Raw genomic sequence first — 72,089 nt, 5'->3', positions numbered from 1 at the left:
CCAAAAACCAAAATCGCTTGCCAGCTTGCATTCTATGCATTTGTCACATTAGTTTTGACATTTGGGACTTTTAGTTTGCAGTATCCATAGAAACCTCTTCATCAGCACCCATCCTCTCCGAACCCAACATAAACCTAATAAAATTAAAATCTATTTTGCTACTTTTTCATATCATTCGACATGTAGACTAGTTATAAGACTAGCTACCTTAGAGAAGATAATCCACAAAATCCAATTTGAAGCCCTACCCAAAAATTCCCGATTAGTTCCTGAATGGTGTTAGTCCCTACAGAACCTATCATCGGCATTCATCTCACACATATTGACACCTGTTCCATTCTTTGATAGAGGGTAGATTCACTCTTGTTTAGTCACTTGGTAGTTTGGGTCCTTGATTCATGACAATTGCACCTTTGCACACACATGTCACATTGTAAAGTCACTAGTTGACTATTTTGGCATTCGGTTTTTGCACCACTTCTACAAAGCTTGTAAAGCCTCTGGCTACCGGCACTTGGATTCTATTTGTATACAAGATTTGATTTTTGGTGCACCATGGCAAAAACACATGATGATGTCATATTTCTTGATAAGAGTAGCAAACTTGATGATAACAACTATGGAAATTGGAAGTTCAAAATTCTGAACATTTTTCAGCTGATGAACTTGTGGGACATAGTCATAGAAGATGAAAAGAGACTCGAGCCGACTTCGGCAACTCCTCTTACAACAGATCAGCAACTAGAGCTCACAAAGAAATAGAAAGATTGGGATACCAAGGCTCGACTTACCTTTTTTTAACAGAGAAAAGGAACTTCTATTATTGCTTAAAATCCAACCATATAAATTGGCAAAATTGAAAAGGTGCCAATCATGGCCAAAAACAAAACAGGCTGAAAGAAAACTCACCTGTTGCCAGAGATCCCAACTCACTACCTAGGGATTCTCTGTAACAGGTGCTAACAACCATGGTGGTGGACTATACAGCCAGCGAATCCCTCATGGCGTGAGATCATAAAATACACTTGCAGGCTAAGCCTTGCAGAAACGTGCCCGCCTATCATTGGTAGCTCGAGAACCTGGAATGCCACGCTCCCAAATGGATCGCAACGTATAAATGATATTCTACCAAATGGCAACCAGGATAGCTGTCGGAGGAACATGATGCTGGCCCATGACCTGGCTACAACGGGCCACCCAAATGTTCCAGGTTGTGATGCTGGCCAATGTCTCCCAGACACTATCCCCTCTTGACTGAGGGGGATGGTGAAAAGGGGGGGGAGTAGCTAAGTGAAGCTCAATGCTGTAAATTCTCTGACCCTGTATCCGGTAAGCTGGTGAGACCGTGTCTATGGAGAAGGCATGGCCCCCCTCTGTAAGGCGAGCTGCCATACCCCACGTGAAATTTCTCTACATGCTTTGAAGCTGTGCCACAATCCGAAGCGCTCCAAGCTAGATCCTCTGACGTGATGGGCAGCTCCATAAACAGTGAGGAATAGTCTCCATAGCTTCAACTGTACATCTATGGCAGCTGCCATCCACTCGCATCTGCTCAAGCCATGGGCCCACTGGGAGACCACCGTGTGTGACCATCCAGAAGAAATATGATATCTTTTGTGGACGTAGGCTAGACCACAGGTGGGCCCAAAATCTGGATCTAACCTCCTTGGGGACTAGCTACGCACTCCAGTGTCTCTCCCGTAAAGGGGTCTAGGCCATTGTGTCCATCTGGATGTGACATCCTATTTGCATGGTGTACAAGAAGAAAGGCACCTCCTCCACTCTCTCTGAGAGACCTGCTCTGACTGGCCATAACCACTCTCTAAGGTCCCACTGTATCTCGATGAGAGGGATCCCTCCCATAACCATAGTCTCCAGCAGGGGGCATCTAGGTCTGTGATGCAAGAAGGGTCGATCGACCACTCCTTGCCCAAACGTCCCACTACTCTGACCCTCTGCCAACCCACCTGGCCTAACACCCCATCCATCTCCTGATCCCCTGTGGTCCAGGGGTGTAGTAGTTTGATTGGTCCCACATCATAGAACCGCATGCTCATGGGGACTGGCAATTGTGGGCACAGCTGAATCCTCAAAGGTACACCCGTCCTAGAGAACTGTCCTAGTCAATGTGCCAGAGTGAAAACCTGCAGTCCCTCCCTCCAAGAGTCTGGAATAGTTGCCTCTATCTTCACCATCCTCTAGCCAAGACCCCGCTCAGATGAGAAAGGACCTCCAATCATACCTCTGCCTTGGTTGGGAGTCTAGACCATGTCTGTAGGGAGTGAGCTGGGCCACTGTCCCACTGTGCCCAGCCAATGTGTAGTCACTGCCCTAGCATCAAACCATCCTGGTCTTTGACCTCGGGTGCCAAATAAGCGGCTGGCATGCAAACTCCTTTGCGTACTAGGGGCTGACCTCCTAATATCTATTGCTAGACCCTCAAGAGACTCCTCATCAGGGGTGAGCCCTTCCCCATGAGAGGAGCCTCCGAAAAGATCCACCTGTGGAACAACTGCCACCAGTGACCACCTATGTAGGGGGTGTTCCTCAAGAGACTACACTGTAGGACTTTGAAGTTTCTAGGGCTCCATGCCTGGAGTGAGATCCCTGACTATCAACTTGCCCAACAAGGCTCTGCTCTGCATCTCTGAATCTATAATACCCAGGCCTCCCTGTGCCTGTGGTAGTATCAGGGGTTGCGAGTGCCATCTCATCTTGCCCAAAGGAGTTACACACCAAGCATCTCAACTGTTTCTTAGGCTTGTCTCTTGGAAAGTAGCTGTAGAGAAAACCTTTTTAGGTGGCAATACTCCATAGTGTGAATGAGTACTCCACAGAAGGCACATATTTTTTCTTGGTGTTCATCTTGATGAAATATTCACCATTATAGGGCTTTAACTCATTCTAGGCTTCTTTTGGAATGCTTTCCTCTAAGATACATAATCAATGTTAGAGGAACAATATGATGAAGGCATATTGGGAAGGTCTTACCAATAATGTGACATTGTCTTCTCCTCCACAAGTATAATTGCTTGGAGAGATAGTTAGATACCCCAAACTCTTAGCATAAAGGAAATACAATGTCTATTGCTTTAAAAAATAGCATTCAAGCATATTCAAATCATAAATGCATTATGAGCATTTACCAAAACTGTCAAACTGCAGAATAGTGCTCCAAAGATGAGACTAAAAAATGTCTCAGATCACTTCCAATGGTCAAACATCCAAAAGACCAAATATAACTGAGATAATAACGAAACTTTAGCACTTAACCATATTCAATGGTTCATCTTAGAAGCAGATATCATTGTTACCCCCAAATTTAGTAGTCTGAAATTGGAGGGTGCAATTGAAGCTAAAGAGAAAAGCTTTGAGAGGGCTTTCAAAGGCAAATGTAAGCTCTTACCGAGGACTACTTAGCCATTTATGATGTTAGAGTGTCAAAATTGTACATATTTTAAAAGTTTTGGTTCTATCTTTGTTTTATAAGAGCTTCATCTTATCATGGGCATCATGTATATGCCAACTATCATTGTATATTATAATCTCAACATCTATACTTAATAGTTATTAATAATCAATCATTTTAACAAAATCATCAATGTATATGCCAACTATCATTGTATATAATAATCTCAACATCTATACTTAATAGTTATTAATAATCAATCATTTCAACAAGATCATCATCAATGATACTAAAAGGACATCCTTATTAGCTTCACTTGAAGGGGATGATTATCCTAAACAAAGGCAAAAAAATGAGCCCCATAGCTTGGCTAAGGGCTATGCCAATGCAATGCCTAGACAAGCTCTGGGGGCTCCATCACACAAGTTTATTCTTGCTCATGGTGACATGAAGGTGATCCATAATTGGTTTGCATAACATTTGTAAGGTGATCAATGATTTATTAGTTGTATTGTTAAACATTTTACTCATGTGCATTAATTGTCATCATTATTATAGTAATTAGTTATTTCTTGATCACTTTGTATACAAAATGGTTCAAATCATATGGATAGCAAAAAAGTAGTGAGTTGCAGAAAGTTGTTTGGGAGGGAATTTGCTAGAAGGAGCCGTTCATTACTCAAAATTCTTACCGTGAGGTTCAAACAAAGTTATCAAGAAAACCCTTAAGCTCGCAAAGGCATGTGTTTTTAGTGTTCCTTTTCATGTCTTTCCATTCACAACTCAAAAAAATCTCGCAAAAAAATGAAAAAACTCTCATGCAAAGCTCAAAAAATATATAAGGCTCCTAAGTAGTAGATAATCTCAATGTAAGTGATCAAATATTAGGTGCAGGAGCTGAATCGGATGCCCCAAAAATGATCTAGAATGTGTTGTTTTTTATTGTCAAATCGTCTCCCTTTGCTCATAGTTCTCACAAGGGTACTTTATTGAAAACTAGGATTGTAAACACCCCAAAATGGTGCACATTTAGGACTAGTGTAAGTATCTAGGAACATCCACTTTGCTTATGCAAAAAATAGTTTGGAAAAATCAAAAGATAGACGCATGATATAACCTTTTAATGGTCTTATAAATTCAGGTTTCTCAGAAATTGTTTGACAATTAGTTGGAAGATAAAAAAGAAAGAGCAATCCTAATGGGTTGATTCTTACTGTTGATAAGTTTCTTATTGCTATGACAATTTGTTGTAGCCTCCTGGCTTGACAAAATGCACAAGAGTATTTCTTGTAACTACTGCAAACCACATATTAAGCTGTTACAATTTTGTTGCATATGAACATAAATCGATTTATTGTAGATGCTCAAGTCAAATCTCTATGTTGTTGTCCTTCTCTCTATGATAGGCGGCCTAGAGGAAAGTTTTGATTTTTTGAGCCTTTATGACCTTCGATTAATTTGAGGGGCCAAAGTTGAATCAAAAGCATATGAATACTTTTTATGAATATGAATGCTTTTTGGGCTTTTTTATTGCACCAAAATTCTATGTAAGTTGTGCTTTCTGTATAAATGTTCTAATTCATAACTTTGCACAAAAAATGCCTCATAAGATTGAAAGACTATTGTTCCAAATGGCATTATTATCCTTGTCAACAAACACAAGGATATCCCAAGGTCTAGATCTTTGGTGAATCCCATCAATCCACCTATGAATCTCCACCTTTTACCTATGAATCCCATTGATCCACCTACTAATTCATGTTTACAATATCAGTAAAGCTAGATTTTGCAAATCCCTAGACTAAAACACTAAGGTCTATGTCTCTAGAAAATCCCATGAATCCACCTACAAATTCTTTGAATCCCATTGATTTGTTTTGTTTTGAGAGAAGGATTTGCTGTGTGAGGCACTTTAAGATGTGTTTGCAATGGGGATGGTAGTGTTTCTTCTCTCTTCTAAACCATGAACTCATCAATACTAGAAGCATGCAAGACATGTGACCTATCCCCACATCCTAAACACATGGACCATTTAGTCTAGGATGTGTTTTAGAATGAATTGATGTCATGTGTCCTCTCCCACATATGGACCATTTAGTGTTTCTTCCTCTCACACGTGGCCTCAAGACTCTAGGAACTAGAAAGAGATCGTCTTTTTTAGGGGTTGAAAAGCATGGAATGATGACATTGTCTTATCACCACCTCCTAAAAACACATGAAAGAATGCCAATGTCCTCTCTCATGAACCCCATCCTAGTTCTTTTGTTTATATTAGGACATGATGGGATTGGAATGGGATATATAAATCCATTTGAATATGCATATTAGTTCCACCTTTTTTTATTCCCATTTCTATTTCCTTCCATTTGTTAAAGCCCTTAGAGCCTACCATGCATGAATTGGCTAAAATAGATCCCAACCAATATCATACTTGAGCCTTTGAAGATGACTTTCAAGGAACTCAAAAATTTTCCACTAACAATGGCTTAACGGTAAGGTTAATGGCAATGGAAAATTCATCCTCCAATAGAGAGACTAAAAACATGAATCTAACGTTCATCTAAAAAACATAAGATCTACCACCGCTTCCTAAATTTCATAATGAGCCTTCTTTTTCCAATGAAAAGCATTTTCACATTATAAATTTTTCATTTACTTAAAGTAGTCTCATACATGTATATATATATGCACACACACACACACACACGCACACACACACACACACACACGCGTGTGTGTGTGTATGTATATGTATATGTATATGCATATGTATATGTATATGTATATATATATGCATATGCATATGTATATGTATATGTGTATGTATATATATAGTATGAAAATTTACAATTTTCATTGTTCATTGATAACCAAAAAAAATTAGGCACTAGTAATTCTCTTGTAATTATGGAAAAATCACCCCAATAACAATGAAATATTCCCATTTGTGGTTCAACCCTCAGTGTGCTAGATACACCTCACTCCTACTTGTTGTGTGTGCTCTTCCCTAATTACTCATGTAAAACCCCCATATAGCACATGCATTCAAGGGGTATTTAAGAAAATACTGACCTTAAAAGAACATAAGAAATGCTCAATAGAATGGACAAAGGTACTCTTAAAGAAAGGCATTCAATAGTGGAATGACCATTTCCAACAAATTTCCCTTACATGACATAAGCTCATAAGAAGGTGGTTATAACCACAAGGTCTGCTTGGGGGTCATGAAGGGTGTGTCCAAAACTTCACATATATAAGGTGGATTTCAAAAGTTCATCACTCCTGGTATAACAAATCCCAAATAAATTACTAACCATACCACTTCTTTGAAGTCCTTTTCCCTTGGGGTCTCAATGCTCCTATCGTGTTCCACTCCAAGCATGCACTTTGACTTGGTACTACTTTGCTTTCCTCTCTCTATGCACTTTGATTTGGTACTACTTTTTTCATTTTGCAATTATCACGTCATCTTCTCAAATGTTCTACATGTTGCAAATCTATTTGCAATTGGCCTCATTTCCACTCTCTTTGACTCGACGTGACTTGAGCTTAGCCTTTACACTCTCTGCATCTATTTGAGTTCTCTTCAACTATTGATTCAAGTCATGATCAAGTTCTCTGCTTCTTATCTTCTTTTCCTCTCCTCCTCAACTTACTTTTTAGCTTCTATTGCTTAGACTTTGGCTACCTCATCTTTCTCTTATGCCTACTACACATGAGTGTGTGCTTGCTCTGCCAAGGCATGTGCCTTGTCTTCCTTGGCTTCAACACCTCCCTAATTCGCTCTCATAATCCATAGTCAAATCAGCCTTATTGGCTTTATGTTTTAGCCTTATTGTTTTTTCATGATCGTGGCCAATAGGTGTAACCCAATGCTCATGAACTGAGCCAATAATTTTGACCTACCGATACATGCATCTTAAAGTTGTTTATCATGATCTTGGCAATTGCCTATGAATATGAGACCCCATGCCCACACAATTGCTCTACTGTTATCTAAAATTTCTTGAACTTCACAATCCCTCGAGAACCCAAGAATAAATGCCTTCTTTTACTTAGAAGAGCCTAAATTCTTCTATCAAGCTCAAAGCTTTGGCTCCACCATCATTGTTGAGCAACGCATTGGCGAATTCCAAAAAGAGATCCTGTTTTTTTCATGTGTGCTCCAAGAAGCCAGCCTATGAACTACCTCAAGGGATAGTGAGCACCTTCTTAGTCATGCTTTCTTTAATTTAGGATTTCTTATCTATGATAGACAATGTAGACTTTCTTATCCTAATAGACAATGTATCCCTCCATTATGATCACTTTTCTAAGAGACATGAGGTGGGTAAAGGAGAGAGTCGTGAAGGAGTTGGAAAGCAAATATATCCATCATGCAAGGAAGCAAGGAGTAATCCCAAGAGGGAGGTGCAAGGCTTCACAAGGAAGACACAAATGCATTGCTTGTGGGGATGATGGAGGTGCAAGGCTTGTCAGGAACAAGATAGAGGTGCATGGCTTGCAATGAAGACAAAGTTGCATGGATGCAAAGAGTGGGATCAAGAGCAACAAGTTTGGAATAAAAAAGTTAAAAATTCTTGCATGCAAGAAATTAGATGTGGACCAAGATTGACCATCCAATACTATGGTGGTTGAGGTGGGCCATTAGAATGGAGGATCTGCTAGAGGACCAACTACCATGGTGGAGAATATAGTGAATGATCAACCACCATGATGGAGGATCTCATGGAGGTCAAGCCACCAGGTAGGAGCATGTGGGCACCATGCTAGTTTGAAAGTTATAATAATCAAACTCTAATTATTTATCTTGGCATGGAAGATCAATTTGCAATCAAATTCTAGCGACACGGTGCCTCACTTGGTCCACTATGCTGGTTTTAATTTTGTGCTTACATGAAAATGATGATGAATTGAGCTCCAATCAATTAGCAAGATGGGCTTGGAGTGAAATTATAGCCACCATGGTGCCTAACTTGGGCTATTGTGCAAGTTTTAATTACACGCTCACAAGAATTGATGATGAATCTAACTACAACAAGGTACATTTAATTAGCTTGGAATATGGGAAATCTATGAGATGGCCATTGGGCTTGCATGTGATGTGGTCATAATGTGGTGGAGGAACTAGCCTACCTATGCTGGAGAATGTAGGCCATTGTGTTGGTATTAATTACACGCTGTGAGATAATGAATCAAACCAATCATGGCATTCCAAGAGATGACATTGTGTTGAGTCTTGATGATGGCTTCTTGAGAGATTTGTCAATTGAAGTCACAAACCTTGTTGTAAGCTTCATTGTAGGTGAGGATGATACGTCACTCTTTGGTTGGTGGACAACTTCTCGATTGTCCATCTCTATACAAAGAAGGTGGCTTCGGAGCATACACATGCTTGTAGATGCTAGTTATCTTTATGACGGTGTTGAGACAATAAGCAATGTAGATGATAATCCTCTTATGATATGGTATGCATACATGTTCTAATAATTTCCTTTGAAATGTTCTAATGGTGCACTTTGCAAAAGTAAGGATCTTACTAGTGGATGTCTTTTGATGAAAGTCTGTGGGTGAGACACCTAAGATGGATAGAGAGTAGTATAGAAGCAATTATTTGATGCCAATAGGAGCTATTTGTTTGAGGTAGTTCAGCTGTTGCACTTTAACTATACCAAGTTGTGTGATGTGTATATTCATGGGGGTGAAAAATGATAAAATCACCTTTACAAGTAAGTGAAATACTTGCTATTACTAGTATGATGCATTTCTATCATTTTCTCAAGTTAAACACTTGCTATTATTGGTGCAATGAATTGGTATCATCACTTCCTCAAGTGAGTTTCAATGCTATTCTTGTGGGAAAATGGTTACTCTATATGTACATTCATGGACCTTGGCTATGCCATCATTGATATGTTTTCTTCTACTAGCAAAGTTGACTTGTAGTCCATAGACATGCCATGTTATTATCTTGACATAGATCTTAGGGGATTTACAAAATGAGGAGTGAGATATGTGACATGTAGCTACGTTTTGACTATGGATTTGGATGTTGCCTAGGTCCTACACCTTATGAATGGCTATGTTTTGTGGATTTTATGTGGTTTTAAATATTTGACTTTGGTATAAGATTAGAACCACCAAGGATTTAAATGTTATACTGGGTCATTTGTTCATATCGAATGGTTACCATATTCAAATTTCCTTCCTATTTTTTGTTGTATGAAAGAATGCCCTGCTCTAGCAAATTGGACCATTATGTGTGCCTATCTACCATGTGTATGTGCCTTCTAACCTACCTAGGTTTGGAATAGATGAGATGGATGAAACCTAAGTCAAATGCCCAAGGTCTATGATAGTTTCTTGAAGGTTTTATATCATATACAGGTAAATTGGACTTTGACTTCGAAAGTATAGATTGAATACATTGTGAATCTTTGTATTTTCCTATTGCCAACGTGCTCTATTGTAGAGCCCTAATATCTCACAAAAGGTTTAATACATTGTGAATCTTTGGATTTTTTCTATTGGCAACGTGTCTATTGTAGCCCTAATATCTCACAGAAGGTAAGCTTATGTGAAGGCAGAGCCTTGCACATAGCAAGTATATATGTTGGACTATGAGAACAAAGTATTGGCAGTGCAAATTGGCATCATGGAGACTTGGAAAAGTTGGCAAAAGAAAAGATGGAATCATGCTCTAGTTCAATCTTCTTTAGAGACAAGGGTGGCTTCCATCAATTTGGAGACTTCTAGTTTTAGGGTTTTTGGAATCAGAGTGTCTAGACTCTTCCCCCAAAGATTTCAGACAATTCTTATTCTAGACTTAGGCCAAGAGGAAAAGCATAACAAGACTTAGTAACCCTTATTGGGGTGAAATCAATAATTGTCTCTTCAATAAGTAGGTCCACAGAGCCAACTAGTGACATTATAATAAGATGAAGGTGGACTTTAGTCACCCATAATTTATCTTAGTTGATCATTGTCACACCTGAGAAGTAGCAACTAAGCTAGAGTATTTGGCAACAGTGTGGGCAATTTCAAAGCTACATGCATATGTCCCTAGAGTTTGAAGTGTATATTGATCTTGTAGCTCCAGCAAGCATGTTTAAACACCACTTGTGTCAAGAAATATTAGCATATTCTCTATTGTTTCGACACGATGTATTATAATTTGAAAGTCACTTGTCATCTAAGTAAGTGCCTAGTCTACAAGGTGCTAGTGTAGCATAAAGAAGATTACATTGTTCTGCTCAATAGCATTAAGTGTAGCTTCTAAAGACTTAAAACCCTACCCTATAATTGTGAGTAAATTTGTTTTATTGTCCAAATGAAATGAAGACTGAGATTTTGTTGTAAGATGTTCACCATTCAATTTTCCTACATAAGGGCACACATCGGCACAAATGCGGTACATAGTATAGAAGTACTATTCCCAAATAAGGACCAACAGGCAAATCAACAATCTTGTTTTGCATCATCCACGCTAGGATGAAACGAAATGCATTGTTAATAGTTATAAATTAAGAATTATGAGCACAGAAATCTCATGTCACAACGTGCCAAATTTTGTAAAATTTGCTTCCAAACATATCGACTAAGACTAAGATTTTTATTGCATGATTTGAGTTTCTACAAAGTGAAACTTTGGAAATATAAGTTGAATCCCCACCTACTAGCCCCCAAATGAGTGCAATGGGTATTGATACCTGTGGCATGATAGGTGGAATAAAGGAGGTGCATTGGTTACCATGTGGACAACATTAAAAGTGTGACACATGGGCAACACTCATGCCTTGGAATGTGACCTACTATATGGCTATATACAACAAGGATGGGGAAGGACAATAAGAAAAGCAACAAGGCCTGTAACAAGCCGACAAATTTAGTAGTAGTCTCCAATGGTTGGAAGTACTATTAGGCAAGTATTGCAGGTTTGGTCGAGTGCTACAGTAGTACACAGACATGTCTATAGGTCAGTGTCGGGTCGGCTAGTCTGAAGGGTCACCTATTGTATAAATAAACCCATTTGCGTGCACAACACTTGGTCCATTTTAATGCATGCCTCAAGCTATCTTGGTGTAGATTTGGGTACATGCATTGAGCCACATGGGAAGCACAAGAATGCTAGAAGAAAGCAACAAGTAGAGCCCAACCAAAAGCAACTACTGAAGCCTATCAAAGAGGCACACAGTAGTTTAGAAGGGATCTGAGATATACATATGAAGCCTTAGGTGGCATCCTACCTCACCAAAACCTGTTGCATGTGTGGTACATTTTGCAAGCTTGTTTTGTAAGGATTTTTAAATGTACATGAGATCTATTATTAGCTGTACATCTGTGTATTCTCTCTCTACAATTTTGAATCTCTCTCTCTCTCTCTCTCTCTCTCTCTCTCTTCTCATAATTGCACACTCTGAAGTGAAAAAAATGAGTGTTGTACTTTATATACATCTTTGGCATTTAGATATCCTATTTTCTCAATTGAAGACTGCAAGGACATTCATTCATCTACACATTGCATTAGCTTTGCTATATTCCAAACTAGTGTAGGTGTGTTTTCCAACAAGCTATCATAGCCAAGGTGGTGAACATCCTTGGTGGAAAATCCAAGACACATACTCAAAAATATGCTTCAAGAAGATGAGTGAAGGTAGAGGCCTTTGCTCTAAGACAGAAAGGAGACTTCAATTCAAAAGGTGTGCAATGACAAAGAGAAGAGGCTTGCCGTGAGCACACGAAATAACCACTGTTTCTCCCTTCTTGGACCATGGCCTCAAGACCCTGGGAACCAAATGGGATCCCCTACTTTAGGGATTGGCAAACATGGAATGATGGCATGTCCTTGTTTCCACATCTTAAACACATGAAATGATGCCATGAAATGAGCCAATTCAAAAGTAAATCACAGGGTGGGAAAAAAACAAAGAAACCCACAAAGAATGCTGGAATGGACTCTAAAAGTTACTAGAATTTGTACTACACCCAGTGCTTACTGAGGTAACAGAACCAAATGATCCAAAATAACAAGGCAGAGATGAAGCAAAAGTTCAATGCAAAAACTCAATTTTGTTTTGATTGGACATATAGCCTGCTTTTTTGCATGAGGTAACAGTGTCTCTTAGGCACCTTGATCCAGAACAGACATTATGAGACGTGCCCAGATAAAAATATTTAAATGCAGATATTGTTGCGTCGCACCATCCCTCCTAGATCATGCTTGGTAGAAACCTAATTCTATAGTAGCTTTCAAATACTCTCAAGCATCGTACAATTTAAGAGTTTGTATGTCCTGATAAGAGAAGAAATGAAGACCATAGGGAAACTAAAAGCCCAACCCCCCCCAAAAAAAAACGTAAGTCAAGGATGGTTAACCATCCTCCTGAAAATCATAAAAATGGGCAGTTATTTCACAGGCCCGAGTAACCACTTCATTTTCTATAAAAGCTCGAGCAACATTTTTGAGGCTAGGTGGACACTAATGTTCTGTAGTAAATCTTTCAGGACAGCATCCTATATGGATGACAGTGTTGAAGCTAAGTTGGTGGGGATCTGTTAGTGATCAAGCTGGAACTTTGCTAACAATGTTCAGCACCGCCTGCCTGTCTGGCAAAGCCGGGATAGCACCTCTCTCAGTCGTTGCAATTGCACCACAAGCATTGGCGAATTTCAGTGCCTCTCCCAATCTTTTCTGATCCTGCAGAATGAAATGTATGTTAATATAATTGAAAATATTACTCATGTAAATACATTAGCTCTAGCTTATGTTGAAGCCTACAATGGTCCAGCTGATGCTTTCCTTCTTCCTGGTGAAGTCCTAGGCTTCATGAGAAAAGAATTATTTTCACAGAACTTTGGTGTTAGAGCAAAGGAGCTCTGCTTATACTTCACCTACAAAATAGCACGAGACTGACAATACACAAGTCTCAAGACTACAAGGATCCTGCTCATATATCAATCTTCCTGGTAAGTGCCTTAATGACTATGTAGCCTTCATCAGACCTAAACATTGATCTTTCAGCCCAAAATTGGGTGCTTGACATGTCCCGGCTGATGAATACCTGTGTCAAAGACATATCTTGTGAAAGCTGGCTAAGGATTCCAGCAACAAAAGCATCCCCAGCTCCTGTTGTATCAATAGTCTCCACTGTCATTCCTTCCACTTTCCCACTAAATTCCTGTGGATCAAAGACGAGACACTTCATAACTATTCACATCATAGATCGTTCCCAGAGTTCTGAAATGGCTTTTCTGTCCTTCTATGCACCACTGAGATTGTTTTGTCAACAGTAAGCCATGAAACAGCTGTACTAAACAAAGACTTAATATAAAACCAACGTCAGCAGCACAGCTAATGAACATAACAGAAACTGGATGCACAGAGCTTTTAATCCACCTTTGTATAGTACCTACAGCCATCCTGCCCCTCAGTCACTAAAAGGAGCTTCAGGTTTGGATGCATCAACTTTCTAGCCGCTTCGTCACTATAAGGATCCCCACCCTCTGTGAGGAAAGTGATTTCTTCTTCACTCATCTGCACACAGTTCTCTCACTGAGTCAATGAAAGGATAGATGCTCAGAAAGCAGTGTAAATCATGGGGATTCCATGATGTCCACACCTACTGTACCATATCTTGAAGACCTAGAAAACCCAAATGACTTGCAGAGCACCTAAACTGCTGTGCTGATATATAAATTGCAAATATATTCATATTCACAGCATAAGACCAACTAAATACACAAATTTCAAAGGAAAATAATAAACAGCTTGCTGATCGTGTCTATTCAGCCAAAACTCTACTTACTTTAATGATGTCAGCTTCATTCCATATGCTTAAAATGCCTTCGCGAGCTGCTTTTGCTGATGGCCATAGAGGAAGCCGTAAATTTGGATCATACGATAGAAGAGCACCAGCCTCTCTTGCAATCTTCATTGCAGCCAAATGTGCACTTTTACATGGTTCTGTTATGAGACTGATGGACCCATAGTGGAATATAGCTGCCTGGATGCAGCAGTCAGAATACATGAATGTAATCCCAAAAATAAAACCAGAATTGCTTATTATACAACCATGCTAAGCCCTTCAAATCAAATACCAGACTTTGGAGATCAGATGAATGTTTGCAGAAAAAACTGTTAACAGATTAAACAGGCAAGTCTGGTGTATCTTTGTCTTCAGTTGAGTCCTTGGATAGACGATATTCCAGGGAAATTTGTGCACAACTACAAAGCAAGGCAAGTGATGTTTTTATTAATTCATGCTCTGCAAGAGGAGGGCAGCCATGCAAGAATGTCATTGAATCATTTCTGCGTGAAGCAAAACCCTTTATCCTTTCCTATTTGACTCAGGATGACAAAACAAAGACAAAGCCCTCAAGCCATGTGTAGGCACTGCAAATGAGACAGTGCGGAGGCACGTGTCACATTCCAAAGCTTCAACTCTATGTCTATGAGATCACGAATCATTATGCCTTTGATATCATGTGTGAAATATAAGAAGAGAGAGGATCATGGATGTATACTACAAAATGTATGGTGATCTATATTGTTCAAAGAGGAAATAAACATATAGCCGAAACGCTTATGGTTGGCTCAAGGGCTATTCAAGCACATTAATACATTGCCATTTTCCACTCCGTGTTATGCACATATGTATAGTGCAGCTAGATTTCTCAACGCTCTGTGCTAGCTCTGCTCTTCCAGGGCCAACTGATAAATACATATTCTTCCCTATAATGGTTGATACTTTCTTACAGGTCTACTGTCCTATAGCGCATTACCTAGCCTTTGGACTGATTCAACATGCTGAACTCTTAAAAAAGCCTAAAATGTCACATCCTGCACTTGACATAGAGAAGAGGCTATCTACCACTTAGCAACAGTGGATGGAAAGTGAAGAGAGGGCCTCAGTTTACTGCTTGACTGAAGTAGAATATCTCAATCATGGTAAGATAGCCGTCTGTAGCCAAATCCAGACTTCAAAATGAATCGACTGGCCAAAACTTTGTATAATTCTTGCATATAAAAAGGTCGTCTATGGGTACCTAGACAGAAAAACTTCAAAACAGCACCAAAGCATCTTATCCTAACAAGTGTGCCTGAATAAACCACATTCTGTGATTATAAAATATTTGAAACCGCCCACAATCTTTTTCAATTGTAAACTAAAGGTACAAAAGATAGAAGACAGAAAAGCAAGCATATAGCCTAAGAATATCCATCAACGCATTGATTCAAAAACAATGCACTCGATTAGACAAACCTTTTGAATAAGGCCGACATTCAGCTCACTCTCCTGCAGTAGCATATCAGCACTTGGATTTCGAAAGAACATGAATTCACGTTCACCATCTGCGCGTAGTGTAACAAAAGCTAGAGCAGTTCGAGCACCTTTATCAAATAATATTCCTTCATCTTCTACATTGTTTTTCTTCAGTATATCAGCCAGCATGTAGCCAAACTCATCATCTCCAACCTGCAGCAGCAAACAGCAGTTAATGCAGGCCCACCCAGCAAGCATGACCAATCTACTGTATCATAAAAAACAACAAGACAAGACAATAGTCATCCATTGAGGTTACCAAAGCTGGTAAAACAACCAATGAACTGATAATATACATGTTACTAAAGAGATACATCCCCTAGCAAATGAAACATCAGATGCAAATTTCTTGTTATAATGACCTTGCTTGTGATTTTGCAAAAAAAAAAGAACTTTCTTGTGCATATATATACCTAGGATGATCTGCATACAATTGTATACTTTGAAGATATTCATAAGACGCATACTTAAAAATGACCTGTATATATGCCATACAAGAAAGGAGATATTTAAACTTGTAAAATATAGAACAAAACCATATGAAAAAAAGAAACGTAAACCAAACTAGCTACAAATATCCACCAGGCTGTTGAGCAATACTAGAAAGTTACCCATGCTTTTAATTGGCAAATGTACATATTCCTAAGCCCCATGCACTAGGGCGTCAAGCGCAGAGGGAAATGTGACCCACCAGTCACATGAGGATCACCAGCCAAGCTCACACTTACTTTCCTAACTCTTAGAAATGATATGCTAACAGTGCCTGATAAACATCAGGCTTTGGTCACTACCCGTGTCACTATAAAGCCAAATTCGAGTATTCGATTAAAAAATTGCATTATCAATTTGCTTAACTAATGTCCATCAAGTGTCATGCAAAATATTTCACATCCTCTATTCAAAGCTATCTAAGATAATCTTGTGACATTATAAAGAATTATCTCCCCTTCCTCATAGGAAACGACTATAGCATCATGCTCATGCGGTTTTCACCTCATGATATTCACACAAGACCATCATGAATAACAAGGACTAGCTACTATGACATCTTCACCAGGATTATCAGCACATGACAGTAGATGTAGAACACGGTATAAACATATATTAGTAAGGGTAGTGCCTCACAGTGGCCAAGCCAAGCAGGCAAAGCCAACAGAGGCACCTTCTAAACATAGGAGTGAAGAGAAAAGCTGCTCTAATGGCAGCCCGGGCTTGGTCAAAGTCGTCTTTGACCCCATAACAACAAGAGAAAGCGAGGAGACAAGGCTTATATTTTGGATGCCTTTGGAAAGATTTTCCACGTAACAAAGAACATCGGATGGCTCAGATGGTGGTCTTAGAATGCGACATAGAAATGGAGGAAAGTCCAAAGAGCCACCAACTAGATGCAAATTCAGCCAGCGGGATCTTCTTAGAGGGCCCGCAGCAATGGGGTACACAGCTTTTAGTGATATAGAGTTAGTTAATTAAAATGAAAGGGCAAGTGGCCAATCATGATGTCATTGTGTTTTTTGACTCAGCGGCAAGACACGATGTAATTAACTCCAAGCTCGTAAAGAGGCTGAAACTAAAGACTACTCCATCTAACTGTGCATATACGGTCGGAATGGTGAATTAACAAAGTAATAGCCATGGCCCTGAACTATGAACAAGCAAAGTGGATTTGTGCAAGCACGGATTCGGTATGAGTTCCCGAAAAAGAGTGGGCTTAAGAAGACAAGTGGATTTAGGAAGGGTAGTGTCTCACAACCTAGTAGCCAAGCCAAGTAGGCAAAGCCAACAAAGGCTCCTTCTAAACAAAGTACCACCATAGAAGTAAAGAGAAAAGTAACTCCAATGGCAGCTTGGGCCTGGTCAAAATATTCTTTGACCCCTGAGCAAAAAGAGAAAGCAAGGATAGAAGGCTTATCTTTTGGATGTCTTCAACCTCATAGTGGGAAGATTGTCTGCATAACAAGGAACGTCGGATAACTGAGATGGTGACCTCGAATGCAACATAGAAATGAAGGGAAGTCACGGAACTGACCAGATGCAGATTCAGCTAGCGGCTTCTTAGAGATTAGTACCTATGTTATTGTGTTTATCTGTTGCTAAGTTAGTGGGTAGCGCACCTGATAATATCCTATCCACAACAACATGGTATACAGCTTTTAGCAATACAAAGTTAATCAAAATGAAAGGGCAATTGGCCAATGATGATGTCATTGTGTTGTTTGACTCAACATCAACACACAAGCTCGTAAAGAGGCTGATACTAAAGACTAGTCCATCTGACTATGCATGTTCGGTCAGAATCGCAGATGGAAGCTCAACTGAAGTATGGGACCAAAGGATTACCTAACTAGAACTTCGGATTCACGACTATGCAGAGAAGCTGGACTTTGAATTATCAAACTTACATGGCATTCTAAGAAGAATCCAGCCGTTGATTAGAAAAAGCACACTTATTAGTTCAAGATGAATGATGTGCTATGTGTCTTGCGAGGTGAAGAGGATTTGCCTCAACGACCATTAGTTTATGTGATGGAAGTCCATAAAACTCCAATAGAGTTTTTGTTTCTTTGAACATCATTGGTAGAGTCAATTGGTGGTCCGTCGACTAGCACTGATGTTAGCCAAGATGGGGAGATGGCCAAGGTAGCTGATCAAATCATAGAGGATTTCTTTGATTGTTTTAGGGATGAGTTGCCTTATGGGTTACCTCCAAAACGGAATGTTTGACATAAAATTGAACTTATTTTGGGAGTAGGAGCTACAAATAGGCATCCCTATAAGTTAAGTTTTACTAAAGAAGCTAAGGTGCGAAGGCAACTAGAAGAATATCTCAAGTTGGGATAGATTCAGCCCACTTTTTCACCTTTCACTTCGCTAGTGATATTGAAGAAGAAAAAGGATGATACTTTTGTCTTTGTATAGATTACAGAGTGACTGAACAATATCACTGCTAAGCACAAGTATCCGATGGCTCAGATTGATGATTTGCTAGATGCATTACATGGAGCCATAATTTTCAGCAAGATAGATCTAACCATCAGATCCAGATTAGAGCCAAGGATGTGCATAAAACCACTTTTAGAAGCAGGTTCGGCATTACAAGTAATGCCATTTGGACTTACCAATGTTCTGGCTACATTCGTCATGCTTATGAACGACTTAATACTCCCTATATCGGAAAGTTCAAAGTACATTTTGTTAACGATATCCTTGTTTACAGAAAAAGTATTGTTGAGCATCATGTATACTTAAGAAAAGTGTTTGATACTTTGAGGAAAGCTAGTTTGTATGTGAATAAAAAGAAAATTGTGCTGCGCATGGTGAAACTTGAGTTTTTGGGATTCATTATTACTCCTGATGGGGTGGAAATGGATCCGAAGAAAGAGTCTACGATACTGACCTGGCCTATTTCTCAAAGTCTCACCACTTTGTCATCATTCTTAGGATTTGTCTAGTTTTATCAAATAATATTCTTAGATAGTATTGCCTTTAACTAAGCTAACCTCTTATAAAATACCTTTTCGGTGGGGACAGAAACAACAAGAGAGTTTTAATGCCATAAAGAAGGCTGTCGCCTCTGGTTTGGTGTTTAAAAATTGTTGATCCCCAAAAACCGTTTTTCCTAGAAACCGATGCAAGTGGCATTGCGGTAGGGACAGTTCTTCTCTAAGAGGGAAGGCAAGTAGCCTTTGAAAGTAAGAAGCTTTCTCCCTCTCATCGTAATTGGCCAACTCATGAAAAAGAGTTATACGTGGTTATTCATGCTTTGAAAGCATGGAGACATTATTTGTATGGTTCAGAGTTGTACGTGGATATGGACCAGTACTTTTGTAAACAACTTGACTTTAGTGGCTGCCAAGGTAGGTGGACAGAGCTCATGCAGGAGTTTAATATGAAGATTCGGTACTCAAGAGGGAAGGAAAATAAAGTTGCCGATGTATTGTCAGGCATTATGCATAATATGAGTTTCACGTAGTAGAGAGTGCTCTGATAACCGAGATTAGGGAAACTCAGAAAGTGGATGAGTTTGTCCAGAGTCTTTGGCCTAAGACTCATGTAAAACTGGGGAAATAGATGACCTGGCATCTAGGAAAAGCCAAACTTATGCAAGATATACCATCGCGGATGGTATTCTAAAACGTAATGGCAAGGTAGTTGTATCCAACCAAAATGGTCAGGTAGAGGGTCATTCAACAGTGCCATGATAGCCCATGTGTGGGACATCCAAGTGTTGAGAAGACATGCGATCAAGTGAAACAAGATTCTTTTGACCAAAGATTAAAAGCATATTCATGAATATGTGACACGGTGTTTTTCGTGTCAAGTGAGTGAGGCAGAGCGGGTGAAGCGACCTGGCTTTTTGCAACTTGGCGTCTTAATCATCCTACGAAATGGTGGCAGAAATGTTTGAGATAGATTTGGCATTCTAAGATTCCTCTCCATCAGCAGGTTTTCTTGTGGAGAGCTTTGTTGGGTGTTCTTCCTCATGGACAACTCTTGGCACGACGACACATTGCTTTCTCTATTTGTCGCAGATGTCTAGCTTCAAGAGAGACTGTGCCTCATCTCTTTTGGCATTGTCCTTCCTCTCATGCTTTCTTAGACTTCTTTGGGCAAATTTTGAGAGCTCAGTTTCCTCAGATTGCTTTTGGCAAGTTCTTCTGGCTTCTTCCCCTCTCCTCCCTTCCCCCTTCCCCTCTCCTCCCTGCCTTCCCTTCCACTTTCCCTCCTCTCCCTAACCATTGGCCCTTCACTTTCCAGGATGTGAATCCACCTACATATGTTGATAGACAGCAAGCTGTCCATGCACCAAATGTGTAAGAAATGGTACCACCAAGTACTCCCACAGGTATACAATCAAGGGTAGATGATGGATCATCTATTGGTGGAAATGATGAGTCAAATGTGGCTGATATGCAGGATGAGCTTCGTGAATAATAGTTCACCAATAACCTGATTCTGACGTATGCAAATTGCTGCGGCTCCAAGGACTGGTTCTGAAATTACTTAAGCCTTCACTCGTTATTTCAACCCATGGCGAAATCATCTCCATTCAGAAAGGCAGATTTTACATCCATCTGAAACATCGGCCAACTTCCCTGGACTGCTAAAGCCAAAACACTACAAATTATGGTTAGTCGAGCTGTGGGAGCAAAAGTATCCTGATAATCAAAACCATGTACCTGTGCGGTAGTTGGGTAGATAATCTGTGACGAGACTATTCAATCTTCAAGATTGGGGGAAAGCTGCACACAAGAATAAAAACAGACCCGGGACCTTTCTAGACTTGCCTAAATTTAGTTCTGTTTGAAGCTTCATTTATCTTGTTCAGAAATCAAGTATTTCAGGTTTAAAGATCTTTCCACAATTCAAGTTGAGAGTTTGCTGAAACGAACCTATTCTATTCCTCTCTCCTTGTGTTCAGCCATCACGGGCGATGGCATCAGGTATATCCACCCAGCCTTATTTTCGTGAATCGCATGCTTCATCAGATACCTAAATTTTGTCTCTCATGCCTATCCACAAAACCCACAACTCCCTAGATGGTTCCCTCTGCCACATGTCATCATTTTAGTCCTTTTTACTTGGTACACCATTTACCCCTCTCTTGGGGCACAATTAAACCATTTGCCCCTTGGCATTATTACACATTTAGGTGCACCTAGGCCTTAGCACTCAGAACCACCTAGTCAATGCCATTACACCCTCACCTAGGACCTTGACAGTTACTTCTCTTGACCATTTTATTTACGCACATTAAATATTACAGAAGTCGGTCATCTAAGAGAAAATGCCCACCGATCTTTCCGAGGTCATGCTATCTCGGCTACAGCATAACATTCCTTCCCTCTTCAAGCATCAACATCCTCGATGATGAAATCTGTAAACACTCTCTGCAACTGGTATACGGATTCCCAGGTAGCTTCTGATAGAGGTAGACCATGCCATGCAACCAACACCGTGGGGATCTTCCGATTGCGCACTTGCATTGTTCCTCGGTCCAGAATTCTTGTTGGTTTGCGCCTCGCATTATCCTCTATCTCCTGAAACAAAACCACACCTTCGATTAGTGAGTCACCAGTATGCAAAAATTTCTTTAAACGAGAAACATGAAACACTGGGTGCACCTTACATCCCGGTGGTAATTCTAATTTATAGGCTACCTTGCCTATTCTTTTTAAAATTAACCACGGCCCACAATATCGAGGTGATAACTTAGCACACTCTCCTGAAGTTAACGACTTCGAGTGCGAAGGAACTCTGAGAAAAACTTTTTCTCCTTCCTTAAATACTCTTAGACCGGTTTTCATCCGCATACACCTTGGCTCTATCCATAGCCTGGCATCCGATATTAGCTCTCGCAAGTGCTAGCATCTCCCGCATCTGAACCACAAAGTTCGCAGCACTAGGCACTTTCTGAGGTATTCTAACTATACTTGGATTCGCTGGTCTATAACCATAGTTCAGCTCAAACGGACTGAACCCTGTAGAGGAATGTTTTCTATCATTGTAGGCAAACTCCAACAATGGCAACCACTTGTCCCATGTATGTTGCCTCAATGACACATATGCCCTCAGCATATCCTCTGAAGTCTGGTTGACTCTCTCCGTCTGACCATCCGTTTCAAGATGATCCCCACTACTCATTCCCAACTCAGTCCTTAGTGTCTCAAAAACCGCGGTCCAAAAATGACCGGTAAATCTGACATCTCTGTCTGACACTATGGATCTAGGCAATCCATGCAGACGAAATATATGTCTAATAAACAAATCCGCCACTTGCGGGGCACTAACAGACTCTCTAGTCGGAATGAAGTGAGCCATCTTGGTTAGACGATCAACCACCACAAGGATAGAATCATACCCTCCTTGTGTCGTAGGCAGCCCTACAATAAAGTCCATGGAAATGCTCTCCCACTTACTTAGTGGTATTTCCAAGGGCTGTAAAAGTCCGGGTGGCTTCACCTGCTCGGCCTTACTTACCTGACATGAGAAACACCGTGTCACATATTCATGAATATGCTTTTTCATCTTTGGCCAAAAGAAATCTCGCTTCACGAGATCATATGTCTTCTCGACTCCTGGGTGTCCCGCACACAGGCTATCATGGCACTGTCGAATGACTCTCTGCCTGAGATCATTCTGACTAGGTACTACAACCTTGCCATTTCTTTTCAGCATACCATCCCTTATGGTATATCTTGCATAAGTTTGGCCTTTTCTGGATGCCAGGTCATCCTTTTCGTTTTCCCCGGGTTTTAACACATGAGCCTTAGGCCATAAGCTCTGGACAAACTTATCCACTTTTTGAGTTTCTCTAATCTCGGTCATTAGAGCACTCTCTAATACCGTGAAACTCAGGTTGTGCATAATGCGAGACAACGCATCGGCAACCTTATTATCTTTTCCTCTTCGGTACCGAATCGTTAAATTAAACTCCTGCATGAGCTCTGCCCACCTAGCTTGGTGGCCCCTTAAAACCGACTCGCTCATAAAAGACAGCAATTACACTTAATTAAAGCGCACCACCATGGCACCCATTAATTGTTAGCGCTTTGCATGCAAATAACACACTGTGGACTAATTCTAGTCACGGTGGGCGTCCCCACTGAACACATGTGCACACCTAATAAATATAAAAATATATATTTATTCTCTGGTTGACCGAAGTCAACACTCTTGATTATAATTAAGGAGCTTTGACCAAGGGTCGAGGCGCCTTAATTATAGCCAAGTCTCTCCAACCGAAGTTGGCACATCTTGGTTAACCGGTGTTAACCCTCTTGGCGCATGCCAAGTCTTGTTGACCGAAGTCAACACTCTCTGACCGTAGTCAGCTCTGTAGTTCTCTGGTTAACCGCAATTAACCCTGAAAGGGCCATAGTATCTGGGAGATAACTTTGCATACACTTTCTGTTTGCCTTTAAACCTGCGGAGCCTAGCTTTTTCAAACCTCAAAAGTACCCAATCCCCTTCCTTGAGATCTAACTGTCTCCTATGCTTATCTGCAGCTCTTTTATGTTTCTCTTGAGACCTTTCAATTGCTGTCCAGACTTGGCTCTAAGCTGTTTGGAGGTCTCTCACAAACTGATCAGCTGCAAATATTTCATCTTTGGTCCTCAATATAGGTGGCAAAATCACCTTCTCATATATGACCTCAAAAGGGGCTTTCCCTGTAGAGCTATGTACTGTATTATTGTAAGCAAACTCTACTAATGGTAGGTACTTTTCCCAGTCTGAACTTTGGTCACCCACGTAGCATTTCAGCATATCCAAAACTGTAGAATTTGCTACTTCACTTTGACCATCTATCTGGGGATGGAAAGAAGAAGAAAAATTCAGATTCGTCCCCATGTTATCAAATAAAGCTCTCCAGAATAGACTGGTCATTCTGGGATCTCGATCACTAACAATGGACTTAGGCATACCATGATGTTTAAAAATTTGTGCCATGAAAAGCTTAGCCATATGATCTGCCTTTATGGTTTTGCGAACTGGAATGAAATGAGCTTGCTTGCTGAATCTATCAATGATAGTCCAAATCCCATCATTCCCTGACTTTGATCTTGGCAAATCAAAAATAAAGTCCATTGTAATACTTTCCCATGGTGCCTGAGGCACGGGAAGAGGCATAAGTAGGCCAGGTGCCTTCTGTCTATCATACTTCACTTTCTGACACGTAAGGCATTCAGTAACAAACTGATGTATATCTTTCCGCATCCCTGGCCAAAAGAAATACCTCTCTAGTGCTAGAGTTGTTGCTGTAATTCCTCTGTGTCCAGCATAGGGAGGTGCATGGCATTCCTCCAAAATCTTTTTCCTCATCTCCTGGGTGATGCATAGGCAATCATCTTTCATTAGATGCCCATCTTTCAGGGAATAGTGACTGGTGGATTGCCCGTCTTGCATTTGCTGTAAAATTTCACCAAAATCTGGATCACGAGCATATTGCTCCCTCATGCCTTCCAGATCCTGGTGATAAGCAATAGTCACGTTATTGACCTAAGGTCTTCGGGATAAGGCATCTGCCACTCTGTTCCGAATTCCTGGGGTATGGACAATCTGAAAATGATACATTGACAGCATGTTTGCCCATTTCATATGCTTCTCGGAAAGCTTGGTCTGAGTCAAAAAGTATCTCAGACTTTGGTGATCTGTCTTAACAGTAAAATCTGCACCCAAAAGATAGTGCTTCCATGTATGGATGGCATGAATTACAGCCAATAACTCTTTCTCATAGATTCCTAGATATCTTTCTGCATCCCGAAGTCTCCTGCTTTCATAGGCTACTACATGGCCATTCTGATGCAATGCAGCCCCAACACATTCTCCACAAGCGTCGCAATCAACATCGAAAGATTGATAAAGATCCGGGACTACAAGAATAGGCTCTGTAGTCAACTTCTCCTTGAGTGTATTGAATGCTTTCTTCTGTGATATTCCCCATGTGAAGGCTGCATTTTTCTTAGTAAGGTCATGTAATGGAGCTGCGATATCAGCAAAATGTCTGATAAACCTTCTGTAGTAAGAACACAGGCCTAGGAAACTTCGAACTTCATGCACAGTTTTCAGCTCTGACCATTCCTGAATAGCACGGATCTTCGCTGGATCCATTTGTATCCCATTCTTGGATATTATATGCCCCAGATAGTGGATTTCTCCCAAGAAAAATTCACTTTTCTTGCTGTTTGCGTAGAGCTGATGATTTCTCAGCTCTTGAAACACTATAGCAAGATGTTCTCTGTGCTCTTCTTCTGTCTTAGAAAAGACTAAGATATCATCAAAGAAAGTACCCGTAAAATGCCTGTACTTTCGGAAGATGCGATCCATCATTCTATTGAATGTGGCTGGAGCATTTGTCAACCCAAAAGGGATTACTAAGTATTCATACAACCCAAATGTAGTGCGGAATGCTGTGTTGTGCACATCCTGAGGTTGTATCCTCACTTGGTGATAGCCACTCTTTAAGTCTATCCTGCTGAAAACTGTAGCTCCATTTAACTGATTCAGGACATCATCAATGCGCGGAATAGGGAATCTATTCTTGATGGTCATTTTGTTCAGTGCGCGATAATCGACGCACATACGGAATGAAACATCTTTCTTCTATACTAACAGTACAGGGGAACAAAAAGGAGACGAGCTGGGCTGAATCAACCCTTTGGACAGCAAATCCTGTACCTGAGCCATAATCTCCTCTCTTTGAGTCGCACTGACTCTATAAGGTGGTCTGTTTGGTGGCTCACTACCAAGCATTAACTCTATCTGATGATCTTCTGGTCTCTCTGGGGGTAACTCCCCTGGCAAAGTATCAGAAAAGCAATCTTTAAAGTTTATAAGAAACTGAAACTTATCTTTGTCTGCATCATTCATTTCAGCATGCATATCATTCTCTTTTTCTTTTACAAACACCATGTACGCAGAATTTGCAGACTTTATTGCTTTACCACATGTAACATCAAATACAATGGGGATAGTGTCCCCTTTATTCCTGGCAATTAAACGCTGATTTTTCCCCCTATGCACAAACTCCAGTACTATTTCAGGAAGAGTCAACACTGCCTTGCGATGAAACCAAGGCATTCCCAAGACTACATCATGATGTTTCAGTGGAGAAATGAAGAAGTCTTCCTAATCCACATAACTCTGAACATGAAGACGGAGCTTCCCTATCAAGGGAGTAACTGGCACAGGATTCCCACAGAACATCTGATCGGCATCCAAAGCCCTGCCTAACTCCTCCGTCTTTATTCCCAGCCTCAGGGCTAGATCCTCTGATATGAAATTATCAGTAGCCCCTGGATCAAATAAAATTAGCGCTTGCTGGTCTCTAACTTTGCCCCATGATAGCAGCAATTCTCGTTCTTCTGGGTTCGAAGCATGACCCAGTATGTCAGGAATTCCCCCCGCCATTGGCTTTTGCGGTCCTCGTGGCTTCTCTGCCTCTTTTCCCTTCGAAGTTGAAGGCTTTTCTGGGCACTGGGCAGCCACATGCCCCTCTTTGCCGCACCTGAAGCAATTCCCATCTCTACGGAATTCTGCTATCTGTTCAGGGGTGAATAGAGATTTGCCCTTATAAGTCTTTGAAAACTGAGTTTCCCTCAGCTTTTGAGGCTGAAACCCTTTCTTTTCAGCCTTGGGGTACTCTTTCTTTTCTGATTTTGAAAAATCAGTTTTCTTTTTATCAGCACGTCCTGCATGCAAGGACAGCACTGTAGATGGATCTTGTAACGGCACAAGGCTAGCTACTGAAGCTGAATGCATAAGGTCTTGAATGTTCTTTGCCCCCAAAGCATTCACTACTGCCTGAATTCTTGGAGTGAGACCTGCTCTGTACTTTCTCATTTGGGTGCCTTTGGAGATCTTTTTGAAAGGTGCAACCTGCAAATAAGCATCCCAAAACTTTTGGTTGTACACATCCACTGTATCTCCTGCATCCATATGCAAGCTGTCCCAATCTTGAAGAACATGGTCTCTAAACTGTTTAGGCATAAACTGCTGGTAGAAGGCTTTCTTGAAGTCCTTCCACTTCCTTGGGGCTGACCCATCTGTGGTCTGTGCACTCCACCATGCACTAGCTGTTGCTGTCAAGTGCAAACTGACCATTCTTAACTTGGAGGATTCTGAAAATTTTTATGTACCGAATGCAGCATCAAACTGCCTGATGAACTGCAATGCTTTGTCTGTATGACCATACTGTCCATTGTAGGTCATAAACTTGATAGATTTTCCTCCCTCTTTAAATTCCTTGGTCTCTTTGGAAGACTTTCTCTTCCTAGACTTCTTGTGTTTTCTTCTTTTCCTGGATGGTTTATCTGATAAGGAAGAAGAAGATACAGAAGTCGAACTCGAGGTAGACGGTGATGGACTAGGAGATCGATGATGATGCCTCGATCTCTTTTTGCTATGGGACCGTCCCCTATGAGATCTCTCTTTCTCAGGCTGTACACGAGAGTGTGCCTCTGGCATTGGCACGTCATATACTGCATTAGGCATAGCTTCTGCTTGAAACAAATGCTGAGCCCTTGGATCCCTTTTGAGATTTTCCATCTCTTGTATACGAGTGCGTACCATCTGTTCGAATTCTTGTTGAGTTTGCGGCACACTTCTCTGTCTTGGATGTACATCCCTATCTTGTGAATCCCACTGGATAGGTGATTGATCCATATTCTGAGATCTGCAAATTTCACACACCGTGTAGGTAACTGATGCACAACTACCTTTGCTTTTCCAACAGAAAAATACCTCAACAAGAGGTGTTTTGCATTCACAACTTGTGCCAATAACTGAGCTATCAATTCAAAGCATAAAGCCACAAAATTTCTAGAGCATCAACAATTGTATTGCCCTTTTTCTGGCTACTGCAAAAAGCACTCAGAAGCATCTGATTCATCTTCCCAGTGTACAAAGGCATGCATTTTCTTTTTCTGCAAATCTCTGATTTCTCTGCTTTTCTGCTGCTTTTCTGACAGTAGAAATCTGCTTTCTCTGTTTTCTCTGTTTTCTGCTGCTTTTCTGACAGTAAAAGTCTGACAGGCAGGTGAAAATTGCTAGCAGAAACAGTCTCTGCAACTGTCTTTTTTTTTTTTTTAAAGAAACAGTAACCAGATGGAGTAACTGGCTAGTTACTCTAACCAGACTGACTGGTTCTGGTCTGGTTAGTCTGCAACTAGACTAACTGGACTAGTCAGTCTGGTTACAGTGACCAAACTAGTCTGGTTGGGTGAAGCTAACTAGACCTCTGACCAGGGTTAACTAACCAGAGTTAAACTTAACCACTGGTTAGCCACATCAGCCTGCCACGTGTCTTGCCAAGTCATCTGCTGAGCTGGCTGCCACATGTACTGCCACGTCAGCACCTGCACGTGCATGCCACCTGGCTGCCACGTCATCCCGCACGTGTGATCGCCACGTCACTTGTGTGCCACGAGTCTGTTGACCTGTCAATACTACCCCTGCCACGTGTGCGTCACATCAGCAAAGATGACATCAGTGCTCCACGTCAGCATCAACGCAGAGCCCCTGCAAACTTTCAGCACCATGGCACCGCGCGTGAAGAACAAGCGTCGTCGTGAAGAATCCTGTCAGCGCTCAACGTAACCGGCCCATCTATTCTCCGTCAGTTCACGCCTAGACGAGTTCCAGCTGTAGGAGCTTTCGCATCATGACGCGCTGTGTAGCAGAAGCTTTAAGGAGCCCATGCAAGAATCAAGAGCACTTCCACAACTGCCTTCGTCAACGTCCCGTCAGGACTCAGGGCCCCCGTTAGCTTTTGTTCATAGGCAGAATAACGCCCTGTCCGTTGCGCACAGCAAACTCTCCCCTTGCACATCCTTGCCTAAGCTACTGCTTGGATCGTCAAAGGCTTGAGAAAGCCTTTAATCCTGCTCTGATACCAATAAAACCGACTCGCTCATAAAAGACAGCAATTACACTTTCATAAGCTCTCCCTCCCTCCCTCTCTCTGTGGATGCACTAGGGCCCAGGACAAAACGTCGGGCTGGACCCCCCCGAAGGTTTTTATTCATGAGAGAGAATCTGTTACAAAAGTTCAGCGTAGAGCTGTCTGGTAACCTCTACTTTTCAAAACGTAAAAAAAAATCCCCTTTATTACAAGAGCTTCAAGCTCATTTCAAATTGGCAACATGCCACTTGTCTAAAATCTAGACTAAGTCCTATTACATGCCACTAAGGGCCACTCTGGAGTCTTCAAAGCACTTGGTCACACGAACCGCCTCCTAGATGCTTGTCAGGCTCCCGTAGCGCTTAGGAAAAATAACTCTTCCTAGTACCTGCAACAATTAATTAAAGCGCACCACCATGGCACCCATTAATTGTTAGCGCTTTGCATGCAAATAACACACTGTGGACTAATTCTAGTCACGGTGGGCCTCCCCACTGAACACATGTGCACACCTAATAAATATAAAAATATATATTTATTCTCTGGTTGACCGAAGTCAACACTCTTGATTATAATTAAGGAGCTTTGACCAAGGGTCGAGGCGCCTTAATCATAGCCAAGTCTCTCCAACCGAAGTTGGCACATCTTGGTTAACCGGTGTTAACCCTCTTGGCGCATGCCAAGTCTTGTTGACCGAAGTCAACACTCTCTGACCGTAGTCAGCTCTGTAGTTCTCTAGTTAACCGCAGTTAACCCTCTTGGTAATAAACCAAGTCTCCTTGACCGAAGTCAGGTTTACTTGACTAGATTCAAGTATCTTTGACCGTAGTCAATCCTTTGACCATTAAAATAACTCTTTGACCATAATTAACACATATAAAACTCTTTAATTATGATCAAATAAATGATCAACTGTACTTTGACTTAGGATATTTACATTGTGGTGACACCCCTCAAGTCAGGCTGTTTACAAAAATGTTTCAGAGTATCATGATCCACATCCACATAAAACTCTGAACCATACAAATAATGCCTCCATGTTTTCAAAGCATGGATAACAGCATACAACTCCAATTCATGAGTTGGCCAATTCCTTTGAGAGGGAGAAAGCTTCTTGCTTTCAAAGGCTACTGGCCTTTCCTCTTGAAGGAGAACTGCTCCTACCACAATGCCACTTGCATCGGTTTCCAGGAACAACGGTTTCTGGGGATCAACTATTTTTAACACCGGTCCTGTGACCACAGCTTGTTTTATGGTGTTAAAACTTTCTTGTTGATTCTGTCCCCATATAAAAGGTACTTTATCTGAGGTCAGATCAGTCAATGGCAATACTATTTCGGAATACCCTTTGATATGCCTTCTATAAAACTGGACAAACCCCAAGAATGATCGCGACGCGGTCAAACTCCGAGGGATTGGCCAAGTTAGTATCGCAGCCACTTTCTTCGGATCCATTTCTACCCCCTGTGGAGTAATTATGAACCCTAAATATTCAAGCCTAACCATACACAGTATAGTTTTCTTTTTATTTACATAAAGGCTGGCTTTCCTCAAAGTACTGAACACTATTTTCAAGTGTTCACGATGCTCAGTAATACTTTTACTGAACACTAGAATATCGTCAATAAAATGTACTACAAACTTTCTGATATACGGACGTAGTAAATCGTTCATAAGCATGACGAATGTCGCTGGAGCATTGGTTAAGTCCGAAGGGCATTACCAAAAACTCATAATGACCAAACCTGCTTCTGAAAGCGGTTTTATGCACATCCTCGGCTCTAATCCGGATCTAATGGTAGCCACACTTAAGATCTATCTTGCTGAAAATCACGGCTCCATGTAATGCATCTAGCAAATCATCAATCTGAGCCATCGGATACCTGTGCTTAACAGTGATATTATTCAATGCTCTGTAATCTATATAGAGGCGAAACGTATCATCCTTTTTCTTCTTTAATATCACTAGCGAAGCAAAAGGTGAGAAACTTGGTTGAATCTGCCCCAACTTGAGGTATTCTTCCAGTTGTCTACGCACCTCCGCCTCTTCAATGAAGCTCATTCTATAGGGAGGTCTATTTACAGGTTCTGCCCCCGGGATCAGTTCAATCTTATGCTGAACTTTCCGCTCTGGAGGTAACCCATAAGGTAGTTCATCCCTAAAACATTCAGAGAACTTCTCTGATATCTCTTTAGCCAACTCGGCCATCTTCCCATCTTGGGTAGCCTCAGTGCTAGTCGATGCATCATTAATCGACTCTACCGATGCTATACACAGACACAGAAACTCTTTCGGAGTCCTCCGAATTTCCATGGTTGAAATCAGTGGTCCTCGAGGTAAATCCTTTTCACCTCGCAAAACATATTCTACCTCGTTCATCTTGAACTGATAAATATGCTTTTTCCAATCAATGGCTGGATTTTTCCAAAAATGCCAAGCCATGCCTAGGGCTATATCTGCGTGAGCAAGTCTGGTCAGTTCAAAGTCCAGCTTCTCAACATAGTCCTGAATTCGAACTTCCAACTGGGTAACCCTTTGGTCCCATACTTCAGTTGAACTTTCGTCCGCCATCCTGACCGTATAAGCATAGTCAGACGGACTAGTTTCAACTTGAGCTTCTTAATAAGCTTCGAGTTGATTACATTGTGTGTTGACGCTGAGTCAAACAACACAATCACATCATGACTGGCTACTTGTCCTTTCATTTTAATCAACTCGGGCTCATCGAAAACCGTATACCCCGTTGCTGCGGGCTTTGAAAGGATGTTATCAGGTGCACCGCTTACTAACTTAGTAACAGACACACTTAACAACACAGGTACTAACCTTTGAGAAGGTCCCGCCAATTGCATCTGCATATGTTCCGCATTGGGACTCTCCTGCATTTCCACGTCGCATTCAGATATTATCATATTGGCCATGCGACGGTCTTTATTCAGTGGGGACAATCTTTCCACTGATGTCGCTGAAGGCAGCCGAAGCACAATCCTTCTTTTCTAGCTTTCTCTTTTTGTTCAGGGGTCAACGAGGACTTTGACCAAGCCCGGGTTGCCATTGGAGTTAATTTCCTTTTCACCCCAACGGTGGTACTTGTTTATGCTGGTCCCTCAACTGGCTTCACCTACTTGGTTTGGCCACTTGGCTGGGAGACACTTGTCTTTGAAGTCCATTTCCTCTGAAATCCCCCTTTTCTCGGGTACTCATACTGAGTCCCTGCCTGCACAAATCCACTAGATCTGCCTCTGGCATCCTCATAGTTCAGGGCTACTGCAATAGATTCATCTAATGTAGTCACATATTTAGCCCGAACTTCCATTTTAATTTTGTCGTTCAGTCCATAGATATAGTCTTTCAACTGAACCGACATAGGGAGAGGGTGTGTTATCTTCATAACACATTCCCTGAACTTGTCAGTGTACTCTGCCACCGACAGATTTCTCTGACGAAGGTTTCTATAAGCATCCCAAGCTCGGGACTCTTCGTCAGGTGGAAGAAAGTGTTTCTTAAATTCAGCTTTAAACCCTTCCCAGGTGGTAGGGGCAACTTGATCTTTCTGTTGCTTTATCCACCATCTATCCGCTGCCTCAATAAACAGGTGAGTGGCCTCACGGATTTTCTTTAGATCAGATCTGATTTCACAAATGGCGAAGGCTTCTTCCCACTTGTGTAACCAAACCTCGATCACATCAGAACTGCGCTCGGTCATCCGACCAGCGTACTTCTCTGGTCTATAGTTGGCAATATTGGGCACCTTGACCCTCGCACGCTCTGATGAATGTATACTGGGCTCTGGCTCTGCTGGAGCTTTGCCCTTATCAATTCTAGATGGCCTAGCCGACAAGGCTTGCACCATCTCCCTAATCTCATTCTGACCAGCGTTCACTTGAAGCTGCTGGTTCATGATTTGCTGTAAAGCATCTTCTAATACCGAAATTCTACCCACCAGAGTAGGTGTTGTGTGATAAGACATTTGTTGTGTAGACCGTGCTCTAGATTCACTAGGATTCACCCTGGAATCTTGTCCTGCCTCCATAGTTTCAAAAGGAAAAATAGTTTTTTTTTTTTTCAGATTCCCCTTTTGTTATACAAGAATAATAAACGGTAGCCTCTGCTGTACATAATTGAATCGACTGCAAACTCAAAATTTGTATAAAAAAGAAAAGAACTGCTCCCTGGAAGCTCCCCGCAATCCGAGTTCATACGCTCCTCTTTCTCAGACGTACAGTCTCCCCTCTTCAAGAATCCCGTGCCTGGTGTAGACCCACCTGAAGTAAACTATTGACTGACGTGACGCCTTTGCACTACGCAGGCTTTGAAAGGAATCTGGAACAAGGTTCTGCTCGCCATTGTTCGGGGTCACCAGCGCCACGTTGACACAAGTACGCTTGTGCCACAACAACAAAATCCACGCAAAGCCTGTCCGTCAACAGTGCGCCATGCCATCGCAGCACAACGCCAGCCTGCTCCGCTACTTTCCCCCTTGTCAAACCTGCACTCAGCCACCACGAAGGTCTCCCGCACAACGAACTCAACCACCACGAAGGTCGTCGTCACAGGCAGCCGATTATCACGCCTTCCTTGCACTGCTCCACCTTCGCTTGACTCCACGCGGGCGCACGTCGGTGCTTAGCAAAGCCGTGCGTCGTCAGCCCACCAGGGAGGTCCAGGCCTGCAACTCGTTTCCTTGGAGAATACCATCAGCCAATCACTGGTTCCTCCGTAGACCACGTCGATCCCGTCCGTCCATCGCAGGTCACAAACGATCGAGCCGCCACACCTACGCTCCACTTCTCCTCCCGTTCGTCCAGCCTTTGATCTCTACCATAGGCTCTGATACCAAAATGAAACGAACTTATTCTATTTCTCTCTCCTTGTGTTCATCCATCACGGGCAATGGCATCAGGGATATCCACCCAGCCTTATTTTTGTGAATCGCATGCTTCATCAGATACGTAATTTTTGTCTCTCATGCCTATCCACAAAACCCACAACTCCCTAGATGGTTCCCTCTGCCACATGTCATCATTTTAGCCCTTTTTACTTGGTACACCATTTACCCCTCTCTTGGGGCACAATTAAACCATTTGCCCCTTGGCATTATTACACATTTAGGTGCACCTAGGCCTTAGCACTCAGAACCACCTAGTCAATGCCATTACACCCTCACCTAGGACCTTGGCAGTTACTTCTCTTGACCATTTTATTTACGCACATTAAATATTATAGAAGTCGGTCATCTAAGAGAAAATGCCCACCGATCTTTCCGAGGTCATGCTATCTCGACTAGAGCGTAACATTTGCGGTTTTATAGTCCATACCAGTGCAGCAGTAAGTTGACGTGGATTTACATTGGTGATATTTCCAGTTGTAAATACAATTTCAGGTAGTGTTATAAAAAAAAACTCAACCAATCCAAACACGTTAATTAGATCTAGGACTTTATGATAAAGGCAAAGCAATAGCAATGGAGGTTGAAGAAGAGATCTCTACCATAGAATCAGTAGTCCAGCCGCGGCCCCACAAGTGTCGTGTCCAGCAGCCCACACACTATCAGGTAGGATTGCTTTATTAGGGGATGCCTTACAATAGATTCTGGCTCAGCAACTGCAATCAAACTTAGGGCAATCCGAGCTTAGAAAATGGTTCATAGTATGTGTACTAGACCATCCTGGGAGGAAAAGGAAAGCTCCAACGGAACCTGAAACCAGTGTTCATACGGACGAAACTAGGAGGGCTAAGATACCTGATATTGGCAATTATAGGCCACAAAAGTATTCTAGTTGGATGACTGACCGTAGCTCTGATGCCATAGAAACCTTACACAAATGGGAAGATGCTTTTGCCATTTGTGAAATCAGGAATGACATGAAGAAAATCACGAGACCACCCATGTGTTCAGTTAGGCAGCGGACAGATGGTGGATAAAACAACAAAGGGATGGAGTGGCATCCACTACTTTGGAGGGGTTCAAGCAAGAATTTAGGAAATACTTCTTACCTCTTGACAGAGCATCCCAAGCTTGGGACTACTATAGAAACCTTCGTCAGAGAAATTTGTCAGTGGCTGGATACACTGATAAATTTAGAGAATGTGTAATGAAATTTTATGAATCTCTTCCTCAGTCGGTACAAGTAAAGGATTTTATTTTCAGATTGAATGATAGAATTAAGATGGAAGTTCAGGCTAAGTATGTGAATGAAGCAATTGCCATAGCCTTGTACTATGAGGATGCCAAAGGGAACAGACCAAGCGGTTTTGTGAAGGTTGGGACTCGGTATGTGTACCCAAAGAAAGTGGGTTTAAGAAGAAATGGGTTAGTAAAGGTTGTGTCTCGCATCCTAGTGGCCAAGCCAAGCAGGTGAAGCCAGGTGAGACCAATCACGACGTCATTGTGTTGTTTGACTCAACGTTAACGCACAATGCAATTAACTCCAAGCTCGTAAAGAGCCGAAATTAAAGACTAGTCCATCTGACTATACATATATAGCCACGATGGAAGATGGAAGTTCAACTGAAGTATGGAACCAAAGGCTTCAATTGGAACTTCAGATTCAAGACCATGCGGAGAAGCTAGACTTTGAAATGACCAGGCTTGCTCACATAGATATAGCAGTAGGTAAGGCTTGCCATTCTAAGAAGAATCCAGCCATTGATTGGAAGAAGAAAATTTATCAGTTCAAGATGAACGATGTGCTGTATGTCTTGCGGGGTGAAAAGGATTTGCCTTAGGGACCATTAGTATAACAGAGGGTGACTTTTACTTAGGCTAGAAGTTAGTGGAAAGGCCTTTATTGGCTTTTAAGTGTTTTTCCTTTCTTTAGGGGATACCATAAGTTGCCACGTGGCATCCTAGGAGGTAATCCCATATGCAATATTGTTTTGTACTCACCTGGGCTATACCTATATAAGGGCCCTAGTTGTACTTGGCATTCATTCATGATTTGTACTTCATTATTGAAATAGAATACACAGTAAGAGTTCCATTACTCAGCTGAATTCTAATAAGGATTGATTCCTCCTGTCCTTGTGTAGCCCCTCACAAGTCTCTGTTGTAGGTCCAGCCCATGACCTTCCACTCCTACTCTTTTCCTAATAAATAAGGTACTTCACTGCACTAACTTTCCTGCCCTAATCCCATTATGTTCTACCAAATTAGTGGTATTTACCTTCAGTTAGAAGTAGTCCTCTTGCATTGGTATCAGAGCACTTTTCGTGGGAATTTATGGGAAAATTTTGCCCAATCACTTTGAAAATTGGAGCATCTACTCTTGAGCCTAGGGCCTACCTCTGTGCAAAAATTCAGCGCCAGAAGTGCTCTCTGTTGGCAGCTGCCACATGGCAGGCTCTGGGAAATCCTAATTTTCGAAGTGTTCAGAATTTGGGGCTTCTTGCATCAGTGGAAAGCCCTTGCTTCCCTGATCATTTTTATGTATGAGAATCCTAAAATGGTGGAGGATTGAGTCAACATTGAAGGGGTTTTCTCTCTGGCACAAGAAAGTGACGATCTGATGTTTTTCCCCCACCAAATTAAGTCATTCCTGGCTTGAATTGTTCACCCTAATCTCCTGAGGCTGCTCCCGAAGTCTGGCAGTGATTCGAGATTGTTTGGAGGAGCTGTGAGCAATTTCGATCTGCATTTTGTAGGACCTACAGCATTTCTTCTCCGAATTTCAATATGTTGGCATCAAGGGAGTCGCCTCAGCTCTAGGAACACCCACACCAAGTTCCAGCAAGATACAGGTTTGTTTGCATGATTTTTTTTCTTGTTTGGAATTGATGTGTACGCTGCCTAGTAAACGACCTGGCTACATATCACTTCGAAATTACTCGTGGCTGTTGCTGAGGTGTCGTCCTAACTGCTGGAACCACTCTACAAAGTTTCATGTCAAATGAAGGAGGATTACCCTGGGGTTCAGCGATGTGGACAGTGACCCGACTGTTCACTGATAGTTTGGTACAGTAGTATATTGTTCGAACAGTGCTTCTGTCTATAGCTTTGACAGAGAATTGGCTGTCCAAAGAATTCAAAGTCCTACATAGGTCTCTATACAGTTTGGTTTACACATTGTGCAAAAAGAGCCTTGCAACAGTCTGCTACTCCTTGGAAATTGAGCTATTCTTGATCAGGGCTTAAGACAGTGCATTTACTCTTGATTCGAGTCATTAAATATGCTTGTAAAGAGATCTACTGGTCAAACTAGTAAGCAGCCAATGGGTATCCTTGATTCCATCTCAGAGAAGGAAGCAATTGATGATCAGGCTGTAGTTTCTAAGCCCAATGATCCTCATGTTGGCAATATTCAAGGGGATTTGGCAGCAACTCCTCATGTACAAATATCCCTTAACCAGGAGCAAATTATAAAGAGTTGTATGGATCCAATGCTACAGATATTCAATAACTTAACCAATGAGATCAAGACCAATAATCAAAGGATTGACCAAAGGATGCAGAACATGTCTGCCACTCCTTATAAAAGGTTTGACCAGTTCAAGAGAAGCCAAATCTATGATGGGAAGAGACCTTTGGATCCCCAAATTGATGGAGACTTAGGTTCAGATGATGATGATGATGATCCTGTACATGTAGCTGACCCAGTTGGTTTTATGGCTTTTGCCCGAAGGACCCATCACTCTAGTGGAGTTACAGGTCCTATGGATAAGGATTCAACACATGGTAAGGCTCCTAATAGTAACACTTCGGCAGCTGAAGAGTTATGTCAAAAATTCCATGAATATAAATTGCTACCAGTAGACCTTAGGGCAGCAATGACATTCCAGCAATATATACAAACAGTTAAATCTATTGAACCAAAAGGATCTTCTCATCGAGACAAAGTATGAAAGACAAGATTATACTTCATAAGTTCAAAGGTGATTCTACCTCTCCTGAGAAATTGGAGGAATGGCTCAGCAAGATAGGTGATTATACCTCTCTTGAGAAATTGGAGGAATGGCTCAGCAATATGGATAACTACTTCCTTCTATATCCAAAAGGTGATCAAGGTAAAATCAGATTTGTTGTTCTTCATCTTGAAGATTATGCCCACTCTTGGTGGAGGCATTTACAGCAAGAAGGGTCAACTTTTAATGCTTGGGATGAGTTCAAGGCTGAAATGTTTAAAACTTTTATATCTCCTTTTACTAGAGGTCAATATATTTGTAAGTGGTATGATCTTACTCCGCAAGGATCAGTGAAAAATTATATCAAACAGTTTTGGAAATTGGCTCATTTGTTCATGGTATTGATGAAAGAGTTAGAATGCCAAATTCATCCATGGTCTACACCCTGGTATTGCTTCATACATTGCAGCTCAAAAGCCCAATTCTCTTAAAGAGGCCATGCAGTTGGCAGAGCTTTATGAGCCCAAATACAATTGGAAGGAGAAGACTTTGGGTATTGATCACTTTGGAACTAAGCCTACGGTCAAAGGTGTTTCCAATGATGAAAACAAACTTCCTACTCCTGCTACAACTTCTTCTATTTCTAGGTTCCCCACAGTGTATGGCAGTGGCATGGGACAGCCTAAGGTTTACAAGGCTACAGATGTAAAGCCATCATTTAAACCTACTCCAAAGGATGATCTGGGTGATAAAAGAAACAAGTTGGTTAAGCAGTTATCTCAAGCAATTATTGATGACAGGAAGAAGAAGAATTTGTGCTACCTTTGTGGTGAGAAGTGGACCCCTGAACATAGGAATGTGTGCAAAGCTAAAACAGGAGCAAAGTTGAGCATGATTCTAAAGATTGATGATGATTTATCTCTTGATATTCTTGCAGCAGAATCTGAATTTCACGAATATCAGGATTGTGTGAATGAAGGCCTTGATGATGATGAGGATCATAGTTTCCAAAAAGGGACTACCTTTCCCTTAGATCCAGGTGGTTTTTCCATGTGTGATACCATGCTTATGGATGATAGTTTGCCAAAGTGCCCAAATAGTTCTAGACAATGGAACATTGAAGTTGTTGAAGGTTATGAGGATGAGATCAGAAATTCTAATGGAAATGATGCAGTTGATGATGATGAAGTGTATTGGGATACACAATCAATTTTGTACAGCATATCTCCTGATGTTTTTATGGGCTGCAAGGGCTCTCAAACCCTTAAGTTAAAAGGAACAATCAATAACAGACCAGTCCACATTTTGGTTGACATTGGGAGCACTCATAACTTCATTAATGCAAAGACACTTCAAACGATGAGGTTATGCCCATCCACTTTGGATCATGGGATCAAAGTTGAGGTGGCTAATGGTCAGCATTCCCATAGTAAGTAATATTGTCAGGCTGCTCAAGTGCAACTTTCTCAAGACTATACTTTTCATGGAGATCTAATTGTCTTGGAAATGGGACCTATTGACATTGTCCTTGATTGTGAATGGTTGAGAACCTTGGGAGAATTCTCTATGGACCTTAACAGGCTGTATATGAAGTTTATGCATGAAGGTAAGCACATCACCTTGCTAGGTCACCAATCTCCTAAGTTGTCCTTAATTTCTGCAAGAAGAATCGCTAGAGACCTCAAAAGTGTTTGTGGAGTCTATGCTATTCAGTTGACCAAGTCTCAAGAGGGTAATGGGTTGTTGGTGGAGGATAAAGACATGCAGTCCCTATTACAGCAATACTCTGATGTATTTGCTGATCTTCCCAACCATCTTCCTTCCATGAGAGATGTGGATCATGCAATTGTGTTGGAGCCAGGATCTAAGCCAATCAACAAAGCTCCATACAGACTTTCTAGAGCTGAAAGAGAAGAGGTGGCAAGGCAAATAAAGGAGCTCCTTGACAAGGAATTTATTACACACAGTCAGTCACCCTTAGCCTCTCCTGTGTTATTGGTTAAGAAGAAGGATGGCTCATTTAGAATGTGTGTTGATTACAGGGATTTGAACAAAATGACAATTAAGAATAGGTTTCCTATCCCTAGAATTGATGATCTACTGGATAAGCTTAGAGGGGCAAAGTACTTCACAAAGATTGACTTAAGGTCAGGCTATCATCAAATAAGGATGAAGGAGGAAGATGAACATAAAACTGCCTTCAGGACAGAACATGGGCTTTATCGATTCAAAGTGATGGCATTTGGTCTAACCAATGCCCCTGCAACTTTTCAGGCCCTAATGAACAAGGTATTGCAGCCTTTCCTCTATAAATTTGTTTTGGTATTCTTTGATGATATATTGATCTACAGCAAAACAAAAGAAGAGCATTTATTGCATGTCTAGCAAGTATTGGAAGTATTAAGGACACACCAGTTGTATGCCAAATCAAATAAATGCACTTTCATGGCAGAAGAAGTGGAATATCTTGGCCATATTGTCAGCAGTAGTGGCATTAAGGCGGATCCTAGCAAGGTAAAGTGTGTAAAGGATTGGCCTATACCTCAGAATATCACCCAGTTGAGAGGTTTCCTTGGTCTAGCATCATTCTATAGAAGATTTATGAGGCATTTTGCCAAATTGGCAGCTCCTCTCACTGATCTTCTAAAAAAGAATGCTTTCCAATGGTCTGACAGTGCCAATAAGAGCTTTCAAGCATTAAAGGAGGCATTAACTTCGGCACCTATCTTGGTATGTCATGATTTCTCTCAAACTTTTATAATTGAGGCTGATGCTAATGGAAGGGGTATTGGAGCTGTTCTAAAGCAGAGTCATGGAGTTATTGCCTTTGAAAGTCGGAAATTGGATGACAAGCAGTCAAGTTTCCACATTTATGACCAAGAGATGTTGGCAATACTTCATGCAACCAAAAAGTGGCACCACTACATCTATGGCAGCCATTTCAAGGTCAAGACTGATCATAGGACTCTCAAACATTTTCTATCTTAGTCTTCTCTATCACCCAAGCAAAGGAGATGGCTATCCATTGTGCAAAACTATGACTTTGACATAGATTACAAGATGGGCAAAGAAAATATTGTGGCAGATTCTCTTTCCAAGATATGGGCTTGTACTTTGTCATCTATTGCTGAGGTTTATAAGGATTGGATCCATGGCATTCAAGAAGAGTATCTCAATGATCCTCAAGCAGCTACTATGTTCCAAGACTTGCAAGATCTTGACTGTCAGCAATATCCCAATTTCGTGACCTCTAAGGGTTGGAACAGCATCTTTGTGGTTGTCGATAGACTTACTAAAGCTGCCCACTTCATTCCTACTAAGACAATTTACAGCTTCCAAAGTGGCTGGCAATTCATGGAGAATGTGTTTAAATTACATGGACTTCCTCAGGAGATTGTGAGTGATCGTGATGCTAAGTTCATGGGGCATTTTTGGCAAGAGCTTTTCAGTTCTATGGGAACACTTCTTACCCCAAGTACAGCAGATCACCCTCAAACTGATGGGCAAACAAAGAGGGTTAACCGCTGGTTGGAAGAGTATCTAAGGCATTTTTGTTTTGAGACCCAAGCATCTTGGGATGAATGGTTGCATCTAGCTGAATTTTGTTATAATACCACAAAGCATACTTCAATTGGTATGAGCCCTTTTGAGGCCATGTTTGGCTGTAAAGCTCATGTCCCATCAACCATTATTGATCAAGCATTGACCAGCCAGCAAGCCAAGGATGATTTGGCTCACAGGACTGCTCTATTACAGCAATGTAAAGATAATATGGTAAGGGCGCAAGCAAGGATGAAGGATTATGCTGATGAGCATAGGAGAGATCTTCATTTTGAAGAAGGGGATTATGTGTTTCTCAGATTACATAAGTCCAGGCATGCTTCTTTGAAAGGTAATACCAATGTTAAACTTGCTCATAGGTATTATGGACCTTACAAGGTTTTGACGAAAGTTGGGGAAGTGGCTTATGAGTTGGAGCTTCCATCATCCCCTAGAATACACAAAGTATTCCATGTGTCACTTCTCAAGAAATATTTGGGACCTAAGGAGCAAGTTATGGAAGAGCTACCTCCTATGGATGAAGAGGGCCAAATTGAGTATATACCTGAGAAGATCCTTGGATTTAGAGATCATGTGTTGAGGAGCAAGTCCCATTATGTTCTACCAAATTAGTGGTATTTATTCAGCAACTAAAAAATCCCCAATTTATGGGGCAATTCAACAGCTCACAGGCCAGCCAAAAGGCCAGCCATCTCAGCCAACCAAGTGGCCAGAAAGACCAGCTGGTCTGGCCGACCAGAACTAGCCGACCAGTTGGCCGACCAGCTGGCATGCCCACCGACCAGCTGGCAGACCTACCGACCAGCTGGCCGACCAGCTAGGTCTCGCCTATAAAAGGCATCTGCCCCCACACTTCCTTGCAGGACCTGCAGCTGCTCCTCATCTCCTCCATCTTTTGCTGCAGGCCCGCCTGCTCCATCAGCCTCTCCTCTTCAGATCTGCCTTCACTGCTGCCTCCTCTTCTGCCTCCTCTGCTGCCTCCTCTTCTGCCTCTCCTTCCTGCCTCCTAGCTGCTCCATCCTCTCCTCCAGATCTGTCCCAACTTCTGCTCCTCTGCTCAGATCTGCTCCTCTACTTCAGCTCTGTCCCTTCTGCTCCAGATCTGTCCCATCCTACTCCAAGATCTGTCCCCTTCTGCTCCTCTGCTCCAGATCAGCTCCTTCTGCTCCAGATCTGTCCCATCCTACTCCAGATCTGTCCCCTTCTGCTCCTCTGCTCCAGATCAGCTCCTTCTGCCTCAGATCAGCTCCTTTTCTTCATCATGTTGCTATTCCAGATAGCTTGAAGGTTCCTTCCTCAGAGCATGCTGGTTTTCAGCCATTTCCTAGGGCAGCTCCAGCCCTTCATCATACTCAACTATAAAGATTGCTTCTCTCCCTCTCCTTTAAAGCCTAGCCGAAATCCTGGTATATTGTAAATATGTTAACACGAGTCCTCACCACTAGCTCTCGCAAATTGAAGCGGCAATACATGGCTCCTTGTTCTGATGGAATATAGTTTCTCCCACATTCCTAAAAGGGTTGGCTTTGCATGTGGAACCAGAGAAGCCTAAGGAGCGTATTTGGAGTGCTAAAAGTATTTGACACAACTGAGGGGATAAACATAAAAATATTTGAAGAGATGAGTGGCTTCTTGTTGCAAGCCGCGAGCTCACTTAGACTCAAGCCAAAGATCAGAGAAAATGAACTAGACAAGGACAATTCCAATAAACATGGTGAACATAGGTTTAGAGATGGAAAGCGGAGACATCGGTCTGCATCCTCCTCTTCTTGTAACTAGTCACATCAAGTTCGGAGAGGAGACAACATCAGTCTTCATCCAGTTAGACACCATGACAAGATCAAGCTCAATGAGAAGCAAGCAAGTATTCCAAAGCACAGTGGTGATCTGACCCAACCTGAGCTGTCTTATCTCACTCACATCTCTGTATCTGCTATGACTCGCCTTTACAAGGGCATCTCCCTCGAGTAATGTTCAGATGCCATAACAAATGTTGACTTTCCACTCATGTTTCAAATTAATAAGATCGTGAACTCATTACTTTCTACAGAAAGAAAAAGTTCTCTAAGGTGGCCACAGAGCAGAGAAGGGACAAACATCATAGCATTGAGCATTAAAACTATCAGTACATACGTCAGTCCTAGCACCTTTTACGGTAATCTCAAGGCTCAGACACCATCCAAATCTGTTATATAAAAGAAACAGACTAAAACATCGCAGGCTCAAGACACAAAGGCCTGCCCATAATTTGCTCCTTTCACAAAACTCAAAGTTACAGAAATCACCTAGCATAACTGCCTGGGAATGATCACGTCAGCAGACATACTGTCAGATGTGGGTAGATTGCATAATTTTAATTTTAAAAATCAGAATTGAGAGCTACTAATATGAACCTTTCCAATGAAGGCCGATCTGCCACCGAGCCGGGCAATGCCCACTGCGACATTTGCTGGTGCACCTCCAGGGGATTTCTTAAAAGCTGGTGCTTCAGCCAGGGAGACTCCACCAACCGTTGGTACAAAGTCTATCAGCATTTCCCCAAAACAAACCACCAATGGCAACAACCCTGTTGGTGTCCCATTGTCCTCTGAAGATGCGGCTCTCACATATTCTGTAAAATAGTAATATTCCGATTCAGGTTTACGAAGCGCAAAGCAAATCCGTCCAGAGAGGAAATCTATCAAATAAGTTTGACAGCAGCTATGCATCGGTTAAAGAATGCAGCGCACAAACGAATTAAAAAGTTAAATCCATCTTATTTGTATGTTTTCATTCCCCGTAGAAACGAACAATATGGAGTTTTCATTCACAAGGCTAGAATTATCTAATTACAAATTAGAGCTTACTGGAAAGCGAAGGTAAAAACAAACAAATTACGCAGCGGAAAAAGACAGTTTCGACGTCCCGGCGACAGCCTACGGGGTTGACTTCAGTCCGTAAGGAATCAAGCGGACTTAGGGAGGATGACAGAACGTAAAGCTTCAACCAAAGTCTTCATGAGTAGTGCATGCCTTGGACAATGCCATCAGCGCTGATGAATAGGTGAGGTAGCTTAGAGAATAACTACGGATAACAACTTGCGCATTTTTCAACACTCTGAATCGCGAAAGGTCTTGAATCTCCAGATTTACTGAGGCGTGTACATGCAACGGCTGTATTTAAGTTTCCGATATTTATGATTTTCGTCTGTCGTGGTGTTGTAAATCACGAGTTCCCTAAGACAGTTCGCAATAAGTTCCTCACCACGTGAATTCTCGCTGTCAAATTACACACATCAAAATTGAGCTGTCAAATTACACAAATCAAAATTGAGCGAGCACAGCGCACTTTCTTACTGATAGATCTACCCGCAGCAACACTCCACAATTTAAAATTTGACCAGTCAAAACAAAACTTTTGTGGTCTCGCTAGGACTTTCGGAAAAACGCCAGTGACGGACGACGTCACTGCAAGGAAACGATTACACGCATCGGATCACTGAAAACAAGCTCAGCAAAGGATATTTGAAATGAACAGCGATCTCCTTCGGGAGCGATCAAAGATATGCAACAATTTTAAGAGTCACACCTCGATGGCGTTGTGTTCTCGACGAATTAATAACTCCTGGACTGATATTCTGGACGCCAGAAAGTTGCCCGTTCCTTCCTTTACGAAAGCTGAGCTTGGAGACGAGACAGGAGCTTCGAACAAAATTCAATGGGGAGAGGCTGTTGGAAGTGGTTGTGGATGATGAGTTGGAGGCGGAGAAGAAGGGAGAAGGGGGAGGATTGGAGCGAGTGGAAGGGGCGGAGATCTCGGGGGAAGCAAAAACGATGGAGCTAAAGGCAAAGGAGGCCATGGTGGGAGGGAAATCTGAGGAGCTGGAATGCGCGGAAGGGGAAGGGAGGAGGGTGACGCAACATCAACGGAGAAGGAAAGAGGCGAGCTAGGAAGCCCCACTCAGGGGGAGCACGCCTCGCGAGAGAGAGAAACACGAAATTGATTTTATTTAGACACGGCTCTCAGAAAAAAAACCTACAGATAAAAAAAGAAAACAAACAAGTGAGTAGAGGTACTCCCTTCAATTGGTTCTCTCAAAGGAAAATAATTGTGAAGATGAATGAATGATTAATTTGCAACACCTCTAATGGAAGCCCGTGTATAGGAAAATTCGAATGATTTGCAAACTCAGTGAGTGAGAGAGAGAGAGAGAGAGAGAACCAAAATAGTAGGGGGCCACTTGGCGAAAAATGGTGTGGGACACTTTGAGAGAGAGAGAACCAAAATAGTAGGGGGCCACTTGGCGAAAAATGGTGTGGGACACTTTTTTATGAAAAGTGTAACGATAGCACTGCCTGGAAGGTAGTGCTAACAAATTAATTAGTCCTCATCGATCCTCAGCATTTCACCCTACATCTTATGAGAAAGATCACGACTACCCTTACATGTCCTCTCAGTTTAGTAGCCAATGTCCGCTAGGTTTAGTACAGGTATCCTCCAATATTTCACTATATTTGGGCCTACTTCAAGATGAGAAAAAGTGTGGCTTTTTTTAGAATGGTTTAGAGTGGGAATTAGAGTCCCAATCCTAAACCATGCCATGAGCTAACTATCCATGAGACCAATGTCTTCAAACTCCTTAATTCAATTCTAGGCCAAATCTAGAAAGGATGGTGAGATATGAGTTTGATGAAAGATTGAACATTTGTGTGTCATAAAAAGCTCACCTATGGAAGACTTGTTAAAAGAAGGGAGAACATAAAGTACCTTAGTATATTTTTAATGAATACTTTCCTTTGGTATTCTACGTATTTTTGGAAACTCTATATAGGTTTTTTTTTTAAAGAGCGCTAAAGCAAAGGATAAGGATACAAAAAAGGTTGCAACCTCCTGCATGCTAGGCATAGATCACCCAATCTATTAATGCTGAGATAACATGCTTCCTTCCAAAATAGTTGAGGACTCTCCTTAGCTCTGTTAGCACTTCATCTTCAAAGTGATACTGCACTAAGACTTTTATAGAATACCATTGCATTTTTGTGTTTCCAAATGCACTACATCACTACTGCCCTTATCACTTCCCACAGGTCATTTAGTTTTCCTTTATCACCAAGAATGCATTCCTCCGAGTGGGACGGATTCAAACCAGGTGTAAGCCCTTACTCGTGTCATGGTCTGAGGCCTTTCTTTCATCGAGAGGCATCTCCATTTCTCATTTATCTCTTCTTGTAGAGCTCATCTTCCTCTTTAGTTATTCAAAAAGATATTCATTCCAACTTCATGGAGCTCCTCTAGTTATCCTCTCTTGAGTGAGTATGTTTAGGATTTACTCTATAAGGTCTGTGAGTTGAGATTTTTGTAAGGGTTCTTGCCTAAGGTTTTCAGAGGCTCCTTGTCAGGTTCTTTGCAAAAAATAAAGAGAGAGTTCCCTTTTTCTCACAAAGTAGTCAACAAACAAGCAACTGCAAAGAAATAAAATTAGCTAAGTAGTTAGCTACTACAATGACCTAAAGCATAGAGGCAAAAAGAACTAAAGGGCATCAAGTAATGCAAAACTACTACTCAGTATATTAAAAATGGTAAGAAGCAACACCTACAAGGCAACAATAGCACTTTGACATAGAGTAGCGCCAAGCAGGCAACAAAGCACCTATGCAACAAGAAAAACTACAATAAAAATGACCTACACTTCAACTCAACAAGCATGATGCAATGAACAATAGATGAACTGAAATAACTATTATAGCATGCTCTACATGACTTCATTAGTTACGTTAAATTGACTCAGACTGTTAAACATAAGCCTACAATTATCTAAGCATTACAAATTCCCCATAGCGGTAGCTCACACATAGTGTTCTCATGGGTAGACACTCTCAACAATACACAAGTAAGGCTCTGGCATAGAGCGCTAGACAATCTTTAGAGAACTATTCACCATCACGTCATATTGATGATACACCATTCACCACTCTGGATCAAATCTATGAGTGGAAAGAGAACTTCAGCCTTTTCTTACCAAAGGGTATATATCAGTATATAATTCTAGTTCTCACCTCCTTATTCTTAAGATAATAGAACTACATGCATCGTATGCTAGCATGGATCAACCTCCAATTTGTAATCATGCACATTTGTAGGTATGCCCTCAAACGAGGCACTCCCATCTACATCAACGCCGCTTGATTCTAGTGATGTATAGCCATCACATGTATGCATGGATCTAACTCCATCTGCTATCACCTTAGATGATGCATGTACATAGCAAGACTTTAGTAGTGACCATGTAGATTTGTAGTAGGTAAGTCCTCAATAAAAGGCTCTCACATCTCCAGTAGCATGCAGAGATGCATGCCTCTGCACATCCAGCTCCTTTGGTATTTCATTCTAGCACACATCATATATGCTTTCACCTTTGACACGAAGCATATGATGTTCTTGGACTCAATTTCTATTGGCAATTTAGATCAGTAGATTACTATAACATCAATGCAATTAGGTTGGATTGCACTGCACTATAGCATCAATGCAACTAGGTTAGATTGCCCCACACTTGGATCTAGTGACCACCACCACTGAAATTACTAGATCATTCCATAGCATGAGGACATTTATGCATGAGTGTAGCCCTATCCCAGTGTATTGGACATTATCAAGTTTGGCCATAGAGAAACTCGGGAACCTCATTGTTTTAGCATGCACTCACGGCTATAGTAAAAAGTCCATACTTGATGTAGATTAGTGGTTGGATCTACGATTTTAGATCTGTCATGACATCATTATTAGGCACCTCACACGCCTTGGGGATATCTTATGCATTTTTTATTGTATTCCAATATTTTAGGCCTTTAAGCTATTAGATCCACTATGAGCCTTCTTAATAGCAAAGAAAAGTAGTGTTGACATCAAAGATGAAGACCAAGATGAAGGACAAAGAGAAAAGGTTTGGCTAGAAGATGAATGACAAGTTCCAGACCTGCTGACAGCATGAATAGAAGAACCAATGCAAAGGCCAAAGGGCAAAAGGTGAAGGCAAAGGACAAAGGTGAAGGGAAAAGGGCAAAAGTGGAAGCAAAGGTGAGGCATAGGCAAAGCCGAAATATGAAGGAACCAAGCCAAAAGGGTGGGCCCTTGATTTGACTATTGCTTCACAACGGTAGAAGGGTGCTGCAGCCAAGACCTGTTGCGACCATGATGGAAGTTGGCGAGGATGCTAGGATAAGGCTAGCAGCATGGGGAAGCATGAGAACAAGTGTAGCTGAGAGAATTTAGAGAAAGACATGGTGAAAATTCTGTAAAAGGGCATGCCCTCTCATCACAAGGGGACAAAATTGATGGGCATAGTTTGCTTGTGTTTTATTGCTGGAGATTTGTAACTATGTGTAGAGGACTACGTGCGTCAAGAGAAAGTTTTGTTGGCCAGTGTTTAATCCTGGTGTACTTCAAACGTTTACACAGATATGTAGATAAATTTAAGCGATGCGAACCATAGTATGCCACAGAGATTGGGACTATAATTAATAAAAGGACTCAATATGTCTGATCTAAAATAATGCAAGCAAGACCCGCCATAAGAAATTCACCTACATTGTTTACAAAAAGTATGCGACTTTTGTAGCTGGACTATTAAGTTTTGCCAATCAAAGGAAATCGAGGCTTGGAAAATTGCAAATAGTGGTCCTACACATGATCAATCTTGAGATCACAAGATATTTGCTATGGTCGCATGACCCAAATTTGCGCAGTCTCGAGTAAAACAATCCGTTTGAAAGACAAGTGGATACAAGAGATAATAAAGACGAACAATTAAACAAGAGAATAAAGAGCACGGCAAGGATATGAAGAATGATGCAGGCATTATTGAAAGTCAGGACCTGACCCTGGAATTCATCTCTTAGAGTAGTCTGGGAGGTGCAGGAAAGCCAGGGAGGCCTGAAGAGCAGTCAATCAAGCTTGGTAGCAGACAGTGCCATAGTCAGGGCTGGTCCCTTTGTCGGAAGAGATGATCCAAAAAATTCCCCGGCTTCTCGCGGTCCTACATATGTATATATATGTATATATATGTATATACATATATATATATATATATATGTATATATACATAAGCATTCTAGATTTAAAAATGTGAGGCAAGATGTTGCTGAAAAATGCCAGAGTTCCTGGCCCTGACCCCCATAAAGACACTTTCTACCCTTAAATCACAATACCCACTAGAAAGGTGGTGACTGAACAAGGGTGCAAAAAGATTTGCAGTCGGCAGCCCGTAAAACACCACCAAAGCAGCAGTTCATTCGCAACCAACTAGTTTTAATAATAGCTCTGCAAACCGTATCAGGCAGACTTTCATGGACAAAAGGAATTCTCTGTTTGCATGTCGGCCCATTTTGTTGCATTCCAAAAAGTAATTCACCAGCCGGTCCCTGCTCCAACAGAGGATCGGCTATCACACATTATTGATAAGTAGGTTTGCAAGATAACTTTCCCAACAGAACCTTTTGGCACAATAGCTTTTTTGGCTGTATATAGTTTTCCAAAATAGCTTTTTTGGCAAAATAGTCTTTTGGGCAGAACAATGTTTTTGGTAGAATAAATTTTTTGGCAGTATGTAAACTTTCTTGATGGAGCCGATGGCAACTTCCTTTTTTTTCCTATCTAGTAGACAATAATCTTTTCATTGGCAGGCATAAAGCTCGTTAGGCAGGCATACAGCTTGCTAGGCAGGCATAAGCCCATTTGGTAGGTATAAAGCCCGTTTGGTTGGCATAAAGCCATTTTTTATGGAATAGTTTTTTTGTAGTATATATTTTTGCAAAAATAGCTTTTATAGTAGAATAAATTTTGTGGCTATTGGTAGACCAGCTTTTTGGCATTTGGCAAATAGCTTTTCTGGCAATCAGCAGAACAGATCGAGCAAGAAATTATAGTAATCTTCAACCTTTAGAGGTCGCACCTGCAAAACAATATTGCACGTAAATAAATCCAAAGCAAATTCTTCACGGGATTAAATTTTATGGAAAGATATGTCAGGGGGATGATGTTGACCAAAACAAGGAAAGATCTATTATTTTGACAAAATGTTAGGAAAGCTGAAGTCGCATATTAAATAATAAATGAAGTTAATGTCAAATCGCCCCATCATGGATATTGGCATTTGAGGTTGAGACTTTTTATAAAAAATAGCACACAAACAAGTATTGACTAGACTCAATTAAAAATATAGCATAAACTAGGCATGCCACCTTTAGACGGTGCACAAGCCATAGCATTCACATAGGTAAGACATTAATTGCCCATTAGGAAAATGTATTAAAAGAAAACAGAAGCCTACCATAGCCAACATGTGGTCTGCTTCATACAAAACAAGTATCTTGACATGAGTCGTGTTCAAAATCTTGTAATAAGTGACCCTCCTGGGTTGCCAATGACAACTTGATCAACAAGCCTTCTTGCTAAATAACTAGTTGAATTTGAAAATATCGCACATATAGAGGTTATCGTTGTGAACTTTCCTACTTTTTGAAGCACCTCCTCATTATGCAAGCATAACAACAAACACATCAATTTCTCCAAAGTACTATACATAACGAGATATATAAGACTCTTTGTAAGAGTCTTGTACATAGATCATGTACCTAATGGGAATGCAGAGGAGGTGATGGCGTGGAGAAATTGATCTTCATGCTCGCCTCTCCCAACTCCCTCTCTCCCCTTCACTCTCTGCTGCTACTGCTCTTCCTCTCTTTAAACTCCATGGCCCCTCCCACTATGCCCTCCTCCTTCTCCTCCCTTAAATGCTCTGACAATCTCCCTCTCGCATGACAACCTATCGGGCCTTCCAACTACGTTTGGTCTCAACCTGGTCGTATCACCACTGTACGTTTCATTCCAATGTTAGAAGTCAAGGTACAAACATAGCTGAATTGCAACCAACGTCCACAGGCACTCTGCTTCTAGGTGTGATGGCTCACCATTTGTCTCGATGCATGCTGCAAGTCGTGCAAATGGAGGCCCGATTAATGTTTTGATGTTGTCATTGTATGCACTCCCCAGGCAGAAAATATTGCAAAGCCATGAATAAGACGACACGAAGAAAACCCAAACGGTTATGGTTGGCAATGTGGCTTTAGGGAATGACCATCCGATTTGCGTGCAAATGATGACTACTACAGTCACTACCGATGTTCAAATACTAGTTTCCACAGGACGTTGAAACTTAGAACAAAGCATGTGGTCTTCCCAGAGCCATTATGTGCCTAAGCGTTAAGATTGTCATATGGTGGACTAAGAATCATTGGAAGATTTAAGACTCCTTTTCATTTCAAGTCTGTATGATGATAGAAACCAGGATTTACAGTTGCTTTAGTCGGCTGGCGAGCAATCAATTGGCCTCGTTTTTGTTCTCTTCTTTGAAATGTCTCGGTTCAAAGAAACTTTTCATGCCTTGAAGTTCCATAAGCTATTCCATATTGTTCCCGTCAAGCGACCTAAAATTCTTCCCTCTCATTCTGCTTTCCCTTTTATCTTTGCATGCATGACTTATAGCTTCAAATGATTGCTGCACAAAGTGCATGAAATTAGCTCAGAACTTGTGATCACTTAATGCTTCCTTGTTGCAAATACCATATGACGAAAAGGTCCTGTTGTTTCTATGGTGGATCATGCGACGTGATCAAAATGTCACAATGCAATCCATCAAGAGTGTATTTGAGCTTTATAAATTTCGGCACGCTTGCTATCAATAGCTATCTTCTATTGCTATGCATGAGGACTATCTTACATGTTAGATGTCACATTATGTCTGCTTATGCTTCCCCCTCGTATGTCCTTTCGATAAGTCCTAGCATGTAAAGCTGCATCCGGCTATTTGAGAAGTTGTTTTTGAGAAATTTTATGAAACTGGTAACTAGAAGCAATATCTACCGACTTCATGTAGATACTTCCCTACACCGACCTTCACGCATTCATGGATTAGCTGCTCCACGAGAGTTCCTACTCTGGCTTTCTACACTGAAGATAGTATGCGATGATAATTCTGAACTACGAGCTCATACAATCAAGCGATTCAAGCCTTTCAAGCAGCGTTTCACCCAAACCTCTCACCCATAAATTATGCCATTCAACCTATCGACAAGGACCAGGAGCATGGAACCTTGGGATTTGGAATCAGCATCGTTTGCAGATGCATTCTTAGCCTATGGGCTCGCAAAATCAAAGGAGCCATTAGTGCTAGTAGAGGCAAACACCTGCTAAATCTAAAAGCAAAAAAAAGCACAAGTGCAAGTTCAACACCGCGTTGAAGCAAATTGTGTGCGTTGTTATCAACTGAGCAAAAGAAAAATATATATTCAATAGGTATGAGACAAGGAAAATAGATATTCAATAGGTATGAGACAAGAAAAATAGATATTCAATAGGTATGAGACAAGGAAAAAAGGAAACACAGTTGTACAGAAGATAGGAACGCGCAAGAAAGGTAGTCGTTTCCCTAACCATCGATATGCTACATAAACCTTCCTTCAATTTGTAGTCTTACGTGCCCGTCTTTTTGTGAGGCTTCCCTTCGATTACATGCAGACGAAAACATCTTTTCGTGAGGCTTCGATCACTTTTTGATGAAAATAGCTGAAAAAACTTTCATACAACATAAACAAAACTTTCTCTTACAGTTCTAATGCTCGACGCCTCCTCTGATTCCATTGGATACGAGTACAGGCTAACTTCTGGCGTAACATCGGATATGTACTGCTCCCTTTCAAACTTCTCTTGAGGAGTTCTTTGCCCAGCCAAGGCAACACAAAAAGAAGAAAGGTGTGTCTCTTGTACGAGATAGCGCACTCTGCATCAATTCTCCCGAAGCGAGGGGTTTCTTCCAATGCAGCGTGGGCCAAGTTGAAGTCTGAGGCAAATCCATGGATCTAGGAGCGTGGGGGAGGCAAGAAGTGAGTAGCTCTGGGAGCTGGCCAAAAGCTGAATAAGTTATGTCCAAATTCCAACCCACCATGAGCTTGGAGGAGAAAAGCCGGCTACTACTACTAGAAGAGCAGAGAATCTTGAAGAGCACAAACACCGAGGGTGGTGTTGCCGTTGCTCTGCTGCACTAGAATGTCTTGCTGGTGGACTCTTCAAGATGGCTAAAATCTGAGGGTGCAGTAGGCATATTGGACGGAAGGTGGCGCTAAAAGGAAAGTTCACCACCCAAAAGTAGAACTTCAAAATCTGAGAAATTCTCAAAAAAATTAAGAATTATCACAAAACTTTGCCCAACTCTATCCTTTAGCACTGTCTTGAGGAGAGCGGGCAAGAATAACCACAAAACTTTGCCCCAACTCGATCCGTAAGCACTAAGAGAGCCTGCTAATAAAATCTTAAATTGTTTTCCTTGAAATGAAAGGGAGCCTACAATCCTGCGGGGGAGCGGTCGTCATGCAGAGGGAGGCTATATATAGTCGGGCGAGCGTAAGGCTCGAAGAAGATCATCACATTGAGGTGTAAGGTCAGCTCTTGTCCCAGCTTCGTCTTCCAGTTTCCACGACGTCTTCCTTGCGAAGTTTTCTGTAGCGATTCTGTCCCAAGCTCGCAAAACCTCAGCTTTTCATGGGCTTCAGCATGCCAGAAGGAGGTAGGGCGAGTAGGGGTTTCCTTCACCCTCAGCATGCCATCAATCCGTGGAAGGGGAATAAGAACGGGAAGCGAAATAATGGCAATGCCTTGGGAGGCCGGCGCTTCGACCCTTCTGTCCCTTTCCTTCTGCACCACAACGCCCCTAGGCAATCGCCCTTCGAAAGCGTGGAAATTCCTTTCCAAAGCCATAGCCAAGGATCCAGGAACCGGCTGAAGAGGAGACGGATCCTAGCCAGGAGCAAACTGTACCCCTCCCACGCTCCTCTTGCCCCTCGCAACACCACGTCCTTTATCATGCGGGCGAAGAAATTGGGTGGTATCGCTCCTGTCGTAGCCCCCTCGCCTGCAACTCCTGCCATCATTCCTACGCCAGTCTTGTCCCCTGGCTTGCGGGATAAGGGCTTGGTAGAGGAAATGAATAAGGAGTTGGGTGTGGACGGATATGGCTCTATGAATGGCCTCATCCGCCTTCGTTCTTACGCTGCCATGCAGCGGGATGTGTCTGAGAGTGAGAGTGATGTCGATCAAGGAGACTTGTGGAATGCAGGTGCTTGTGCTTATTCTGTGGAACGCCTAGAACAACGTATTGATGAAGGCCTAAGCCGGTTTGAGATAATCTATCCTTCTCAACTCTCAGATGTTGGTGCTCCCCAGAACCTGGAAAATTGTGTTTATAGTCAGGAACATCTCATCACACATTTAGAAGAAGAGAATGTGGTCTTGAAAGAGCGTCTGTTTGTGGTGGAGCAAGAGCTTATGGAATTGCGCCAGCGAGTCAGAGAATTAGAGGGTTCGTCTCGACGCCGTGAGCCTATGGAAGAGCAATGTGAGGAGAGTTGTGGGGACGTATCCACCCCTGGCAGCTGAATTCCGCCTTGCTCTTCCAAGGCTTACGTCACACGTCTGAAAATTTGCCATATCTGGCATGGGTAACAGTTGGCCTGGCTGATCTTTGCAGGCAGGGATACTGTAGCATTCTTGTGCTTAGCGTAGAAGATGGGTACAGCTTGAAAAGCAGCTGTCCTCCATCTTTAGGATATCATCTTTGAAGGGGCTTCTCTTGATGAATCCCATGGTAAGACGTAAAATTACTTGCCAGGACTATTGTAGTAATAGCTAGATATGTTTGTGCTGTTTTTTTAAAAATGTATTGGAGAATGCAGACACACTTCTCAAATGACCAATGCTGATGTAATGTTAACTCAATATGTATATGCTGTTTTGTGATAATGCAGAAAACAACTCTCTGCATTTAATTTTCATGATTTGTTTAGTAAGGGGGAAATGGCCGATGCTAGATGATAGTTGGGCATTGCTCATGAATGGATGTGCTTTCCTTTTCTGGCACTGAGTTCAGGATTTGAATTAGAACTTCTTCTCTACTGCAGGTGTTATTAGCATGTCAATCGGCCTTTTTTTAATGGGTTAATTTCAATGTTTGTTTATTCACACCGAATTAGGCTTGGGGAGACAAATTCACTGCTTTTGTTTCCTCTCTGAGATTACAAGTCCACTTTTTGTATCAACAGAACTTTTTGATTCTTTCTGTAAGATATTTCTGTCTCTGATGGCCTTGGAAAAAAACAAATATTTTCATTTCACAAATTCGTGTGCCAAGCCGTGTGGCTGTTTAAACGCAGGAAAGTTGTTGGAATTGTTCCTTGTTTTATTACAATTTGAAAGCCCACATTTTGTCATTTCTGTTTTCTATTGCTACTCTTCATGTGGCCATGTTTGCACGTGGTGCCTAGAGAAGTGATTATTATAAACCCTGAACTGGATAGCATTACACATTGTTAATCAAAAGTTACTAGCACTTGGCATAGGTCTTAATTCCAGAAACACTTGTAATCTGCTGAAGTTCTACTGCTTCTGAAACTGTGCACTAAAATACAGCTCTTATAGAGTCCTTTAAGCAGAAGGATAACATTAGATTAAGGCCTATGCCAAGTGCTAGTAACTTTTTGGAACAGGTGCACAGTGAACGATTACAGGAAATACACCCAGCTAGTTTTGCTCATTAGGCTATTCATATTTAGTCACCTTGTGCAATATATAATATGTGCAGACCAATGCAACACCTCGTATAGATAAGCCAATCCTGGAATGCCATCTCTCTCCCTATGTATGTGCAGGCAGAAAACTCTCCATGACTCGTCTTTCCTAACAAAGTTTGTGTGGTGGAAAATTTGAAGCTTTTTTCTTTAGAACCATAGGTTGTATCATTTAGGAAGTGAGCCTAGTGGTAGTTTCAGTTATTTGATTGCTATTTTTTTAAAACAGATTGCCTCTCTCGTAATGTTCAAGCTCTTAATGACAACTCTAACTGTGGAAAATCTGTGCATTGCCTCAGAACTCTAGCTCAACCATACCTTATTTGTAGGATGTGGTTTTGGTTCCACTTGGACCAACACTATGCTTAGGCTGTTGGTTAGCCTTGAATTTGTCCACACTTTCTTGAAGGGGGTTGCCAAACTTTGGTTTGACAAGCAAGACGAGGACATTAAGAAAAGCTGTTCATTTTGTGGAAGCATTTTGGCCAACAGGAAGGCCCTTTTTTGTGTGTGTGCATGTGTATAAGTGGCCCAGTTAAGTCAAGATAAAGGAGGAGAGACATTGCAATGATATGTGGAGTGAGAGCAGCTATTCTTCAGAAGGTATTTAAGAGAATGCAGATTGAAAATGAGGATTTTGCCTTTGGAATGGCTCAGTATATGGTGAGTTAGATGACCAATGAAGCTAGTGATATGTTTCAGCTAGAGTTGAACTGGAAGGTGCTCACGACCATGGAGTAGGCAAGGGCGATTCCTATGTATTGGTAGCAAAGGTAGCATAGTTTGGATTTTCCTTTTGGAAAAATTTGACATTGAGAGAAAAGAGTTTGACGTTGAGATGATATTTATTAAAGACACGTCACTTGGATGGTCTAGAAGAAATGACAGAGAATAGGGATCTCTTGCCCAACGACTCACATAGTGTTTGATTGAAGCAAGGCCTTCCAACTTGGGGAGGCTAGTATGGGTATAGCATAACATTGTTTGGATGATAGAGGTGATGTGTAACCTAGGATGACCAATTACAAAGCTAGTCAAGCAAGTGGCATGGATAGTGTATGTGAGTGTAACTGGATCCAATTGCAAAGCTAGTCAAGCAATTGAGATGGAGATGTTTTTTGAGTATTTATTTTGAATGGTGTATGCCTAGAGTGAAGATGATAGTGTGAAACATGTATCTTTGTTTCCATGAGAGGCTTGAATTGAAGGTGTGCACCCTTGTACGGGTTGAACAAAGCCATTGGTGGTCCATGAGGGGCTTCACAAGAAGTCCTGCAGTTTTGTAGGGTATAAGTGAAGGATCTGGCACTTGACAGGGTGGTGTGACCTATTGTAGGAGTTGAGTGAAGGCTCTAGCAGTCTATGAGGAGTGGTACAAGCTCACCCCTTTCGAGTGTTCACTAGGCATGATAATCAAGGTGCAAGAGATTGTCTTCGAGAGCTTATTGAAATTGACCCAAGCATGGAATGATGTACATATTTTGGGGGGGGGGTAATGTGAGAAGTAAATTTGACCAATGTTATTGTGGTTAAATTTGAATGTGTGTAATACGACATGACATGAATTATATAAAATAAGAGGGCATATGGCCCATGGTTGGGGTGGCAATTTTCCCTTGTGTCCACCTCTCCATGTGGATGCATTAAATATGTTAGCTCCACATAGTCAAAGGGATAATATCATAAAATTGGGAAGGCAGGATGAGGTGCAAAGCATGCTTTTGCCAACACTCGTAAGTGTTTTCTTAGGGAAGAGATCCATGCATTTGAGTAATCCAATTTTGACATAGGATATGGAGCTTGTTTTTTGTGGAAATGGAGGTCGAGGGTGGTTGCACCTAATTGAAGGTACTCAACTGTTATGCTCACATACACCCACCCAACTTGTCAATGCAAGGCTCTAATTCTTAATTGATGCCATGAAAGCGGGTGCTCTTGGTTGACGTGGGGGACTCTTCTTTCCCTATTATCTATACCTCCTCACATGTGTATGTCACGAATCTCTTTAATTACAGTATGAAGGCCCGTTCCCTTCCCTTTTGAACCTCTAAGATCTCTTTCCTCTCCACCTCCCTCCATGATTTTCATCATTCCCTCCCCCAATCGGCCTTCCTCCTTTGGTTATACCATGTGATGTGCTACTCTTGGAGTTATGGTATGATTCGAGACTCTCTCTCTCTCTCTCTCTCTCTCTCTCTCTCTCGTTGGGCCACTTCTGGTGGATTGAGTCTATTCCATAGGATTGGGCACTCATTGGCCATATGGTTGACCATATAGTGTGGGAACCATACATTCTCTCTTCTTGGGTATTGTGGTGGTTGAGAGATGTGCAACTTTTGCTCTATGGCTTGCATAATTTCTTTAGGCCACCGCTTCCACTGGATCCTCGATGGTGCGATCCTTTATGGAAGTGCTTCCCTTCTTGGAAGATTTCTTGTTGTCGTGATGACTTTATTTATAGTCATCATTGTCTTGTCAGAGTTGGTCATGCCGTCCTCAATGTCAATTGTGTTACGATAATGGAGTAACAATGCGAGAAGTGGAATCCGTAAAATACAAAATATAGAAAGCGCATGGAGTGGAAGAGACAGAGACATCGATATACGTGGTTCATCCAATGGGGACTACGTCCACGAGGAAAAAGCCAGTCCTATGTTTTTCTTATCCAACAAGTGAAAAGATACAAGATACAAGTAGCATATCCACTGCTCTCCTGCTATGTGAGCCACACCCTTATCTTACAATTTTGACCCCACAATTCATGAGCAACTCATGTACCAATTTTCATGTATTTTTGGCTTCGGGGGCATTGTCCCTGTATCCCCGCCAAGGGGAACCTAAGGCATGTCGTCGGCCCCCCTTGGAGGAATTTGAGGTTCTTGATGCTGCTACTATTGCACATTCTTGTTTTCTGCAACCCTTGGAATTTCATCTCCTATGATTTCATCAAGAGTTTTGTGTATTCTGTGTCTGCATTTTTTTTCTTCCTTTTTTGCAAGTGATCTTTATACATAACAGTCTCATTAAGTACATCTCTCCTCCTAATGATTTTGTTACTTCCATAATCCCACATATGATAACTAAACTCACTACCTGCATATCCAATGAAGATGTACTTCTTGGATTTTGCCTTAAGCTTTGTTTTCAATTCCTTATCAACATGGACAAATGCTTCACAACCAAAAGCCTTCAGAAAATAATAATGCCACCATATAAGAAACTTGACCATGCCTCTTCTAGAATGCCACCATCTAAGAAACTTGAAGGCACCTGTATTCCCACTGCTTCAGCCCAAAGCTGTAAGGACAGTCCTATGTGTAGTCTATGCTCCTTGCCCTAATGCACTTGGACCTTTTATGATATCGGACTTTATAGTGGTCAATGGAAAATTCATCCACTGGTTGGGATGTACTAAAGACCACCCGTGGAAATATACAAAATCATTCTTATTCCTTCCTTTATGATGCATTCCTATGAATTGCATTGGATGGGAAATCCTCAACAAATTAGTCGCCTAGCCCACAGAGGAAACATGAGTTTGCAATTAATTTTTATGACTATGTGTCTAGAGTTAAGATAGCATGAGGAATATATGCATAATTAGAGAAGTCCCTAATAATTTTCCATTTCTTTAACTTTGTGTGTGTGTGTGTGTGTGTGTATGTAATTTTTTGGTGAGCTTTTTGTTGCAAGTTTTTTTGACATCCCCCTCCCACACATACAAATTCCAAAGACACTTTATTGTTATATTTAAAGCAATTTTGAGAAATATTAGCAAAAGAATTCTCATTAAATTAATTTTCTCCCTTGAATGAGGATTTGGGAAACCTTGAATCCAATATGAGCATAATCACATCATTAATGTATATGATAATGAAAGCTATAAATTGAGCTCCCTTAATGTAATATCATCTTTAGCGACGTTGATGCAGGTCCTAATTTGTCTAATAACCTAAGCATTTCTTATAGATGCAAAATCTGGATTTTTTAATACTAGAAATGAGCCCAGAAGGCCTAAAAATTCCTAAAAATGACTATAAACATGGGTATCTTTTGATGATGTAAAAAACCATATGGAAAAACACGTCATCTATAAGGACTAAGAACCCAGTAGAGTCTATGTTGACAGACTCTACTGGGTCCTTGTAGGTGTCCTATTTTCCCATATGGGATTCATTGAAACATAACCATATTTATAGTAGTTTTTAGGGTCTTTGGGCCTTCTAAGCTCATTTCTGGTGTCTAAAAGTCAAGGTTATATATATATTTAAAAAAAAATTTGGTTGCAAGGGATTTTTCAAAAGCATCTTATATTCAATTCTTGATATCTCAACCATGGTATTTATGGAGAATTTAATATGTACAAAAATTGGTATCTAGCATTTATGTAGACAAATTGGATGTCTTAATATGATCCATAGATATGGCTAAGGACTAACTACAAATGTGTGAAAAAAGTTCCCACACTTTCAAAGATGCCAAATAAGTTCACGGAAAACTTTCCTTCATTTCATGTAGGAATCTTGGTCTGTTTGGAGATGGAATTTTTTGTCCATATGTAAGGAGAGAGAGAGAGAGAGAGAGAGAGAGAGAGAGAGAGAGAGAGAGAGAGAGAGAGTGAGGATGGGATATTTTTACACATTAGAGGATGGGATAATGGTTATGTGAGGAGGAACCTTAAAAATCTTGCATATTTTGTTCAGATCCCAAAAAAGGCTCATGACAAAAAGTTTGCAAATATATTTTCACACACACACACACACACACACACAATTTGTGTATTTAGTTAGATATGAGAGCTCAATAGTAAGGATTGTAGAATTTCATTCATTGATCTATACATGAGCAGATTACTACATTACAATCAGAAGTAGATAAATGACAAACGATTTCTTCCTTATAAGAAAGGAAATTTAACATTGATTGAAATTAGACATGTAATTATAGCTAGGAAAAACACACACACAATTACCCTAGAATGATGACATACACATGTGCAGACACAAGCACTCACACTATCTCTCTCACACACACATATACACTATATACAAACACACTCATGGATTCAAATACTGGTCTTGTCAACTCACCTAGAAGAAAATAGTACTGGTCCAAGATAGTACCCATTCGGACATGACATTTTAAGATCTTAACCCAATGTGGTCTTTGAGTTTTTTGTTTTGGTATTTTGAGACTTGCTTATGTAATTTAGGTTTTTTATGGCAGTTTACCAGGTATGGTTGTATTGTTTTCCTTTATATACGATTCCCCTTAGCCCAAGATCATATGGTTTCAAGAAGTTAAAGTAACTGGTACTACTCTAGAAAACAAATGCCTATTAACAAAAGAAAAAATTGGTTCTATTGTAATCATGATGAAGGAAGGGGTGGCACTACTCTAGGGATACTTTCTTACCAGCAAGCAAGTATCTCTAACTTAAGACAAGATGACAATCACAAATGGATTTCCTTAGACTACATCAATAGGAAGTTTTCACTTTCAATTGTTATGGTTTATGCTCCCCATGGGGGCTTAGTCTAGAAATACTACGTTGCAATCCCTCAAAGACCTTGACAATAACTTTGTGGTTTTAGGGGATTTTAACATGGTGGAAATGGGAGAAGATAGATGATTCCAAAAAGGGTCTACAATAAGAGGTTCTAAATTGTCCTATTGGGATGATCTTAAAGAAAGCCTTCAGCTAGTAGACATTGGTGAGTCTGGTGTGTTCACGTGGTCTAATAGGCAATGTGGGAATTTTAGAAGGGAAGCAAATTAAACAGAGTATACCAAGCAATACTTGATCTTACTATTGGGAAACAATGCAGAGTTTTTTCTTCCTTGACTCTGTCAAACCACAAGCTTGTCTTCTCAAGACTTGATTTTGGATTGGGTCACAAGGGAATTTATTCGTTCAAAGATGATCCATCTCTCTTCAGGATACCTTCTGTTCAGCAAGCTATCACTAATATTTGGAACTCACTTTTCTATTTAGCTAAGTCCTTGTCACAGGGATGGTATCATGCTGTCATCAACACCCAAAGAGTCCTCAAACTTGCAAGGAAACACAATACTACCGTTAGATCTCGCAGGATGGACAGGTTCAATAAAGACATGGAGGAACTGGAGAACAAGGCTAGAACTTTAGACACTCGTGCCCAGCACCAGTTAATTGTCAAGAAAAAGCAAATACGCATTCAAGAGCAAATTAGGCTACAGGGCACTAATCTTTACTTTAGAAGTTGGTGGAATGGAAAAGTTGATAGACCTTCAAGAGATTTTTCCAGATTGATACAGAAAAAAAGAGCCTAAGAGGAGATTCCATTAATCACGAAGGACCTACCTCTTTTGTATCTTTAGAAGAAGAAAATATAAAATTCATTTATGATCATTTTGTTGCATTGTTGAGCACTATAGACACTATTGATGTAGATGTGCTAGAGGCACGACAACCATGTAGATTAACAAGGAAAAATATGGTTTTCACCCTGGATCAAGACCAACTAGATTTGGACCTCTCTCTTCAAGAACTATAAGAAGCTATCTTTGCCATGGCAGAAGGTAAGACTAGTAGGTGAAGATGGACTCTGTTGAATTCTATAAATTTTTATGGGACACTGTTGGACCATGTCTTCTCAAGCTCTAGCAAGAATGTGTTGAATTAGGCAGTCTACAAGGCCACTTGAATGGAGGCGTGATAAAGATTATTACAAAGGAAGGACAAAAAATAGAGCTAAAGAATTGGAGACCACTCACTATGTCGAATTGCAGCTAGAACTGCAGCTACAAGATCTTTGCAAAAGCTTTGGCTCTCAAACTAAAACACAAGATGGACAAATGGATTCTACTATAGCAGATGGGTTTCATAAAGGGAAGACACATACGGGAGGCTATCATTAACTTATGGGAAGGCTTTTCACACATTGAAGAAATAGGTCAAGATTTTTGCTTCATTAAAATTGATTTTGATAAAGCATATGATAGACTCAACTGGGACTTCCTAATGTAGACTATTCAAGATTTGGTTATTGGCCCAAAATTTACCTCTTATGTAAAGCTTCTGCTTACTAATGCATCATCTAAGCTTTGCATCAATGGGGAATTGTCTAGACCTTTTCCTTTAAAACGTTCTGTCAGACAAGGATGCCCTTTTGCTCCTCTGTTATATGCTAGTACTGCTGACTCCCTGGGATGGTTGATAAGAGATCAAGTTGATCAAGGGACTCTCAGAGCAATTGAATTACCCTCTAGAAAGCACTTGGTCACCCAATAGTTTGCAGATGACACCAATCTCACACTCAATCATACTCCTCAGTTCATATAAATTTGCCTTAAAATGCGGACATCTTTTGCACTGCTTTAGGGTCAAAGTCAATCATATGAAGATAGGATATGTTGTTATATCTAGAATTGATCAAGATCAACTCAAGGCAAAAGGATGTAAACAGATTCCTCAAGGATAAATTTTTAGACTTCTAGGTATCCCCATGGGCTTCAAAGTCACTATGAAAGCTAGGTGGGACTAGTTCTTGAAAAGATTCAAGGAGAAACTTGATAGATGGAGGGGTTTTGAGGCTAACTTAGCTAGGAGAAGGGTGGTCTTGAATCACTGTATTTATCCTATCTCTATTTTTTACCTCTCCTACTGGTGCCCCTCTCTCAGGACTTGAGAGATTTATTAGACTCTACAGATCCTTCTTGTGGGGGGGCAATGACACCAAGAGAAGAATCTCCAAAGTCAGATGGGCATTTTGCACAAGACCTATGAGTGAAGGGGGATAGGGGTTATTAAATTCCAACAAGCCTCCTACGAGCCGATAGCTTCTTGGATTCATCATTAATCTTGATAAAGACTGGTCCAACCTGTTACTCGAGAATTTTAAATTTCTCAGACTGGTGAGAGCTCCCAAATGGAGGAATTACCCAATGCTATCAGCCATCTTTAACCCTGAACCTTTCTTAACTAAGGGGAGTCAACTCTAGTGATCATTATGGGCTGCCTTTGAACAAATCAAAGCACATTTCTTCTTTTCTTAAAAAGGCTTCTTTATGGGATTAGACTCTATTTGGGTCTCCGCCATCGTCAAAAATAGTCCTTTGAATGATGATGAGCTGAAAAAGTCTTGGTACCTTTTTAAGCAAGGACTTCACACATGGAACCAAGAAAAGAATATAATTTGCATCTACTCTAGTATGGATTTATATTTTAAAGAATATTTATGTATATATATATGTATATACATGTATATGTGTGTCACACACACACACACACATACACAAACATATATTGGAGGGCAAGGATGAGGGGAGAGGGAGACGGGAAGGCAAAGGGAAGGAGTAGGGGGGAGGAAGAAAAGAGAGCAAGAGAAAGGGGAAGGAAAAGGGAGGGGGACAGGGAGTGGGAGGGAGAGCCTCCTTTGAGTTATGGGAGGGGTGAGAGTCAATATATAGGCCACAAAGCTATAAATAATTCAAATTAACCACTCTCCTTCCTCTCCCTCTCCCTCCCTATAATTCAAGCTTCGCACCCCTCCTTATTTCCCTCATCTCCCTTCCCTTCCCTAGAACTCAAGCTTCTTGCTCCCTGTCCCTCTCCTCCCCTCCCCTCCCCTCCCCTCTCCTCCCCTCCCTTACTTTCCCCATCCCTCCCTTTCCTTCCCCCACTCCGCTCCCCTTGCTTTCCCTCCCTTCCCTTCCTTGCCTCCCCTCTCCCTTCCTTCCGTTCCCCTTCTTTGCATTCCATGCATTCCCTTTTTTACCTACCCTCTTGCAACCCATGGTCTCTTTTTTAAATCTATTTTTTCTAAAGAAAAAAAATGATAAATCCTTGCATAGACTTGGCCAATCTTGTTTTCCAACCCCTTTCATGGATTCTATATAAGGCATGTTCATGAAACTTTGCAAATACCTTTAGCATGCTTAAATCTTACATACTAAATTCTATACCATATATCCTAAATCATGAACTCTATACCCTATACGTTAAGCCTATAGCCTAAACTCTATAATCTAAACCCTAGAATGCTAAGCTTTAAATCCTATATCATAAACCATACATGCATGTTTTTTTATCCCGATGTATGGTGCATGGTGAGAAAAACAAGGAAAAGTGTGTACCCAACCATGAAAGTCATATGTGATGGGCAAAATACCTTGCATCGACCTTAAACCTTGTGAGATTAAGTACTATGCAAAGTATCATGCCCATTGGAGATACACCTTGATGCTTGTTTTTTGACCCTCATGCATGATAAGTGATGGGAAAACAAGAAAAATATGTCCCCGACCATGTTAATAAGATCTGATGGACGTGATACTTTGTACGAGCCTTAAATTTGATGCAATTAATCCCTATGTAAAGTGTCCTGCCCATTAGATACTCTCAACTATGAATGCAACACCTCGATGCATGTTTTTTGACACAATAACAAGGAAAAATGTGTTCCTAGCCATGCAAATGATAACGAAAGGGAAAAATAATTTACATGATAATAATAAGACTGCTCATGCAAAGTATGGTGTCCATTAAGACTCAAACATTTGAATGAAACATGCTAATGCATGTATTTTGACCTTCACGCATGACATGTGATGGGAAACAAGGAAAATTGCACTCCTAACCATGAAAATGATATTTGATGGGCATGATACTTTGCATTAATCTTAAAATGGGTGATATTTAGGCTTTTTTAAAGTATCATGCCCATATGAGCCACCCCGATGCGTGCATAACAAATGGTGTGAAAAACATGGAAAATGAGTCCCCAACCATGCAAATGATATTTGATGAACTGAAACTTTGCACGAGACTTAAATTGCGTGATAGTAATGAGCATGCATAGTATTGCCATCAAAGACTCACAAATTCGAATGAGACACACCGATGCATGTTTTTTTACTCTTATGCATGATGGGAGGCAAGAAATAAGGAAAGATGTGTCCTTGACTATGCAAAATATATTTGATGGTCATGATACTTTTCATGGGCTTTAAAGTGGGTAATATTAATTCCTATTTAAAGTATAGTTCCCATCAAATACTCACTTGGTCAAATCAGACACCTAGATGGGTGAATTTTCACCCTTGTGCATGACGAGTGGTGAGCAAGGAAAAATTCATCCCTGACCATGCAAATGATATGTGATAGTAATGATACTATTTAAAGACCTTAAATTAGTTGATATTTTAGCATGTTCAAAGTATCATGCCCATCAGACACTCACACATTCGAATGAGACACCCTCATGTGCATTTTTGGATCCTTCTGCATGATAGGTGGTGAAAAACAAGGAAAAAAGCATCTGCAACCATGCAAATGATGTCTAATTAAGGAAATAATTTGGTTAGAGATTAAAATGGTTGATATTGAGGCTCTTGAAAAGTATCATTTCCATCAAAGGCTTGCACGTTCAAATGACACACCCCGATGCAACTTTTTTGCCCCTTGTGCATGACGGATGGTGAAAAATAAGAAAAAAAGCATCCTTAAACATGGAATGATATTTGATGAGCATGATAATTTTTAGGGGTATTAGAGTTGGTGATATTTAAACCCATTCAAGATATCGTACTCACACATTCAAATGAGACTTCTCGCTACAAATTTTTTTACCCTTGTGCATGACGAGTGGTGAAACACAAGAAAAATATGTCATTGACCATGCAAATTATATCTAATGGGCACAATACTTTTTAAAGGTCTTAAGGTAGCTGATTTTGATGCTTGTGCAAAGTATCATGTCCATATTAGACTCACACATTCAAATGAGACACCCCAACGCATGTTTTTTTACCCTTGTAGATGACAAGTGGTGGTGAAAAACAAGGAAAAGTATTTCCCTGACCATGCAAATATCCAATGGGCATGATACTTTTCATGGGAATTAAATATATTTATATTAAGTATCATCAAAATTATTATGCCCATCGAAGACTCACAGGTTCAAAAGAGACACTGGTTTTTTAACCCTTATGCATGGCGGGTGGTGAACAATAAGAAAAATAGTGTCCTCGACCATGCAAATAATATCCAATAGACATAATTATTTTTATGGGCCTTTAATTTGGTGATATTAAGGTATGTAAAAGTATTTTTCCCATTAGAGATTTGCAAGTTCAAATGAGATACCCTAAGGCATGATTTTTGACCCTTCTATAGGACGGGTGGTGAAAACCAAGGAAAAATGTATCTCAAACCATGCAAATGATATTTTATTGCCATTATAATTTCCACAAGCCTAAAAATGGGTGATTTTAAGACTCTTCTAAAGTATCATGTCCATTAGATAGTCGCACATTCAAAAGAGACACCCTGATGCAACTTTTTTTACCCTTGTGCATGCGAGTGGTGAAAAACATGAAAAAATGTGTTCATGACCATGCAAATGATATCTGATGGGAGTGATACTGTGCACATACCTTGAAATTTTTGATATTGATTCCTATTATAAGTATCATTCCTATCAGAGACTTGCACGCGTGAATGAGAATTTCCAAAGTAAGTTTTTTGAGCCTTGTGCATGATAGCTAGAGAAAAATAAGAAAAAATGTATCACTAACCATGCAAATTATCAATATCCAATGGGCATGATACTTTGAATTGGATTCAAAATAACTGAAATTTAGACACTTTCATATTATCATACCCATCCTAAACTTTTACATTCGAACAAGACACCATGATGCCTATTTTTTGGCCCTTATGAATGATGAGTGGTGAAAAATATGGAAAAATGTGTCCCTAACCATGAAAATTATATCCAATGGGCATGATAATTTTTACAAGACTTTAAAAAAGTGATCTTAAGGGCCTTTAAAATTATCATATCCATTGAAGTCTCGCAGGTTAGAATGATATACCTTGATGCATGATTTTTTATTCATTGTGCATATGACGTGTGGTGAAAAATAAGAAAAATAGCATCTCTGGCCATGAAAATGATATCCAATGGGCACTATACTTTCATGGGAATTAAGTGAAACGCCTCTCCTTCAAACTTATCTATTTTTAGTTTGGAAGCCATTTTGGGAAGGTCTTACCAATTTAATCACAGTGTCTCCCTTTATAAAAGATCAATCTTTCTTAACAAAGAAATCACCTTCACCATATAGATGCAAATTGCAAGATAAGAATTCAAAAAATCCTAATTGTTTGGCATATGCATAACTAGTTGGCTTCTCCCATAACCTCTTAACTAGGGTCTTCTTTCCCTTGTACTTTGTCTTTGTAGTCTTCTTGGCACTTGAAGAAGATTGAGAGTTTGGCATTTTATCAAGAAATCAACATCAACCAAACTTCAAAGAGCATTCTCTAATTTGAAAAAGAAATCTCTGAATCTCTGATTTGAATTTGAACTCCTCAAGCATCAAGTTAGCATTTAGTGTAGCATCTATTTTTTAAAAAATAGTCAAGAAATGCTTGCAAAAATAGAGTAACCTTGGAGGATAACTACCTCACACCACAAAGCATCAACCAGAGGGCATTTTTTGTGCAATTAATGGTCCTTGGGAGTAGAAGACTCAGTGTAAGTCTCAGACCAAAAGAAGCTTCACACCTCTAGGGGCAGCAGCATCTTCTCTGCCTCTAAAGACCATGTCTTCTTGAAAAACTTGACTAGTTTTTCTATAGTTTCTCCTCATTCTTGGACCATTAAATGAGGCACAAATGTAAAGCTTTATTCAAAGAGTGGTTACATATATAGGCAACTGTCTCCATGTTGGTAGATCCCAGGGGCCAGATCCACAATCATCTCCATGATTATCTCAATCAGTCACCTCTGATGATCACTCACACATCACACCAATCTAGCACACCTAACTAATGAGTCATTAGAACCTTCTAGCACACCTACACTCACACACTCCTTGCATAGGACTCCAAGCCCATAGGCATACACACACACACATCAATTTGCCCCTTCGTTTGAGGCTCATGTAAAGTATCATATGAATCAGAGACTCACACGTTCGAATGAGACATCCCGATACAATTGTTTTGACTCTTGTGCATGATGGGTGGTGAAAAACGAGAAAAACATGTGTCCTTGATGATGATAATGATATGTAAATGTTATGATACTTTTCATGGGCCTTAAATTTTTTGATATTGAGGCCTATGCTAGGTATCGTCACCATCAAAGACTCACATAGTTGAGTGAGACTTTCCAATGCAACTTTTTTTACCCTTGTGCATGATCAGTGGTTAAAAACAAGAAAAAAATGCATCCCTGATGATGCAAACCATATCCGACAGCCATCATACTTTCCACTAGCCTAGAAATAAAGGATATTGAGTCTATCGTAAAGTATCGTGTTGATCCAAGACTTGCATGTTCAAATAAGCCAATCAATGTGTGTTTTTTGACCCTTGTGCATGATGGGTGTTGACAAAATAATGAAAATGCATCGCCAACCATGAAAATGGTATCCAATGGTCATAGTACTCTGTAGGGACTTAAAAAGAGCAATATTAAGATCCATTAAATGTATGGTTTCCTTTTAAGACTCATAAGTTTGAATGACACACCTTGATTTATGATTTTTTACCCTTGTGCATGATCGATGGTGATAACCATGAAAAATAGCATCCTTAGCCATGGAAATGATTTCCAATGGGCATGATACTTTGCTTGGTAACTATATTTAGTGATATTATGGCCTATTTAGACATCTTGATGCATGATTTTTAAACCTTGTACAAGATGGGTGGTGAAAACCAAGGAAAAATGTATCCCCGATTATGTAAATGCTATCTAATGGACATGATACGTTGTATAAGACTTAAAGTATATGATATTGAGGCTTGTAAAAAGTATTGTGCCCATCAAAGACTCACACATTTGAATGAGACACCCCAATGCAACTTTTTTAACCCTTATCCATGACTGGTGGTGAAAAACAAGAAAAACTACGTCCTTGACTATTAAAATGATATTTGATGGGAACAATACATTGTATGGTCATTAAAGTAGGTGAGATTGAGTCCCATACTATCACTCCCATAAAATACTTGCACGTGCAAAAGACTCTTCTTGATGCGACTTTTTTTAACCCTTGTGCATGATTAGTGGTGAAAAATAAGGAAAAATAAGCCCTTGATCATGCAAATGCATCAGATGGGCATGATACTTTTTAAAAGCATTAAATTAGGTGATATTGAGGCTCTTGAAGAGTATCATGGCCATCCAAGACTCACACTTTTGAATGAGGCACCTGATGCATGTTTTTTTACCCTTATGCATGACTGGTAATGAAAAGCAAGGAAAAATGCATCACCGACCATGTAAATCATCTCCAATGGGTAGGATACTTTGAACAACCTTAAAGAGAAAGGGATTAAATCTCTTGAAAAAGATTCAAGCCCTTGAAAAGTAGTGTCTCCACCATCAAAGAATCGTAGGTTTGAATGAGACACTAGATGCATGATTTTTGACTCTGTACATGATGGGTGATGGATGAGAAAAACAAGGAAAAATGCATCCCTTACCATGCAATTGATATTCTAAGGGCACGATACTTTGCATGGGCCTTTAAGTGGGTGATTTTAAAGCCTAAAAAAAGTGCCATGTCATTTGAAAGACTTGCACATTTAAATAAAAAACTCTGATGTGTGTATTTTAGCCCTTATGCATGATGGGTGGTAAAAAAACACCCCAACTAAACAAACCCCCCTACCTTGATGTCTCAACCTCCCTCCCGTGTACTCCACACCGTATTTAATGCACCCCCCTTCCTATGTTGATCGTTGCCCCCATGCTACCTCTAGCTTGTTGACCCTCTCCATAGCTCTTATGTGCCTACTACAAGTCAGCTATCCCACTGCCTATGTCACTGTGCCTACACATCCAGTTGTTTGATTGCTTACTTCACTGCCTCATCCGCTTGGCCCCTTGCTGTAGCCTATGGCTCCCGTTCTCACCACCAAAATCTTCGCAACACCTACCTTCCCTAAACCCTCGTTCTTGATTTGTAGAGTATTGCTCGACTGTTCATGCCACCTCAGCTGTCCACAACACCTCATCATCACCATAACCACACATGTCCTCCTTATGTTAAAAATTCCCCCCTTTCCTTCTTTATTTTTTATTTTTCTCTTCTTAATTCCCCTTATCCCCTTTGCCTTTATCCCCTTTACCCTTTACCTTTTACCATCTCCCTAACCACTCTTCCTATTGCATATAGCCCCTTGATTTACTTGAACCTTGTCTTCATTTTGCACTTGATTGCACGTGTCCTTAAGGAAGAGGAGGAGGTGGGAGGAGGAGATGTAAGGGTAAGGACATGCTAGAATACGATAGTGTATGGGAGCATGGATGAGAGAGATTTATACATGTCGGTCTCTACACAATTTGTAGGGGACTTCTTGGTGGCACATCTTTTGTAAGATACCTCTTTGGTAAGAGTCTCTACAATTTTAATAGGGAACCTCAAGGGTGGGTCCTCTTTTGTAGGAGACTTCTTGGGTAAGAGTCTCTACACTTTTTGTAAAGCACCTTAAGTGTGGGCCTCTTTTGTAGGAGAATTCTTGGGCAAGATTCTCTAGACTTTTTGTAGGGAACCTCTTGGGGTCTCTACACTTTTTGTAGGGTATCTCAAAATGTGTAGACTTTTAGTCTTTTTCTCTCTAGGTTTAGTCTTTGTCTCTCTATTTTTAGTCTTTGTCTCTCTAGATCTTGATTTTGCAAGTATGATCAGATCTTTTCTAGAGAGGATTTTGGATATCCTCATCCTTTTAGATTCACCATACCAACTTTTAAGATCAAGGTATTATAAGTGGAACCTTGTCGCTACTCTACACACACAATGATCTCATCGTCATTGCTCTAGACTATGTTGTTGGCCCTTGTTGCCGGAGGTTTACCAACTACCTTGAATTGATTTGATTATGTAACCTTGAGTTATG

General features: G+C 40.9%; 2 protein-coding genes across 3 annotated transcripts; one reads left to right on the top strand and one right to left on the bottom strand.

Moving 5' to 3' along the window:
• Positions 1–12,489: 12,489 nt before the first annotated feature.
• LOC147906270 (putative fructokinase-7) lies at positions 12,490–45,507 on the bottom strand. Of its 2 annotated transcripts, none has more exons than XM_087377573.1 (7): positions 45,102–45,507; positions 43,928–44,145; positions 15,673–15,885; positions 14,215–14,412; positions 13,806–13,943; positions 13,471–13,587; positions 12,490–13,106 (listed from the first exon to the last, which is right to left on the bottom strand). In XM_087377573.1, the coding sequence occupies exons 1-7, from the start codon at positions 45,370–45,372 to the stop codon at positions 12,972–12,974; spliced, it is 1,290 nt and encodes a 429-aa protein (XP_087233699.1). In that variant the 5' UTR covers positions 45,373–45,507; the 3' UTR covers positions 12,490–12,971. The 2 variants fall into 2 exon arrangements, 1 of the variants encoding a protein (XP_087233699.1); XR_015541353.1 differs by having other exon boundaries at positions 12,969–13,106; positions 13,819–13,943.
• Positions 45,508–53,815: 8,308 nt separating this feature from the next.
• Positions 53,816–55,298, top strand: LOC147906269 (uncharacterized). The gene is made up of 2 exons (XM_087383942.1): positions 53,816–54,006; positions 54,119–55,298. The coding sequence occupies exon 2, from the start codon at positions 54,120–54,122 to the stop codon at positions 54,999–55,001; it is 882 nt and encodes a 293-aa protein (XP_087240068.1). The 5' UTR covers positions 53,816–54,006; position 54,119; the 3' UTR covers positions 55,002–55,298.
• Positions 55,299–72,089: the final 16,791 nt, after the last annotated feature.

The sequence above is a fragment of the Dipteris shenzhenensis genome, chromosome 1, assembly GCF_047967505.1.
Source record: "Dipteris shenzhenensis isolate YYH24624 ecotype China chromosome 1, Dip_SZ_1.0, whole genome shotgun sequence".
NCBI lineage: Eukaryota > Viridiplantae > Streptophyta > Polypodiopsida > Gleicheniales > Dipteridaceae > Dipteris > Dipteris shenzhenensis.
The sequence above is the reverse complement of the archived record's forward strand: the minus strand, read 5'-3'. Positions and strand labels throughout refer to the sequence as shown.

What these genes read in the sequence shown, in the direction of transcription:
- LOC147906269 (XM_087383942.1), top strand. Translation starts at nt 54,120, where the DNA reads ATGCCAGAAGGAGGTAGGGCGAGTAGGGGTTTCCTTCACCCTCAGCAT.
- LOC147906270 (XM_087377573.1), bottom strand. Translation starts at nt 45,372, where the DNA reads ATGGCCTCCTTTGCCTTTAGCTCCATCGTTTTTGCTTCCCCCGAGATC. An exon ending in GAGAACACAACGCCATCGAG is followed by an intron (nt 44,146 to 45,101) that starts GTGTGACTCTTA and finishes ACTATTTTACAG; the next exon opens with AATATGTGAGAGCCGCATCT. An exon ending in ATGAAGCTGACATCATTAAA is followed by an intron (nt 13,944 to 14,214) that starts GTAAGTAGAGTT and finishes AACTGTGTGCAG; the next exon opens with ATGAGTGAAGAAGAAATCAC.